The following is a 72,089-nucleotide window of genomic DNA, read 5'->3' on the forward strand; positions in this document are numbered from 1 at the left end:
ACTTAAAAAACACAAAATTAATAATCAAGTGTATAATGCATCATTAGCTCTGAATACTGTCATTAATATTGTTTCAAAGAAAATTGGTTTTGATATTAAACCTAAAATCACTGGAGGATAGTTAATATACAGAAATAATATTTTAGTAGGACAATAATGCTTCAGTAATAAAAATAATCTTTCAGATTTGAAAAGTTGAATTTGAAAAACTATATTATATTCGAAGTAAGCCATTTTTTTGATTTTCCTTAATATTTTGTTATTTTGCTGAAACTTCATTAGTTTTAAAAGAAGGCTTATGCTTACTACAGTAAGTCAGTTTTATTACAACCACCCCATCACTAAAACGATAAAATGTGTGGGATGAGTACAATGGGAGAATTATAAAATGTTTTATCACAATTTATGGGCTCTGCTCCTGTGAGGTTTTTTTTTTTATAGATCATTATAAACTTTGTGTTGAGAAGGAATAGTTGAAGCATTTCTACAGTAAATAACTGGACAAAATAGATCAATAAGAAATGTTAATGGTCTACAATGTTGTAAATTAAAATCTATTTTAATTATAATGCTTAAAGTTAGTAATTTAATGTATTGCACTCTCTCTGCAAAAAAAAAAGGCATCTTGCATGTTATTGAAAGTTTTCTTGATATGACATATATAATCAATTTGCGTATGTTATTCAGTTGGGACAAAAGAATATTAAACACTTAGATACAACTATATTCATTTAAATATTTTTCTTGAAATGCAAAACAATAACATATTCTATACTATGGAATATAAAATGTTGTTGGCATTAAGAATTACAAATATAATACATGCTCATTCTAAAAAAAATAATAATAAAAATGTNCAAAAAGTCTCTCACTTAGCTACCAAGTCCAGTTCCCAAAGGTTATCACAGTTGACAATTTGGAGTGTACCATTTNAATGTTAAAGTCTCTCACTTAGCTACCAAGTCCAGTTCCCAAAGGTTATCACAGTTGACAATTTGGAGTGTACCATTTTAGACCTTTCCCTTACACTTATAAAAATATATGGGCTCATAAATATACATTCATAAATGTATATATCTTTTCTGTAAAAAAATGATAACTAGATCTATTGTCTTTCAACTTGCTTTCTTCAGTAAATGATAAATTTTCAGATACAGTTTCTTACTTTTTAATGATTGTAAGTAATCCATTCTATTGATTTCACATAATTTATGTTACCAAAGATTGACATTGAGGTTTCTTGCAATATTTTACCATTACATACAATGTTGCAGAGGCCATTTGCACAGACACTGAAGCACCAGTTGACAGTCTTTGCAGAAGTAGAATTAATACGTAAATGGATTTGAGCATCTAAATTTTTGAGAAATACAGACAAATTGCTTTCTGAAATGGTTGGGCCAATTTACTGTCCTATCAATAGTGTATGACAGTGCTTGTCTTCCTTCTTCTCTCTGAAACACTAGATAATTTTCTTTATATTTTGTCAAACTTCTTGGTCCAAGTTTGCTGTATCATCATATTAGGACTTGTATTTATTTAATTGAGACCGGGATTGGTTTTGGGCCATTTGTATCTTTATATTAGGGAATTTCCTAATTATATTCTTTATTTATGTTTCTATAGCATCCTTTTGTTCTTTCCAAATTTTAGGAACTCCTTGTAAAGTGTGGCTTCTCTTTTGTATTTAATATAAGTTATAAGTAATTTTCCAAATTTGTCACTTGGCCCTGAAATTTGTTTATGGAACTTTGGTATCTGTAAAGTAATGACTCTTAACCATACTTCAATGCTAGTGTCATGTAACAGTATTTAAAATGCATTATGAGGAGCGCCTGGGTGGCTCAGTCTGTTAAGGGTCTGTCTGCCTTCAGCTCAGCTCATGATCCCAGGGTCCTGGTCTAATAGAGACCCTCATTGGGCTCCCTGCTTCTCCCTCTACCTGCTCCCCCTGCTTGTGCTCTGTCACATTCTCTCTTTCTTAAAGAAATAAAATCTTTAAAAAAAATAAAATGTATTATGATTCATTTATAGATATTGTTAGTAAGCATAAGATTTGTGACTATATTAGCTTTTATAAGATAAATAAAATCATTCATAGTTATTCATATAATATTACATTTTCTACTTGCTCCTATATGTTTTTCTAGATACAAGGGATAAAGCAATAAAGCAGACACACAGAAACATACTGCATTCACATCACTGGCCTCATAGAGGGGCAGCCTGATTGAGGAATCAAGAAAAATGACAGAAGGTAAGAGAATAAAGTTACTTAAAAACAACAACAAAAAACAAATAAAAACCTAAAAGAGATTATCTTCATTGTTGATTAATGGAGATTTAGTACACATGGACTTTGTTAGGTTATATGTTAGTAATTAGAAAAGACTATGAAAACTGATGAAATTTTCTTAGGAAGAAATCAATTGACATTTGTGCCAGAAGGAAGAAAATTAATGTTTGATTTGGTCTACCTATATTATAAAATGCATTTATCTAAACACATAGTTTATATAATTAAAATTACATTTTATAAGTTTTAAATTATTCTTCTCTACTAATTTTCTTTTTTTTTTTTGAAGGTTTTATTTATTTGAGAGAGATCAAAAGAGAGAGCATGAGCAGGGAGGAGGGGCAAAGGCAGAGGGAGAAGCAGAGGCTCCCGCCGAGGAGGGAGCTGATGAGGGACCCAGTCCCAGGACCCTGGGATCATGACCTGAACCGAAGGCAGACGCTTAACCAACTGAGTCACCCAGGCACTCTTGTCTACTAATTTTCTAATGCATTTACCAATGTAGTTAATTAATTTTTCTTTACCACTTATTCTTGAAATTAGTTCATGTAGGAATACTGTAAAAATTTAAAATGTGCCTTAAATAAATGTCACCTCTGACTCTTTGCAGGGCTAAATGTATCTTTTGTAATAAAAAGTGCTTAAGCTGTCAGATTATATATCTATAATATTTACACATTATTAAGTATGACTGATTGTTCAGTAATTACCACCCAATATCAAGTACCTTCACTCAACTAGTGATAGAAATCCAAGATAATGGAGCACAAATCCGTAGGCAGAATTGGGAAAGCCTATTAAACAATAAACTCAAATAATAATAAACATGATAGGTGGAAATATCAATAATACAAATGATAAGGAACATCAAAATTGTTGGGGAGAACTGATGGGATCTGTCATATAATTAAAGATAAAAAATTATAAGTGAAACATTCAAAATCGCTGTCTTGATTATTTTAGTTCTCTTTCTCCATGTGCACTGTGTAGCATTTTAATATAGTCAGATAAAGAAATACCCTATTTTAAATATTAGACCTGGAATGAATCTCTCTGCAAAATACCACAGAAAAATGGCTCCAAAATCCAACTGATTTATGAAAAATAATTTGTTTGACTAATAAAACAATGTGATGAGATTATTTCAATGGAAGAAAATGTTGCCAGTTTTATTTATCTAGGAAACATAGCTCTGTGTTTTTCTCTGTGTATGAACATGACAAAGTGTCCTAGTTGTGTGAGATGAGCCATACTGAATTATATGGTCCAGCAATATGAAATGTCAACAGTATATTAGGAATAGATGTGAGGGGAGGAAAGAATTACAATCCCTACATTGTTGATGATGATGGGTATGTATGAAATAAAAGATTCCCCATCTTCAAAAGATTTACCTTTACTAACTTATTGATAAAATATCTAGTAGTGCCATGGAGGAACCAGTTGAATATATACCTATATTAAAATATTATATCATTATTTTCTATTTGGAAATAAACCTAATTCTTATTTTAAAAGGTCTTGAATCTCAAACCAGATTTGTAGGATCGAAACTCTGTTACCATAGGACACCAGGTAAAAATTGAAAGGGAGGGGACACAGTGAAGGTAGTTATTTTCTATGAGGAAAGAATGAAGAGTAGTGTTTTGTCTTTTATTGGAGGTTATGTTCTGATATTCTTGGAAATCTCTCTATATTAAATACCACTATTTTTCATGAACTGGTACTTTTCCTCTGATGATTTTATGAATGGTGTGTTCTTAATCTGTAAAGAAAGCATGGTTATCTGGAGCTGTGCTTTTCAAAGTGTGGTACCCTGGACAGAAAGCATCATCATCACTGACCATATCCCAGACCTACTGAATGAAAATCACTTTTGTTGGAGCCCAGCAACCCATGAAAAGGGACTTGTCATACATGTAAAATGTGAGAACTATCAGCTGATCTCCCTGATATGGTAGCACTAGCCACATGGGCCATTCAGTTTTGTATTTGCATTAATTAAAATAATATAGAATAACTCAGTTCCTTGGTTACACTAATCATATTTCAAGTGCTTAATAACCACATTTGGCTAGTGACTACTGTACTGGAGAGTAAAGATACTGTTAAAAAGAAAACCACAGGCTCCGAATGGTGTCATTCAGGCCAAGTCAACCCACAGAGGCTGAATACCTAACCTAACTGCAGTTTCAAATTGTCCCAGAATAAGGCTTAATCTGCATTCGGGTTAATTTGTTAATCAACACCAAAAAGGTAATCTGTGTCAAGGAAGACTCTCTCCATCCCCCAAAGGAAGATGAGGTAATCTACCTCATAAGACTCTCTGCCTTTCCACCTGAGGAAAGGTGACCTTGCTTGGAATAATCTTTCTTTTCTTTTACTAATAACTTTCTTGCCCCACCCTCCTTCCTATAAAATATAAAAACCTTCCATTTTATACAACTATTTGGGGCTCCCCTCTACTTGCTAGATGAGATGCTGACTGATTCATGAATCACTTAATAAAGCTAATTAGATCTTCAAATTTACTCAGTTGAATTTCTGTACTTGAATAATGCAGAACATTTCCATGACCACAGAGATTTATTATTATTATTATTAACATACAATGTATTATTTGTTTCAGGGGTACAGGTCTGTGATTCATCAGTCTTACACCATAGGGATTTCTATTGGTTAACATTACCTAGGGCATGTCCATGATCCAAACCACTGCTGTGAATTCATCATGCTACCTTCAATTATTCCAAAACTTCTAAGACCCTCATTTTTTTTTTTTACTTTCTGCTCTTTATTTCATTTTTGTCATGATCAGATTTCTTTAGAAATCAGAGAATTGGGAGTTAAGGTGTCAAAAGAAAGCAGTTTGAAAAATCTCTCTCTTCCAAATTTGCAAAAAGCACAGAACCCATCAAAATAAATTGCCAAGATTCACCAGCAGCAAATAATCACCAATACCTAAAAGTGGCAGCCAAGGGCAGAAAGGAAAAATCTAGAACTGAGTACAGCACTGCTGAGAAAAGAAAGGGAGTTAGTTAAGTACTTTCAACTTTAATAATATTTTCCAGTTTGGAAAGAGAAGTATTAAGAATGCAAGTAGTTAAGCAGGAACAAATTAAAAAATGACAACAGTTCTTGGGATTGGAAAATTTTACATAGCAATATAGGACTTTGGCCAAGATATGAAAAGCCTAAAGGGATTGCTGTCTTGGGGGAGCAAGAGGGAATAAGAGTTGCCTACCTAACTAGGAGAGTTGACTCCAGTTCAAAACATTTAATATTATTTCAAAGAAGAGAACAGAGCTCTGTGCTTCAGCAAGAATTGGTCTCAGCTTCATCCAAGATCTTCCCACTCATTCCATGTCTTCATGACCCCAAATATAGAAAAATAGTTTAAATTCAACATCTACCATTCAAATTACAGTTTCAAGGGAAAAACAAAGGTACTGGATAAGATGATTAAAGTATGAAGAATTCATTCATATTATATCAAAGTAAATAGAAGGTATGGACAGAGCTGCCCAATTCAAAGATAAACAAGATTTTGACAATTGCATGATAGTTATGCAAACATATTTAAGCAGGGATGGGGTGTGTGTTGAGGGGAACAGAACAAACAAAAGACATAAAACAAAGAAACAGAGGCCGCTGCATAAGATAAATTCAATATGATAATAACAGCAGAATAAAAATGATCAAAACAAATTGTATATTAAAACATCTCCACTACAGAGCTAATAAATGAATGGAAGCCATGATAAATGAAGTGGGTCCTTGAATATTAAATTATTGGCACGGAGGGAAATAATCAGAGTACATGCAAAGGAAGAGACAGGGAAATCAAAATAACAGAAAATAATAGATATGGAAAGGGGACAAAGAAGGATGAACATAAAGATTATTGTTCTCGAAGTAGAAATCCAACAAATGGAATGGAAGATAGTACTGAGTAAAGTAATACAAGGAAAAATTTCCTGAAATGAGGGAGCATTGAATCTGCATACTAAAGAGGCACAAAAAACCAAAATATTAGGAAAATTGATCACTGAGCAACTAGTGTGTGTGTGTATATATATATATATATATATGCTGTATATATATATATTCTAGTAATTTTTTTATTGAACTTCAAAGATAAAGAAAACATTTTACTATTCTATAGGCAGGGGGAAAAAACATTTGCAAGGGAGAAAAAAATAGTCTGGTTCTAACCTTCTCCACTGAAATATTCTTTACTAAAAGACAATGTGAAACTACTTGCAAAATTCAAAATGGAAAGTATAATTCAATAATTCTGTTATTTCCAACTGGTTTGTCACTGGAGAAAAAGCAATAGGGAATATTCAAATTTTCTGTTCCCTTTCAGGGAATATTACACTTATGTTCTTGAAAGAAAATAAACTGCCCAATGGTGAAATTCAACAAAGCGATAAATTACACAAAATGGAGACACCATGGTAGAAGAACTAGTGGTAAGCTGTGAATCTATTTTTTTTAAGATTTTATTTATTTACTTGACAGAGAGACAGCCAGCGAGAGAGGGAACACAAGCAGGGGGAGTGGGAGAGGAAGAAGCAGGCTCATGGTGGAGGAGCCTGATGCGGGGCTCGATCCCACATCCCCGGGATCACGCCCCGAGCTGAAGGCAGACACCCAGCAACTGAGCCACCCAGGCGCCCCTGAATCTATTTAAATACAATACTTAGACAAAGTGGTAAGATAATTATAGACACAGAATGCTACATAAATGCTGAATAAAGCAACAAAATCAGGAGGAAACTTAAGAGAAAGAAATAGGAAGAGAAAAAGGGCTAAGCATCTTGTCTTTCACAGCAAAGAATCAACTGACACTATAAAAATGAAATAGGTAGTTTAATCACATTTTAATGATTTTCATATTTTAGAAAATTCCTGAGCAAGTTTTCCAGGGTTCTTATAATAAAAAGCATTTATGTAAAGTTCAGCAATTTTTCAAAAATTTGTCTTCCAATTATTTTACTTCCATTAAAATCAAGTCAAATTTATGTGATTTATTTTAAATTTAAGTTTCTAATTTGAAATTAAAACTATGCTCACGTAAAGCAATTGACCACTAGGTTAAGAAATACTAAGTTAAAACGGGGATGAAAAAATTATCTTAACATTTTTATGTTAACCAGAAGATATTTTCACTAATCACTGTTCACTAGTTATTTGATGTAGAATAAATGTTTCTTCTTTGAGTATATATCCACTAACTGAAGTTCAAAATTTTCCTTTCAAAATAATCATACCACATTGTAGAAACCATGTTTTCTACAATTTTCAATTTCATTTTTTAAAGAAGAGCAACACATTAACACTAAAAATGTTTGCAAAATAGTCTGAATGCAAAGCTTCCTAGACTTTTTCTTAAATCTCATCTGAATGGTTTATAGTTGCCTCTCCCACACTAATTCTACAAGAATTTCTGACAACTTAGTTGTAACACATCTTTCAAAAACATTCCATTTAATTTTCATAGATATAGCTCATATTTTCAACTTCATGTTTCATCAGCTTAATATAAATTTCATTAAAATAACAACTATAACCTGCATAAGAGGTTTGAGAATAAACTTATCTAACTCTTAATAGGCAGCTCAACTGGTAGGAATGTCAGTTCATGGTTGCACTAGAGAGGTACCTACCAACCATGAACATGTATTGCCCCATAGGCAGCCACTTAAATGGATGTCAGTGCAGACAGCCTCCACTGCACTTCTTAGAAAACACAGCATGTAAAGTATGACCTCATCCTTATAAATTACTTCGTTATTCTATATTTCATTATACATGTATCTATTTGGCCATTCTTCTACCTGCATATACATGGAAAGAAAGAGGCTGGATATTATATTTACCAAAAAATAGCACACGTGTTAACATATTCAGTAATATATTTCGTTAGGTTGTCTTTCTAGGATAAATTCCTATCATTTGATTACTATATTTTGTTGCCATATATTATATTTTACTATATATTTTTCTTCCTATCATTATATGTGTTACTACTCATTGACTATAAAATTAAAAATAAACTAAGTCACAAAACACAAACCAAAACTGCAATCAAGAGCAAAGCCTGGGGCACCTGGGTGGCTCAGTTGGTTAAGTTTCTGCCTTCGGCTCAAGTCACGCCAGGACTCTGGGATTGAACCCTGAATCAGGCTCCTTGCTCATTGGGGAACCTGCTTCTCCCTATCCCTCTGCCTGCCACTTCCCCTGTTTGTGCTCTCTCGCTCTCTCTGTCAAATAAATAAATAAAACCTAAAAAAAAAAAAAAAGAGCAAAGCCTGATTGAGTTTGGAACACTGAGCAATAAGCTATAGTGGATACTTTTGTTGTGTGACCCCTTCCTCCTTCCAGAAGAAATCTAAGATCTCTTCTCTATCGTGGAGCTCATGTATTTCACAGCAATTACACTCCCCTAACCACAGTGAGTATTAAATGTGGACATGTGATTTAGACAATCCAATCAGGTTAAGTAACAAAACTCTTCCTTATTTAGAATAGGAGACAGGAACACTTTTTTTCCCCCCTTCAGCCTTTAGATATATACAAGAAAACATTTAGTCCTAGTTGCTAATAGAAATCATCCTTCGTATTGCATGGTGCACTGGGTGTTCTATGCAACTAATGAATCGTCGAACTTTACATCAGAAACCAGGGATGTACTGTATGGTGACTAACATAATATAATAAAAAAACATTAAAATTAAAAAAAAAGAAATCATCCTTCAGCCATTACGAAAATCAATATAAGACAAAACTGGCACTATGGGGGAAATGTGGTCAATCTTCAATTGCATTGACTCAATGAAGCCATCAAGCCTGTAGCCCCTCATATCTCTAGATTCCTGTTAGGTGAATGAATAAGTCTTTTGTGTATGTGCAAAGAGATTGAGTGGGATAGCTATAACACCCTTACTGAGATAGTCACTCATTAGTCAAGAACATCAATCCTTCATACTACATAAAATACAATAATAAAATGTGTGCTTGAGTATAATTCCAAAATACTTGGGCCATGATTTTCCACTTTTGTGAATCGACAAAACTGAATACTAAATCTGTGAAATTCAGAGGTCTAATCAGAAATTTTCCTGACTTCAGATTAAGTCAGTCAAATTGGCTTTGAAGGTGGACCTAATCCTATGTAGACTAGTGTTTGTTAGGAAAAAGAACTAGAGCAAGTTCAAAGCTGATGATTCTACGGGACAAGAACAAATTGTGAAGCTCAAGGAGTGATTCCCAACTAGGAATTAATTGTGATTACCATCTAAATCAATCTCATTCTATGTGGGATTTTTAACAAAACAGTGAATAAGCCGTGAGGGACCAACTTATTCATAGTAGCCTAACTTGTTTTTTTAATAGTGTTCCTATGATAAATGATACCAGTGAATCCAAGTCTGCTGGCTTGACTTTCACAGTGGTTTATGATTAAACCGGAGAATGCTCCTCAGCCATTTTACTACTGCAAATTATTAGCATGAAGGTGAATGAACTAAACTCGATTTTCTGAATAGGAAAATTAGATACAAAAATAATTGAGGAAAACAACTATTTTTGAAGGTTGGTTTTCTTCTTTAATAGTGAAAGATTAAACATCTAAACAGGCTGTGCCTTAGGAAAAATGGGAAGTAGTCTTAGATATTTTTATTCACTGACCCTGACTCTTTTTTCTCTGTGTTTCTCATAGAACTTCATGGAATCGTCCTCCCCATTTCTTTACTGTCTACTTGCCCTCCCAACTTTTGTTTTTTAGACACAATATAGCTAGTATAATTTTGTTTATTCACAGGAAACTAAACAAAGGTTGGCATTCATTTATATCTCAGTGAATCGATTTTAATGTGTTGCTTCTTCCAGTGGTGTTTTTACATCTAAAGCCATAGCTCTAATAATAGAGGGAAAACCTCATTTTTCTTAACCGGATTCAAAATATAAGTGAGTAGGTGGGAGTAATTTTAAGAGGGTATGAAAACCCTTTCCCAAGGGACTATTAGTGGTACCATGAAGTTATAATCTAGTTCATCTTTTTGCCAAATAATAAGTAATTGGTAGATAAACTAGCTAATTAATATATGGCTGTAAAAATGCAGTTTCTTAAAAGTGGCTAGCATACCATAAATTATGGTATCCAAATGTGACATCAAAATTTGAACAAGTTTCCTTATCTTTCAAATTGAGTGTCAACTTTGTGAAACTGCTGTGAGCTCTAAATGTGTTAACACAAGTAAAACATTGGGCACAGTGTCTGACACACAGGAGGCACTCAAATTCCATTCTTACTCAAATTGAGTATGTATTGGGCCGCAAAATCTGGGTTATACTTACAAAGTGCGTGTTATAAAATACAATTGTCCAACTTATCTGGTTGGGTTGTCTATTGTATGCTAATGATCTCCTAAACAAATCCTTCCTTTTGCTGTCTGTCAATTTTCTAGTTGGGATAAATGCACATCTTACATGCTAGCTTAATAGCCTGTGTTTAACTCAGCCATCTATCACATGCCTGTCTACTCCATTAAGTTTTGAATCCCTTGAAGGCTGGGATCCAGTTACTAGAGATCAATAACCTTGAGATAGGATGAAAGAATAAACAAATTGAACCAATTTATTGCTAAATCCTAATTTAATTTGGTGTGAAGTAAACAAAGCTGCATTAATACACTGCTACTAAGAACCAAATATTTGCTAATATGTACAGTTAAGAGAAAAAACAAATATGAGGGTTTCTGGTTAGCTGCCATGTTTTTGTTTTTGTTTTTAAGATTTTATTTATTTATTTGAGAGAGATGGGGGAGAGAGAGAGAGAACTCGAGCAGGGGGAGGAGCAGTAGGAGAAGGAGAAAACCCTCCCTGCTGCTCCACCCCCCACCCATGCTGAGCAGGGAGCCCCACACAGGGCTCTATCCCAGGGCCCCAAGATCATGACCTGAGCCAAAGCAGACCCCTTAACCAACTGAGCCACCCAGGCACCCCTAGTTGCCATGGTTTTAAGCAAAACTCAGATGCCTGGATTTTATCCCTTGTCCTGAGAAAATAATCTGATGATGATAATCCCAGGTGTTAGGGGATTATTTGCTATCTGGCCTGCCTTTGATGTATCCCTATTGCCAGTTTCTCTTCAGTGTGCAGAGAGAACGTATAACTTTCATCAAATGCATAATGGAAGAGTTTTAGTTTTAGACATAATACTACCAATATAGGAAACAGTTTTCACTGTTTTGGAGGGGGGATGCTTTTAAAATATGGTTGAGCTACATAGGGTCTGAGCTGCTGACATATTGCATTCATCAGTAAACCCCTGCAGTTCAAAACCTCTAAAAAAATTCCCATCATTGCATCTGTAATACTGTGATATAATAAGAAATATATGTTTGGTCTTTGTCCCTATTCCTTTTTTTTTTTTTTAAAGATTTTATTTATTTATTCGACAGAGATAGAGACAGCCAGTGAGAGAGGGAACACAAGCAGGGGGAGTGGGAGAGGAAGAAGCAGGCTCATAGCAGAAGAGCCTGATGTGGGGCTCGATCCCAATAATGCCGGGATCACGCCCTGAGCCGAAGGCAGATGCTTAACCGCTGTGCCACCCAGGCGCCCCTTTGTCCCTATTCCTAACACAGAGTTCCTTATAATTTCCTGAGTAATAAGAGTGAAAGGGGCATCTTTTGTTATTCATAATGAGGCCCTCTCAGCCATACCTGAATTTATACTGAGGAAATGATTCTTGGTGGGCTCCTACGTAGTTCAGGATGGGGGCTGGATACCAGAGGAAACAACTGTGATTGAAGAGTTAGAACTTATAACCCCACCCCCAAATCTAGGTAGGGAAGAGAGGCTGGAGGTGAATTATCAATGGCCAGTGGCTTAACCAACAATGCCCATGTAATGAAACCTCCATCAAAACCCCAAACAAAGGAGTTTGGAGAGCTTCTTTGTTGGTGAACAGATCCACACACTGCAGGAGGGTGGTGTGCCCTGAATTCCTGCACATGGGAACTTTATAGACTTCATCCTATGTATGTCCTCATCAGACTGTCCATTTTTGTCCTTAAAATATCCTATATAATAAACCAATAATAATGAGTAAAGTCTTTCCCTGAGCCATTATAGCAAATAATCGAATCTCAGGAAGAGTCATGTAAACCTTGGGTTTGTAGTCAAGTTGGACAGAAGTGTGGGTAACTTGGGAACTCTGTACTTTCAGCTAGGAATCTGAAGTGGGAGACAGCACTGAGCTCTTTCCTCTGGGGCCTGGCTAACTCTGGATAGTTAGTGTTAGAATCACTCAAGTGAGGGAAAACCCACACACTTGATGTCAGAAGTACTGTGAGTGGAGAAATGGTTTTTCTTTTTAGCCTCTGATTTCACCTTAATTTAAGCCATACCTACATTCTTAAGGCCAGACTTATTTCCCCATTTTAACTTTCCACTCATTTCATCATGAGACCATAAGTAAGCCTACGGACAATCTTGTTGGCAATTCATACATCTCCAGGCTAAGCTTGACTGTAGTCTACCTTAATTCCTGCCCATGTTTCCACTTTTGCTCACTTACTGTCTAAATCATTTGCCCAGCAGGGCCTGGACATTCATCATATTGAGGAAGAGTCAAGGATGGGAGAAAACTGACTTTGGCTATAGAGAGTAGTTTCCAATGATATTAATCAAGGCAAATAATACTAACTTCTCTAAAAGTACATCCTGAAATCTCAGTGGTTAAAAACAATTCAATTTTCTCAGTCACACTGCAATTCAATGAGGGTTGGTGGGTGGTGGGTGTTATGTTCGATGGAACCCATTCAGAATCAGGTGCTTCCCCTCGGTCCTCGGAATCCTGAACCGTCAGCCAGATGACCGTAAAAAAGTGCTAGAGATGCTATTTGGGTCTTGCCTGAAAAAGGCACATATCACTTCCATTCATATTGCATTGACCAGAATTGCATAGGATGCTGGAAAATGCAGTCAAGCTTGTGTCCCGGAAGAGAAGAGGACACAGATATCAGTGAGCACTGACATAATCTGCCACAGGCAAGATCTCAGAAATTCAAGCAGATAATCGTCATGAGTATCAATCTCAGGGGTATGTAACTTTGTATGTAACTTTGTAAAAATGAACCTGCACAGGTTCATTTAACTGTGTATGTGTATCTTGGTTGTAATATCTCTAATTGAGAAAACCCAAAATTTAAATAATAAATTTATATTGTAAAAATACTATGTAAGGAAACTTTGTAAAATTAGTAAACTTCTTCCAAAACAGGTAGTTGCCCCATAATTTGCACATGCCTTTAAAACAAGTGTTATTACGTAGTTTGGTTTCTTAAAGAAGTAATGCATCTATTGTAATAATTCAAGGCTAATAGGAGTCTGCATCACTATTTGAAAAGTATAGAACATGAGCCAAAAGTATCAAAACTGAACCTAAAATCTTTGGTGGTTTACCTGTCAGAGGATTTTACTAATTCAACAACATTAAATAAAAAAAAATGACTTAAGCTATGCTATCAGATATAGATATTCCAAAATTAATCATTTTGCTATTTCATATCTCCTATACCTAAGAGTATCTTATTATTTGTTTAAATGTGTCAGTAGCCCCAGCTGTTGGAGATTAACAATAAACTGTTTACTTAGTATGGCCCCATGAAATGAACTACATAACAAATCTGAATGGGCCTGGTTGGCTCAGTTGTCCAGAACATGAAATTTATGAGGTCATTATCATGGCTGCAATGATGGTTCAAATTGGAAAACCCTGCTATGCAACTACGAGATTAGTTGTATTGCCCTGACAAAGGAATAGGCAAATATTTCTAGGGACCACAAGAGTACTCTTGGGGAAAGAATCTGAATACTTGGAACAAATTCCGTATAGTTCAATAAAAAATAATTCACTCAAATCACACAGTCTTATTGAAAAATTAGTAAATGTTGGTTTTAACATATGAAGAATGAAAGTATTGTGAATATTTTATTATTTAATACAGTCATAAATGGCCTGGTACAAAGAAATGTATTCTATAAACAGATTGTTCATTATTTCTGGCTGTGCATAACACATAATAAATCATTGTGAATCAGATGTGGACATGGCATAGCATCTGAATTCACAAACCATTTCACTCTGGAATAACTCATTCAGTCACTCATCCTTCAAGAATATATAGTGAATGCCTAATAACTGTTTTAGATGCTGTCTCACAAAGATAAAAGAAAAAACATCCTTACCATCAAGGACCCTTCTTTCTTGAGGAGAGTAATAAGTGGGAAACATAAGGAGATTATGAGATGCCTATTAAAACAGAAGTCTATATACAGCCCAGTGGAAGTGAAGAAGGAAGGTCACCTAAGCCGTTGTAAGGGAACCAGGGAAGGTCTTAGCTTACATGTGAAGACTGATTCATATTTGTTTCTGTCTACATAGTGAGACAGGGAGCCCATTAAGGGCAAACAGAATAGCAGAGGTTAAGGAATGAAGATATGGAAAAACAAAAGCTAGAGACAGTAAGATGAGTTAAGAAAATAAGTAAAGAATTTTAGATGTTATGCTTTAGGTAAAGAGGACCCAATGAAAAATTTTGAGACACAATGTGACATAATGAGGTTTGTTTATTTGGAAAATCGCTTGGATAGTTGTGCAGGAATGGGTTGCAGCAAGGGCAGTAATTTTCACATGCTATGTGCATAAAGAATCATGTGAGCCCCACTTTTAGAGATTCTTATTCAGTGTGCCTGAGGTGAGGCCCAAGAATTTGCATTTCTAATAAGCTCCCAAGTGATGTTCATGCTGCTGGTCTGTGAACCATACTTTGATTAGTACTGGATTAGAGGCAAGGAAAATGCCCCTGGAATAATGATTTTGATAACCTGAAATGAAGCAGTGCCGATAAGAATGAAAAGAAGCTGAAGACATTGTAACACATGGAATAACTAAGACCAATGCGCTTTAGGACAGATAAAAAGCTTTGAACACCTAGAAATAATTATTTTACGTCACTGTGATGTACAGATCTCTTAGCTTTCACCGTCCTTCCTTTTTACCCCCCGCCCCGTTCCCTCCTTTTTCCATTTTCCTTTTTACTTTGTTTCCTTAAATGATTAGTCATATCCACTCCTTTGCATATACTCTCACTGCCTTGCCCCCAACCCGGTATTTCACTGCACTTATTTTGATAAACATGACACCTGGTTAAAGCCAGACCCCTGATTACACCTTATCTGCATTTCACAGCTGAAGATAGATAACTCAATAAAACCACAAGACAGTGATGCCTGAGACAGTTTAATTTCCCAGTACAGACTTCCACTGGGCCCACAGTGCAGTCTGGCAATCTGGCATTTTATTCTAGTCCATTCTCTCCCTCAGTCTGTCACCATCTACTACGTCCTTAGAATCTCAGTACTAGCCTCATTCTCAATTTCGTATGCCATTGAGAACCTACAACCGCTTGGCAAAGAGCCTCTCCTGGCTCTCCCCACCACGTCCATCCTAAGTGCATCCATGCTCATACCCTCTGCTGGCTTTCCTGTTTCCATGGATTGCAGCAAAAAGATGGCCATCTATGACTGAGGACATGGGCCTTCGCCAGACATAGCATCTGTTGGTGCCTTGACCTTGGACTTACCAGTCTCCACAACTATGAGAAATAAATTTCCATTATTTATTAGCCACTCAGTCTATGGCATTTTGTTATAGGGGCCCACGGAGACTAAGACAAAGGACTAGCTTCACCTTTGAAAAACCCTGCTCTAGTTGAGCTCTGCTAGGTCTCTGCTTTATACCCTCCTCTTCTCACTTATCTATCCAGCTCTGCTGGGTCCTCAGGATTTGATCTTCAGCAAACCCCTTGCGACCAAGACTGTCAGGTTAAATCATCCCCTCACTGCTCCCTTGGAAGACTCAGGTCAGTCCTGTGGGCTCTCAAGCTGAGCCCGCCTGCTGAGGCAGTCAGGTGAGAGCTGAGGACAGCACTTTCTCTGAATCCCTTTGCTTTTTTGCTGCACCAAGAGTTTTAATAACTATATTTACATTGGCACAGAGCGTCAGCCTGGTTATGGAGAAAAGGGAATCTATAATGTGGTGTTTTAGCGCCGCATATAAATTTTACATCTCTGGTTGTATGTGTGTTATAAACTCTCCCCCCAACCCACTTCTTGTGTCTTCAATCTAAAGACTGGATCTGTGGGTTTTAACTTTTTCCTTAGGTATTTTCCTCATAAAAAATTATCTTTCCTATTTTTTTTCAAAAAAGATGATAAATCTGGATTCCCTCAATGGTCTAAGTAGTGGTTTTAAATACCATTTACTAAAATAGGTTGCATATTAGTCATACTTTGAAAAATTCTCATCTGATATTTGAACTTTACTAATAAAAGACTCAATTGTTTTTAAACTGAGAACTTTTAGGAGTCTCAGGAATATTCTATCTCCAGTTTACATATTGTTTAGAAAAATGTTACCTTACTACTAAAAAAATTAAGAAATAAATTATGTCCATTGCTTTTTTAATAGGAAATAAATAAATAAATAATAAATAGATAAATAGATAAATAAATTCCGTGTTTTCACTTGTCAGAATCAGGCACTGTTTTAATATGTTTAACACACAGGATTTACATTAATCTTCACAACTATCTGTTATTAACCAGATTTTACCAATTAAGAAAAAAAGCAGAGTGTGGTTATATGACCCCATGCAAATCCCATAATTAGTGAAGTTATGACTTGAGCCTAATTTTTCTATTCTTGATCCTGCATGCCCAACCATGTGGCTAGGTTGCACTGCATTTTCTAGAATTTTCTTTACTATATGTTTTCAGTTATAAAGGGCCTTAGAAAGTCTCATGGGAGATCTGGAGAGCAGGAGTGAGGGAGCACCTCACACACGTTGTCATTGACCTGCTATCCTCTCGTTGCTGTGAGACAACAGTTATACCTGCAACCATTTCCTGTCCCCTGAATCCTTCAGCTTTCCTGACTCCTGGACCAGGTGGGTGTTTAGGTTATCCTAAAGGTATCTGACCTCTGCAGGTATATACACATATAGATTTAAATGGGGAGTCTATATATAGAGAGATTCCATATACAGATTTCAAATACAGATTACACATATACAGATTACATATATAGAGATCTGTATATAAAGAGTCTATCTTTATATAATCCATTATATCATTGACATATAACATATACATGTTACACTAATATATATCCATACACACACACGCACACAGACGCAGAGACCCTCCTAGCGGTTCTGCTTCTCTGCTTGAACACTGAATGACCCAACATTGCATTATAAACCTGATTCTGCTGGAATAATAAATGTCATAAAGACCTTTATTCATTTATTTAAAGTTAAATTCTTCTTAAAGAGGCCTCTGTTTCTTTAGCCCTTTCTGTTACAGGAAAAATGAATGAATGAATGAATCTATGAAAATCTTTGACACTTGAAGCAAACCTGATGTGTTACTATATGAAATGCCACTACTTTGTTATTTTAATACATCATGGGAAAAAGAGGTCTTTCCATTTAGAAGAGTCATTTATATTACTGTCTCTCCATTCTCTACTTTCCTTATTGACACAACTCCAAGGAGAGATCAAGAGTCAAAGTAAATCTTGCACAGCCATTCTTTCATCTGCTCGACGTCTAACTTCACATGTTCCTGGACTCTTATCCTGCCATAAATACAGTTTTCTAAAGGGAACTATGAAATGAAACTCTGTTTCACATCTGCAATGGCAGAAATCTGTTGGCTTTCTCTTCCTTTATTGTGTAGGCACCTTTAAGACCCATAAGCTGCGAGAGTATTCTTCTTGGGCAATATTGTACTTTATCCCTTTAATTACATTTACCGCAGAATCAAAGACCACACACCAGCCTAACCTGAAACAGCCTTAACCTACACAATAATCTTAACCACCCTTCCCTAATTTGAAGGAAAAATCTTCCCCTAACACGCTTATAACTGTATTAACATGTACTCTCTACTCAAGACTCAAAGAACTTCCCTGATAATGTGAGACTATGGCTGTAATCTGTGAAGCCATCTGCAAAATCAGGTCTGTTTCCACGACTCGAAACAGTTAAATATAAGCTGAAGATAATGAAAATCTACACATATTAGACTACCTGGACATTTTTCATCATATAAAATTCAATCTTGGTCTTTGATTTAAATGAAAGAATCCATACTGAAATTTTGATAAAGAGGATATATAAAATGAGTTGAAAATGAAGACAGTATATTTTCCTCTTGCTTCGTTGCATAAGGAATCTTTGCATTTTCAATTCTTTATATTGGTCTGACCAACACTCAGATTTACCATCTCTTCCCTCAAAGCATAGGGGCAACCTGATTTGCTTCTTGCCATGTGCACTGTTGCCACACTGGTCCAAGCCACTCTCTTCACTGAACTAGTAGAGTAGTCTCCCTGTTTCTCCTTCAGTCTAAACTCCACGAAACAGCCAGGGAATGCTTATTAACACTGAGTCACATTGTGTCACTCTTCTGTTCCAAACACTTCATCAGTGACTGCTCATCTCACATGGAGTAAAGACCAAATGTTGGGCTGTGATTAACATGCTTGTCTTGTCTCCCTCACTAGCAAATAAGCTCTAGGAGGGCAGGGATCTTTATACACTCTGTTTGCTGCTATACCCATACACCCTAGACCAGTGTCTGGCACACTATAGGCTCGGTAAATATGCAACGAATACATGAATGAATTTTTAAGTTTAAGTGAAATGAGACTGACGTCAGGCATAACAAATTATGTATTTCTAAAGATGATAGCTCAACAAGCATCCAAATGTTCAATGAAGCACCCAGAAGAGTTTCTGGCTCTAGCTGTTTTCCTCATTGCAAATACAATTATGCCATATTATGCAACTATTACCTCTTTCCTTGCATGTAAGTCTCAGCTTCTGTATTTAGAGAAGAATATCACTTAAAGTAAGCCTTTCTTTGACATAAAACTTTCTCATGAATAAAAAAGAAATGGTTCTACTAACTGTTATAAGGGCATGCATTTTGAACTGCGTTTCGTTTGATGGAAGCTGAAATTTGTGTCCTTTCTTGTCAAGTTTATTCAGAAACTGGTAGCATGATTTCATATTGGCTGTTTAAAACTACAGTGCCCTTGTGACTGTGGTGAGATGTTTGCCTCCACATAAAGCAATCACACTGCCAGTGAACCTGAAATCTGGGTCTCAGTATTTCCAGGTGTTAAGTAACAGTTTCAGGTTAGCCATACTGTCCTCATGTGTAAATATATGCAAAGATAATCCATGGATTTTTGTTTAAAGAAATAGTGTGCTTAAGAATGTTTTTAAATGCTAAGGTTGTTATACTCAGAAATATATCTTGTGACATTTTAATTCTTTCTGTTATACAAATGTGTAACAGCATTGCTCGAAGGAACTTAACAAGACTCAAAGTAATTATTCTCATCCATCTCACTGAAGATATATAAATCTTACATTAAAGATTTTGCAAGTTATGAAAATATATTGTCCCTATAAAGTACATTTAGCATCAGAAGGATTCAGATGAGGCTTTGGAATATTAATGGAGAAAACCAAGTGATTTAAATTAGGGCTCAACAATAGTGCCCAGCAAATCATTTTGCTGGTCTTCAGCTCCACGTTTATGTCTCTGCCATAAGTAGATTATGCTAATAGGTGCCAAGAGATTCATATCTTCAGCAGGCTGAGAAAGCCTGTGGTTACTTTAAATTCTCTTTCTCTCAAAGGGCAGACATCATAACCTGAAGTATTTTCATTATAATTCACTTAACAAAGACGATGTGTGGCAGGTAGACTGCCTATCAATAATCTTTCGTGAGTATTCACTTTGGACAAGCTTTGTAATGTGGGTTTGGAGCAGAAAGGCAAATAAAAGAAGATGTGATCTTTCTTCTTAGATGCTTGAACTAAAAAATCACGTGTACATTCCCACTCTCCTTCCCCTAGCAACACACGAGGGATACAATAAATTCTCATGTGGTCAAATCCCACTCACTGTAACTGATTCTTGAAACACACACTAGGTCCTTACTCCCTACCTCCACGTTTTCTGAAGAAACTACATACGCAAAGCATACACACAAACCAATACGCAAACACAAAAATAAGCCAAAAAATCCACCTTGATAAAAGCATATTTAACCTTTCCCCAACATTATTTTCTCTGACCCCGTTTTTTTTTCATTGATAAAATTGGGGTAATAAGCGTACTCATATTCTACATATATGTAGGGATTAATGAGATAAAGGACAAAGATCATAGCATATAATTAGCACTCAATAAAAAATAGTTATCAGTAGGAATAGTATTCATTCAGCAGCAGCTCTACCAATGAACTCATGAACTAGAATTGAGAAGCTTTCATATGCCGGACACTGTATTAAGTGCTGGCAAAATGAAGATAAACCACACATTCTACACCCTTAATTATTTCTCAGGTTTTTGTGAAACATACTCATTCATACACACACACACACACACTCAAACACACACAAAAATATAAATCCAGTGTGACAAATGCTCTGATTACATTTTACAAGGTTTTGTAAAAGCACATAGAGAGTCACTGCTTGGCAGATATCACATATTTCACACTGCTTCGATACTGTCTGCTCAAATGTAAAAAAGTAAAAACAAAACAAAACAAAACAGAAAACCTTTAGTTAGAATGTTTTCTTGTCTGTTTTTGACAGGATACCCACCACTGCTACTCAGTGAACCTGTCTGAGCTTCACAGCCAGAAAAACACATTGGTCAGTTACCATGTACAGAATCTTTCTCAAACTCACCTACACTTCAACATATGTCCACTTGACAGAAGATTACAATTCATAGTGGTTATACAGATGACATGCCATTACAATGAATGTCCAGTGAGTGAATAGCATACAGTATTTTCTTAAAATGGGATTTCACTGGAGCAGAAACTGTATGGATATAACCCATCACCACTGTGCAGAGTGTTATTATGATTGCAACTGGTTTTTCATTTAAATGGTCTTAAGGCTAGATAATGAGATTCCACCTGTATAAGCTAAAAATGCAAAATCATATTTTAGTTTTCTCATGGTCCAGCTACTTGAAATTAATGCATGATAAAATTGTTTATATTTTCTTAAGTAAGTAAAATTAACAGCTATAAAAAATATAAGCTTCACAGAGAATATTCCAGTACCTTAGTTTTCCATCAGTTACACCAGAGATAACTCGTCATATCCCATCCAACAAAACTGTATATGAACAAAATACTTGCTACACATCAAAGACAGGATTACTAAATGTATAGTCCTCTATTATTTATTATAAAATGTCCTTTTAGAAATAGGCTTTTGTTAATGAGAACCATAGTAACACCATCTTTTTTTCACTTTCCTTCTTCTTTAGAGTGAAAGTTCATAGAACAATAAATGCCTTGCCTTTGGAAAGGCACTGAAATATCAGCTGGCAAGGAGATAGAGTTATACATCTTCAAATAGTAGTATGAGCAATTGATACATTCTTGCTGGGTATTCACCTGTATGATGAGTATTGCTTAGCATCAGACACCTGGTTAATTTTGTTTTTTTTCCTAATTAAAAATGAGGTATATGTGTTACACAAAAAAGATAACCACAATTTAAACTGATCTGTAGAGTGCTCATACACTGCTGGTCTTGAACTCAATAACAAAAAGATAAATAATCTGATTTAAAAATGGGCAAAGGATCTGAATGGACATTTCCTTAAAGAAGATATATGAATGGCCAATAAACACACAAAAAGTTATTTGATATCATTAGTAACTAGGGAAATTACTATCAAAACAAGGATAACATACCAGGCATACTGCTTAGAATTTTAATAGTAAAATAATAATAATAAAAATAAAAGATAGCATGTGTTGAAAAAGATGTGGAGAAAATGGAATCCTCCCACACATTATTGCTAGGAATATAAATAGTAGTCAGTTTGGAAAAACAGTTTGGCAGTTCCTCAAAGTTTTAAAAAATAGAGTTACTATAAGACCCAGCAATTCTGCTCCTGGGTATACACCCAGGAGAAATGAGACCTATATATATTCCAAATAAGCCATATACATAAATGTTCAATGCAGCATTATTCCTTATAGCCAAAAAGTGGAAACAATACAAAATACCTATCAATTGATACATGAGTAAACAAAATATTATATACAGTAACAATGGAATATTATGTGGCAATAAAAAGGAATGAGTATTGATATATGCTAATGGATGAACCTTGGAAACATCGTGTTAAGTGAAGGAAGCCAGACAGAAGAAGTCACACATTTGTATGAAATATCCAGAACAGGCAGATCCATAGAGGCAGAAAGTAGATTAGTGATTGTGAATCTACTAAAACCTATTGGATTGTATGTTTTATCTTATTTATTCTTCTTTTGTTAAAGATTTTTATTTTTAAGAGATCTCCACACCCAACGTGGGGCTCAAATTCACAACCCCAAGATCAAGAGTCGCACACTCTACCATCTGAGGCAGCCGGGCACCGGATTTTACACATTAAATGGGTGAATTACATGGAATGTGAATAATATCTCAATAAAATTTTTAAAAAATAACACTCTAACTAAAAAGCAAACAAAACACAAAAATGCTAGTCTGTAGAAGTCTTTGTGAGACTCTCTTTCCCCATCTGAACACCAGCTGCTTTACCTCTAGCATGCTTGAGAGGAAGAGCAGGGTGACCTAGCTCAGTGATCTACCAGCATTTTTAAAGGTACAAATTTATTTATTATTTATTTATTTATTTATTTATTTTTAAAGATTTTATTTATTTATTTGAGAGAGAGAGAGAGCACGTGCTCAGGGAGAGCAGACGGAGACGGAAAAGCAGGTTCCCTGCTGAGTAGGGAGCCAGACATGGGGCTGGATCCTAGGACCCTGGGATCATGACCTGAGCTGAAGACAGATGCTTAACCAACTGGGCCACCCAGGTGCCCCAAATATGCAAATTTTTAAAAATTGTTCCCTTTATGAAACTCAAATATATAAAACAGAGAAGCAACATTTTAAAACCATGAAGTCATCGCATAATGTCAGATTTATTACATTTACTTAAAAGCATTCAATTAAACAATGAGGTTATTACAATAACCTCAAAATTTAAAAAGTTGTAATTCACAACTATGCAAAATCGAAAGTTGTGAATCACAGTAAAAGTCATAACAGCATCATGAATTATTTTATTTCTATATTTTGCTTTGGTTGGACAAGTCTAAAAAATTCTGATTCATACAAATAAATAGTTGTAATATGATTTGTTATTAATACACCTTTTCGATTAAAGGATTCTAGAATTTGAGTTTTGTTGCTTGAAAATTCCAAAACAAATCACATTATTCATCATAAACACAAAGGCTGAGGGGGCGCCTGGGTGGCGTAGTCGTTAAGCGTCTGCCTTAGGCTCAGGGCGTGATCCCGGCATTATGGGATCAAGCCCCACATCAGGCTCCTCTGCTATGAGCCTGCTTCTTCCTCTCACTCCCCCTGCTTGTGTTCCCTCTCTCACTGGCTGTCTCTCTCTCTGTCAAATAAATAAATAAAATCTTAAAAAAAAAAAAAAACACAAAGGCTGAAACAGTGTATACCCAATAATAAACCTTAAAATTTTCTGGAATACAGTCTTAGTAAGACGATCAATTGTTTTGTATTTACGTGTTGTTGAACAATCTCTTAATTATAATTACAGCACATACCAAAAAGTTGTGTTCAACCTTTATCTAGAATTCAATTAAGTATGACACGTGCATGCTATACTAGGGCATTTGTCTTCATAAGTTTCTGAAGTACACATGTGGAGGTCTTGATTTGGAATAATACTGATACCGAGTTGCAATCTTTCTAAATAAACATGACAAACTGCACGTGCGCATCCACACAGATGCATAAGCAAGGGAAGCTTTATTTTGAAGACTTCATGCTCAGAAAACAAGAAAAGTCACACTAGAGCAGAAGTCATCATATCGATAGTGCCCAGTACTTCACTTGTAGTTGTACCCTTTTTAAATCATAATTTTAAATATAATGAGAAAGACAGATTTTTTGTTAGTGTTATTTTAAGTGAATGCTTCATGAGATTGCTACACTGAGCAGAAAAGTCCCATAGTGCAGACTTCGGAAACCGCTGGGCTATAGTTATATAGATGTTCCCTGTAGGTCTACAAATCTATCATTTTATTTTCTTAAGCAAGATTGAATTTTTTTAAGTTTGAGTAAATTGTTTAAGATTTTAATGTTTTTTATAAAAGACTGTTGGATTGCTGGGCCCCTGGGTATTCTCACCCAATAACCTACAGATACGTAGGACAAAACAGCAACAACAACAAACAAAAAACAAAAAACTCTGCCAGCTCTACCTTGCTTCACATACTGGTAGTTTGCTTTACCTGATGCCAAGGAATGACTCCTTCTATCCTCTAAGTCTCAGTTTGGATGGCAGACACCTCCTCAAAACCTATGCTTGACTGGAGAACCTAAGCACACCAGGCACGTCTTAGCTATTCATTGGGCAAGGTCTACGCACCTAGATAAATACCAGCAAAATCATCGTTCCTTAAGGACAGTGTGTATCTTGTGCATTTCCTATCACACTACCCATTTATCCACGTCGACCTCATGCACATGTCCATACACGCACAGAAGCCAAGAGCTCCTAGCACTGTGCTAATAACATAGTAGCCTTAGGCATATTTAGGGCCAGACCAGACTTTCCCATTTGGCACAGATATTTTAGAGATCAGAGTTTCATACACTAATTTTACAAGGTAGGACATTTAAGAACAGAGAAAATAGATAATTTCCTAAAGGACTGTTGTTCCAGCTGAGTTTAGAACTCAATTTTCAAATTTTGTGGCTATCACACTAGACTATCACACTATTTTTTAACATGCTTACATCTTACATGGAAACTACAGGAATGGTGTGCTTATGTGTACTTGCATGGGGATGTACTGCTGAATACGAAAGTTTATTCCGTGTGTGTGTTTCTTGTCAATGCATTTATATTATTTCTATATACATATGTGTGCTTATAAAATACTGTAATTTATATATATCCACTTATATTTATAAGCTGACCCATGGGAACTTTATCATATATAATGTATATTTATTATGTATTTACTTGGTTTTATAATCCTCCCAAAATATCTTCTATGAGATGTTAGCATGTTAGTTTTGTAACTCATATGTTCATATCTCCAATCATAGTAAACTACTTATATCAATTAATATTTAAGGAATATGGTTTTGATTTAATAATTATTGCTAAGCCAAACACGTATTTGATAAGATTGTATTACGTCCTATATTAATGTCATAGAAATATCAATTACTTACAAAAAGAATTAAGGCCTTACATGCCTATTTATATATCAGGGGAAAGAAAAGGTAGTATTGAAATTTATCAGGTATGCTTCCTATTCTCAACAGGCAAACAGAACAGAAGAAATGAGTATGTGAAAACTCTAATATGAGCCAAATGGGTTCAGAGCTCTAACAAATGTTAAAGCAAAGTAATATAATCCAAAATAGTGATATTATTACAGATTGGCATAAACAGGGAAGACTTGATAAAAGTAAAAGAAGGAGGTATTTGAGCTGGAATAGTATAAGAAAATAAATCTCTTATTTTGTTTATCTAAAAAAATACCTTTCCTCTCGTTATTAAAAGCCTTCATTTTCAGTCTAGCATTTAGATTTACTTCTAATAGCCTAGAGTAATTACTTATGGAAGCACCCTGGGAAATAAATGCAAAGTTGGTTGATTATGATCACTTTTTAAGCATATATAATTAAAAGTAAAAAAAAAATATGATGTATTTACCAAGCACAGAGGAAACTCAATAGAAATCTGCAGGGATCATCCTTTTATCCCTCGTTATCATGTTCATCTTCCTTATACAGGTTCCTGTACAGGAACCAGATACAATAAACATGACAACAGTATGAAGCGAATTATAAAAATGAATGCTAACTCAAATATGATTGAAGGTTTAGCTTACTTGAGCTAAACTTTGTAAAATATACGATCGCCCCTTCCTTTGAGTGTTTCGTACTAAATCTTACCTTGATTTATGATGTTGGAAACCTACGAAGGCATGCTTTCTAATACATATACTCAGTCACGGCTGAATACCTCACTAATGTACTATATTCCCTGATGAACCAACCAATTTAATAACTTTGCCAATGCCAGCTTTTGAACAAAGCAGCCCCTCATTGACATTCCAGTGCAATAGCTAATAACAATTAGATTTCATTATAGCATTGTATCTTGCTATTGTCATCCCAACAAGAGATGCTTTCCTTATAAGCCACAGAATTGACATAAATGTAAATGTTAGTCCAACCCACCAAATAAGTAGTCTATGGACCCTCATTACCAGATACGAGCTCACATCTGTCTCATTGTCATATATTGTTTTTCCATGTCATTTATTTTCCAGTATTTGAAAAGACTCCAACATTTTTCAGGTTTTAAAACCTTGTCACCAATTTGGCAAAATCATTCAGGCTCTAGAGAAATGTCTTTTTTCTGTTAATATTGTCCTTTTAGAACCTAAGTAACTAAACGGGGTGCTATCTACACATTGTATGGATAGAGAACTCAGAGATTTTCTTAGTGCAGATATTAGAATCTAAAAATTACTCAAAGCGCTATATTCAAAAAAATTCAAATCATTGCTCCTTTGCTCATGTACAACAGACATTTTGGCATTTTGACAATAATGACAAAATGCTTGTAAAGATGTTGAAAAAATATATAATTGAAATACATTTTTTGATGTAGACAAGATAGGGTTGAATTTATATTATTATAGCTATAGATAGCTAGGAAAGGCCACTTAAATTCAAGTGATTATCAAAGTAATGGAAAGGCATATGGATGTATGAACATGTCCTTCAACGGCTTTTTCAGGATTTCCTTTAAATTGCATATTTAAATTTCAAGTTTCTGAAAAGATGATGAACTCACACAGGTTGCTGAAATCTACTCTACAGGGAGATGACACAGAGAAACAAGGAATCTGATGGACTCACATTAAAACTGTGAAAAGTCCTTTGGAGAGATTAAAGATAATTGGGTATCTACATGGGAGAAACTATTCAGTGGTCCAGAGGTGAAGCTGGGGCAGAATTCTCATATTGTTTCCTCCTTCTCCCCAACCCCCACTTATCACTGCAATGGGTGAATCAGTGCCTCTTTCCTTAGCAATGAAAAAGAGAAAGCAAACAGAAACAAAAACATTAAGACTAGCCCAACTCAAACCAGAGAATTTGGGGGTAAGACCTTAGGATGCAAACTCATGGGCCCCAACCAGTAGGGCCTTGTGAACCAAAACCTCTGAGGGGGGCTAAATTATCTGTTTTAACAAGCTTGCCAGGAGCTTCTGATTAGCACTCAAGTTTAAAAAGCCCTAGAGCCTGACTGGGGTAGGAAGTGGTTAACAGACATGGCTATATGTCCAGCAAAAGTCTCTCCTTTCATGGAAAAACAACAATACTGGTAAGATAGTAAAATAAATAAATAAATAAATAAATAAATAAATAAATAAATAAATAAATAAATAAAAATTCCTGAGGGAAAAAGATGGTCAATGTTGGGTAAGGAGGGAAAAATGAAAGTGGTTTAGCTCATATTTTGATATTCTAGGCCCTGTGTTCTGAAGCATTTAACTTTCTTCCTAAATTTCCAGAAGCAGTATCAATATCCTTATAAAGTTGAGGAGTAATATTGGAAATATTAAGTAAAGACAATTTTAAAGAAAACTCAAAGATAAATGATGAGTATAAAAAATGAAGAAATTAATTTACTGATGGGTAACATGGCCAGATGAATTCAACTAAAGAACAAACTAGTAAGCTGAACCATTAAATTCAGGAGCTCTCCCAGAAGGCAAAAATAAAGAAATACAAATAATGAGAGAAAAGGTAAGGCAGGAGATACAAAGGATATAAGGAGAAATGCTAATATTCATTTAATAATAGTCCCAGGAGAGAAAAAATAATGAGAAATTTTGAGGAAATAATGACCAAGATTTTTCAGAACTAAGACCACAGATAAAAAGGGTTCATAATATACTATTAAAAACAAGATAGCAAGCCCCAAATGGAGTCACTTATGCTAAGCCTCATGTCACCAAACCAGGACTTAACTTTAATTATAGTTTTGGCTCTCACAGAAAAGGGACCTCAAATCAGTTGTCAGGAACCACCTGGTCAGCACCAATGAGGTAATGAGCCTGGTAGACCCCTGCCGTCCCTCAAAGGAAAGTGAACTTGCCAGAGTGAATCTACTCTTTGTTAGTATAACTTCCTTGTCCTGCTCCCTTTTGCCTATAAACATCTTTTACCTATAAACATCTTTTGCCTATAAATATCTTTGTACAGCTCCTCAGAGCTCCTTTCTGTCTTCTAGATGGGATGCTGCCTGATTCATGAATTGTTGAATAAAGCCAATAAGATCTTTAAAATTTGCTCAGTTAAATTTTGTTTTTTAATGAAATACCATAGAGATGCAGGTAAGTGGTGGAACACTTGGAAACATAATTAAATTAAATTTAATAACATCAAAAGCCAAAAAAAATTTTTAAAAACTTCCTGAGGGAAAATACTTACATCTACAAAGAAGTACCTGTCAGGGGGAAAAAAAAAAGAATGACTTTGAACCTAAAATGTATGTCTATCAGAATTGTCATTTTTGAAAAATAAAGAGGTTTTCTGTGTTACACAGGCTCAGAAACATTATCTTATTAAAATCCTCTTTGAAAGGATTTTCAAGAAATTACTGCAGCAAAAAGCAAAGAAAGATGGAGAATATGGAAAATAGCTAGCTTATGAATTTTAATGTCAACCAAAGCAATGACAAAAACCAGATATCCAACAAAACTTTCCTTGGGAAGGGGATGGCATCCAGAGGAAAGAACAAGTAGTGAAAAATGTTGAAGAACTTTCTTTTTTTGGAGAAAAAAAAAGATTATAATAGATAAATATGTAGTAGATATAGGTATGCAGATGTGTGTGTGTGTGTGTGTATAATTATATTATATTGTATGTTTATAAATTGATTAGGAAAAATAAACATGCAAGGGCCTGGAAAAGTTGAGAAATAAAGAAGGCTAAGAAAAACAGAATATGTAAATTGAAACTAACTGAAGAAAATTATTTTAATCAAGAAAATATAAAGAAGATAAAAATGAAAGAAAACCATAGCACAGAGGTACACTATTTGAAATAGGCTAACAATAACAACAACTATATAATTATAACGGAACTAAAATCTACCTCATGAATATAAAGATTGGCTCTCAGATAATTTTATAAAAGATACATTGAAATAATATCAAGAAGAGATTCATTAATTAGAAAGAGTGTGTATTAGGTCAATATTATGGAAGATAATGTAATCTTCTTATCAGGAAAAAACAGAAGTGAAACTTGGCAATATCACAGTGGATATTATATTCTGATAAACTGAGCTAATGAATAAAGAAATAACAATGAAAATATATACAGATCTCTCAGTAGCATCAAAAAATGTGAAGGAACAACTGATGAACTAAAAGACAAAGTTTCTTCTTAAATATCACTTGAATATTTTGATACTCTCAGTAAGTGATTAAGCGATTAGACGAAAATCATGCAATACATTTGAACATTTAGATGCAATGTTCATATTCTTTGAAAAACACCACTTCCCAAAGTGGGCACAAGAAATGGAACATCTGAATATTCCTGGATTTGTTTAAGAAATCTAATTTACATTTAGAAGTCTTCCCAGTAAGAAAACTACATACTTGTAAGTCTTCATTGGCAAATCCTTCTAAACATTTAAGGAAGAAAGAGTAGCAATTCTACATAACCCTCACAGCAAAGGAAAGGAGCAAACACTTGTCAGCACGTTGATGAGGCCAGGGAAAGTCTGACACCAATCCCTTATAAGACCCTTAAAAGACATGAGAAGACAATCCCCTATGTCTCACTGACATAGAGACAAACAAAACACGTAACCAAATATTAGCAAACAAAATCCATCAGCATACAAAAAAAGTGAATAGCACATGGATTTATTCTAGGAATTTAAGGTTAGTTTAACATTCAAACAACAAAACTGGAGGGGGAGGAAGGAGTTTTGAATTCACCTAAGTAAGCTAAGAAACTCTTGATTTAAGGGGCCCCTGGGTGGCTCAGTCCTTAAGTGTCTGCCTTCGGCTCAGGGCGTGATCCCGGCGTTCTGGGATCGAGCCCCTCATCAGGCTCCTCTGCTAGGAGCCTGCTTCTTCCTCTCCCACTCCTCCTGCTTGTGTTCCCTCTCTCACTGGCTGTCTCTCCCTGTCAAATAAATAAATAAAATCTTTAAAAAAAAAAAAAAACAACCACACAAAAACCCAAAAATACGAATCTAACAAAATATCCGGTAGTTATTAAACTTCCTTCAACCTGAACATCTATTGGGCAGTGTGAAGGTCTAGACTAGGCAGTATACATAAAGTGCCTAGTAAAAACTTGAGCGGCATACAGTGGTAGCCATTATTGCATTATAAATTTCCAGTGGAAAGAGGAGTACCTGTAAGGCCATGTGAAGGCTCCAGAAACTTGCAGGTCATGAGATAAATGATTCCTGGTACAAAGTATCATGCCCACTTATTTCCCATGGTTGAGTAACAAGAAATATAATTTACAAAACAGTAAGGAAAGGAATGCCTCAAGTGTAGGTCAAAAGATAAGGATGCAAACAATAATGGATTTAAAAAATGAGGTATAGATGTCTAACACACAATTTTATGAGGCAAATTGAGATATGAGACAAAGAGAAGTGTTAATGAAATGGAAGTACATTATGTTCCTGTCAAAGTAGACAAGTTTTCAAAGCCAGTAATAGTTAAAGTGGAATTGTAACTGTATACACTATTATATACACATCACTATACTGGTGTGATAATGAATCACGTTATTAATAGTAGAGCGTTGAGAAATGTGATTATAAATTGTATTACTAATAATACCAAGAAAATAATCTTTTCCCCAAATGTACATATCCAGGGGAAAGCAAATTGCCACTCCGTGTCCAAGAATATTTTTTAATGCACAAACACAAAATAGTTTTCTCATAGAAAACTATTCAACAGAAATTGAAATTAATACAAATTTTACAACCTAAAATGTTTACTACAGAACTACATCATGATAATAAAAAGATAAGTAAATAAATTATAGCATGCGAACACAACAAAATATTGTACACTCATAACACCTTATGTTGAATGCAAAATAATAAGATGGGGAAATATTTGTGCTATAAAGTTTTATTGTAACCAGAGTGAGGGAATTTTTCACATATTATAGTTTTAGCCATTTTTAAAAACAAAGGAAATATAGCAACACCTTAGTGATAATTTTCTCTGGAGTGATGACTGATTTTTAAAATCTTTTCCAGAACTTCTATATTTTCGAATCATATTCATGATTTAAGTTGTGTTCAGAAAAAACAGGTTTATTTTATTTTATTATTTTATTTTATTTATTTATTTATTTATTTTTAAAGATTTTATTTATTTATTCGACAGAGATAGAGACAGCCAGCGAGAGAGGGAACACAAGCAGGGGGAGTGGGAGAGGAAGAAGCAGGCTCATAGTGGAGGAGCCTGATGTGGGGCTCGATCCCACAACGCCGGGATCACGCCCTGGGCCGAAGGCAGACGCTTAACCGCTGTGCCACCCAGGTGCCCCAAAACAGGTTTATTTTAGAGTGGGAAAGAAAATAATTGCTTCAATTTAACTCAACTATCTTCCTAATTTTGAGGAAACAAAACTTACTATGATATCTCAAAATCTAAATGCCCACGAAAGACCTTGGTCTTTAACATACACAATTTATATTACACAGACAAGGAAAGAGTGTGTGTACATGTATTTATAGTGAAAGAGATGGACCAGAGTCATCGATGTGAAAGCTGCATGAGGAGTAAGTCAGTTAATTTAGAAATGTCTGGAAAATAATGCTGGGATTGGGGCATAAAAGAGGAGTCTGACCACAGCGGCAGGGCCTAAGTTAGCTGTAGAGGGGTATATTGACAATCAAAACAACAATTTGAAAAATAACCAATTGATTAATCAAAAGACAGATTTAGCTCATTTCTCCTGGTTTCAGTCCTCTACCCATCCTCCCCATGTGGAACTGACCAACTGAACTGGTCAAAACATTTAACAATGGTGTAGCAATATCATAATCTTTGATCTGACAAAATGTCTAGAACCAAGATCATCCGAGCTACATTTCTCTATGTGGGTTGCATGTTGTCTCCAAAGCCTTTCTGTAAAGGTATTTCTAGAATCCTCCCATTTCTCAACTCCGTCATAGAGGTCATCATGGGTGTGGCAGAATAAACACAAGCTTAGTAACTAATGCCAGGTGGGGAATGCGGCTTTTCGGCAGCTGGAGATGTGTTAGTCAACGCTGAGTCTATTACTTGGTATAGATGATAAACACATGGCAGCTCTTTATCATCTGTTAAGAACGGGTTTTCATGACCTCGAATGAACCTCAAGGACTTAGCATCTGGTACAATATAATACAGCAACACTTAGGACCACTGAACCATATCCTCCCTAGATTCAAAGATCAAGAATTATCTGGAGTATCATCAAAGGCTGTAGACATTTTAAATAATATTCTTATGCTTATGATTTGTGCATCCCCTATGCTGTAATACCTAGAAAATAATCGTTTCCCTAACTTGGCAATAATCAAGGAATAACTAATTTCCTGGGAACATGTGGTTCGTTTATGGAATGAACGGTGATTGCTCATGGAGAGGCCACAGCAGGAACTGTTTTGGTGTTTAGATTTTAGAAGTGAATGATATCTAATTGACACAAAAGAAAATAGGAACTCAGAAGCAGTAAAGAAAATCTGGACCTTTCAACAAATACCCTGGAGTGGGCAGTTGACAACACGATGGGGGCCACACCAGGTGGAACCCACAGAGATTGGAGTCATGTCCCCACATCCTTTGATCAGCGCACACCACAGGCATCATTAATGCTTTTCAGCAAAGCAGTTTTAAATTTGCTTAAGAAAAAGGAACACGGTTTTGGATTCCCATTTTAGCACCTTTACAGTTAAACCTTTCTCAAGTGGTCGATAAAAAAAGTTCCCAGAAAAAAAGTATTTAGTAATGTGATTTAGCAATGAGGGTGTGTGGCCTTGCCTGGGCATTACGGCTACATTGTTCAGCTGACAAAAGTCCCATTGTAATATACAAGCAATGGTCACATGAATACGGATGTAAGCGTCTAGAGAATGTAATTAGTGACTTAGGAGATATATTTAAGGAAAAATTATAGCTTTTAATCATTTTAAGAGTCCAGAGACTCGAAGGCACCCGCAGAATAAAATGTGTGTGGCACAGAAGTAAACACAAGTCATAGTAATGCACAATACTGTTAACGTAATGGCTTGGCTGTCTTGGCAGTTCAGTTTATCACTTAATGCTATGTTATCAAGCCCTGACATTTTAATTTCTTTTCTACCTAATTGATATTCCCTTAACACAAGGTAAAGACAAAATTTCATACCTTGATCTGGGGTTTGCTATACCGCTTATTGGCTGAACCAATGCAAACATGCAAGAATCTTATTAAAACATCCTTTTTCTGAGTGGTCTCGGGTGGAGATTCTGATATTTAGATGTAAACTGACTGTCACAACACTAAACTGCTCAAGCTCGCAAAAACGTTCATTTCAGGCCAGTCTGTTTTCAGAAGTCTATGGCTGTCAAATCTTGTATCTTTCTCTCTCTCTGATACCTAGAGCAGACGTACTCTGTTTGCTCTTATAATAAAACATGTGTCTGGCCTCTCGCTGATTACTGTATCAACGGGAACACAAGGAGACAGTCAGAGTATCCACTGGGCTGTGTGTCAAACAGCAGCTTAAGCTTCTTGGTGAAAGAGGGTAATTTCTGCAAGTTTCACACTGTAATAGTTACAGGCTTTATCCACAAAGGACAATATTAGATTGTGCATTAACCTTTTGATTATTCATGCTTCTAGAAGGAAGGCATTTCAAAAATAATTGTTTACACATGTTACGATTGTTTACCCAACTGCCAGGGATTAAAATCAGCTTAAATAAATTGCCAGAACACAGAGGCAAGGTGAGTAATTAAATGTCACAAGAGACCACTGATAAGTCTTTTACATGGGTGCCAATTAGAATATTTTGGATATCTATTCTGTGATCCACTGTAGACCCACATACCTCAATGTATGCGACAATGCATTCCAGAAAATTTTTCTATGAGTTACTTTTCACATATAAAGTAAAACACTGACTTCACTAAGAATGATCTGGTATTACGGCCTGAATGTTTGTGCCCAGCCCCAGTACTTGCATTCATATGTTGAAACCCTAACATTCAACATGGCTATGTTTAGAGATGGGACCTCTAAGGAAGTAATTAAAGTTAAATGATATCATAAGTTTGGGGTCCTGATGCTATAGGATTGATGTCCTTGAAAAAACAGACACCAGAGAGCTCCCTCCCTCTCTCCCCATGCACATTCATTGAGGAAAAGCCATGTGAAACACAGCAGGAGAGAAGGGGTCCTTCTGCAAGCCAGGAAGAGAGCTCTAGAAACCAACCATGCTGGTGTCCTGATCTTGCACTTCTGGCCTCCAGAACAGTGGGAAAATAAATTTCTGCTTTTCTAGTTGCCCAGTCTGTGTTTTGTTATGGCAAAATGGTGCTTTGTTACTAATAAATCTGGTGGAGACACAGATGTAGTTAAGGTATTTTGTAAAGTTGTCAGTCAACTCCAGAGCAGAGGGGGGGGGAAGGTAAATGAAATACAGAAATTATTCTAAGATAATTAAACATACATTCCAGGGTCTTTATATGAGTAAGACAAAGTGAAATACTTTTCTTCCAAATTAAAAGGGGAGTCTGAATTAGATTAAATACTGATGGATCTGAGTTGAAATTTATTATAGATTTTATCTATATTAGGTTCATCTTTCATTATCTTTATAAATAGCATCTTGGATGTAGTGCAAATTGTTCAAACGTATTATGAAAGAGAAATAAGGTAGGGTTTGCACCAAATGGTATCCACATGCATTATGGAGTTGAAATATTTTAAGCAGTGTGAAATGGGTGCTGGAATAGACTGACAGCAATTACACAATGTAGAAACTGTAGAAATAATTCAGTCTATGATGAAGGTAGTACACAAATTAGAATAAGTAAAACTCTTATTAAATTGGTACTGAGAGAATTGCATAATTATCTCCTAAAATGAACAAAAGGATGACTGGATCGTTTACTGCAATATATTCTAGAAGGATTAAAAGTACACACTACACATACCTCATTCCTTCTTATATATACACACGACATGCATGGAAATTTATACCCTGTATATGACGCTACAAGAGAATGAAAAAGTAAATGAATAGTTATCTGAACTTGGATTAGAAAAGATATGCATCATACCAAAATCAAGAGCCCCAAATGAAATGATTGATATAACTTTGACTAAATAAAGGGTTCATTTTTTTAATCATAAAAGATTTTTTTAAAAAGGCATAAGAAGGAAAAAGCATGATGAGAGAAAAAAGGTGATGATAAACTTACCCAAAATAAGGATCTCATACAAATTAATGAGTTAGAAAAATTACTCCCCCTTCCAAAAAAGGGGGGGGGTATGGTGCAAAGGCAGTTCTCAAAAGCAATAACTAGAGAAATACCGAGGGAAAAAATATTCAAAGTCACTGTTCTTAATCATGCAAATTGAACAACTAGGCACAAATTTTGCCTAAAAAATCAGCACTTAAATATGTTTATCAATAATCGTGTTAATGGATACAGGTAATTCTGTGCATTTTTGGTAAGCTGCCATCATTTTTCTGAAAAGAAATTCTGAATCGTATGATCACTTTTCAACTCAGGAAGCTACTTCTAGTTACTCGAAAAATAATCACGTTTTATTATGTGATAAAGAGGTCATGTTATACAGAAGAAGTAAGCTCTGTCATAAGACTGGAAGTGATCAGTACTGTGTACAAAACTCAATGTATAAAATATTTATGGTGTCATTACAAATAATGGGAAAACATATGGAAACAAGAGTTCTGCTAAGCAATTTCTTATAACCATTAATGGTGAGCATTCTTTATAATTATATTTTAGGAAAATATAATGATAAGTTAAATATATACATTATATTAATATCTATTATATGAAGAGAAAATATATATTAAAATAGTATGTAAATATAAAACTAATTTTGTTACCAGTAGAGCAAATAGAGCAGATATTTCTCTCTCTCTTCTATCTGTAAATTATGAGTGGAAACTGGCTAGGATGAGATAGACCACAGCATTGAATGTTGGCAGGATGTGTGGTTTTATATACTTTTCTATACTGCTTAGTATTTTACAATTTTTTTAAAATGGATATTTATTACTTATGTTTATAGAATTGACTTGGAATTAATATTCTTTTAATTTAAAGGCCCTCTCCACACATCCCCTGTGGAAGAAACATACATGACACAATTTTGTGCGAAATTCCCGTTTTTACTGACTGTCTGAAATTAGACTGTGCAGTAGTTCTCAACCCTGGCTGCCCATGAGGGACACTCAGGGAGCTTTTATAAGATACTGACGCCAGGGGCACTTCACTGCCAGAGATTCTGAGTTAATTATTCTGGGATATTGATGTTTTCTTATAAGCCCCTTAGATACTTTTAATATGCAGCCCTGAGTTTCCATTCACGGGAGGCCCTTGTTTAAATTTATAGATTCCCAGACCACACTATTTGGAAATCAGATAGCTGGCCTACAGTTGGGACTTACACACACACACACACACACACACACACACACACACACACTGAAACAACACAGGTGACTACCTCCGATCAGCAAAGTTTGTTTGGGAATGGCTAAATGTGTCTATTCTTTCAAGCCAGGCACCAGACTGCATTTATAGTGCCTATAAAGAATTATCAACTTTAAATGACATTACTGCGGAAAGACAATTCTATGAAGGGATAGCAAGTCTTATCTATAATTCTGATGAATTGAATTTGCAGGGTAAGGGTACCACTTACACATAACATGGCTCAATACAAATTCAATAATGCTTATATTTAAGTGTCTCATGGACACGTTAAGTGCTAAAGAAATTGAGAGAGAGTTTGTGTGCGGACTCTGGGCTGCAGTGAAGTAAGAGGTTTCAGTGAAATGGTGGTTGATATGGACCTTTACAGATGAATAAGGGTGAGTAAGTCTTAAAAGCAATGAGGGGATCTTTCTTTTCAACAGGAGGAAAGAATGAGCAAAGAGCAAGCAAAGTGGCATATTGATTAAGACAGTAGGGAGAGATAAAACAAGATTGTAACCAGAGTAGAGGGCCTACAATGAGAGGCAGAGGAATGGGGTGATGAGGGGATAAGTGACATGATTAGAAGATTGTAATTAAAAAAAAAAAATCATCCCTGTAATCTAAGTACCCGTGGCGGATTTACCTCACTCATTAGTGAATCTCCAAAATCTGTACTAGTAATTGGCACTCGTTAAAGGCTCAAAAAATATCTTCACGTGAATGAACATGATTATAATGATAATGTGATAATTTATCAGTTGTTTAGGACTAATGGAAAATACATTAAAATATTATTTTGTAAGAGTTTAGAGAAAAGATGCTTGCAATATGAAAATGACTGCCAGGCTACTATTCCCTATTCTAGCCCCACTATCTCACTAACCGTCCCCAGACCGCCCCCCACCCACTAGAGGGCGCTAGCGTCCGCTGCAGGAGGGCCCCCATGATGCTCTCTGCGTCATCCTCTGTAATTTGATCCAGCTTCAGCTTGTGGGGCCTGGAGAACAGGTTGCCCTTTGTAATGTCAACCTAACAAATACATTTTTTAAAATCAAGGTGCTTCTGTAAATGAATAAGAAAACAGTAGCTAAGCTATGTGTTTGTAGTGGACTCCAGGAAGACCCAGGACAGCATGAGAGATTTCACTGCCATGGTATCCTTTCTTATGTCTTGATGGTATAGTTTGGAAAAGTAATAGCAGCAGTAGGCAGAACTTCCCAGTTTCTTGTTTGAGAGTAAAAGCAGCTTGTTGAAAGTAGGAAGGAAGGGAGTGGAGTTCGATTGTACGTTTTCTTCTTCTAGTGCCGAGGTTCTCAAAGTTTGCCCAGGGACAAACAGGATTAGCCTGACCAGAGAATTCTTAAAAATGGAAAGTCTCAGCTCTCTGTCTGGATCTACTGAATGACACAGTCTGGGTCTATGACTCAGCAACCTGGATGAGCAGCCCTCCATGTAATTCTGATGCAGAATCAAGTTTGAAAACCCCTCTTCCAGGCATTTGATATTCTTCTGGCTACTTTCTATCTCGTAGTCTTCACCCTTTGGTACATTTGGTCATTGCTGTTAGTGTTTTTCTGGCTTCATACTTCTTTACCTTCCACTTTTGCAAACTTAGTCAATTCTTTAAAATATTTGGTCAGATCGTGTGCTTTATCGGCAGTGAATGTCAAGCCCTGTTAGATGTTCTTGTGTCTGTCTGATTATTCTGAACTCTGCATTTAGCTCCTAATGCAGTTTAGAATCTCAGCATTGGCTTGGTCAGTTGGACTCTGTCCCATCTATGGAGCTGCTGATGACTCATGGAGCTGCTGACGTGTTGCCAAGGGTGGGGAAGGATGGTCCAGAATGTGCCATACAAACTTCAGCTGGTGCCTGATTGCAAGAGAGGTACTAGGTCTTAAAGAAAATGAAGAGGGCAAATGGTAATAAAATAAAGGATATTTTCATCTTTTCATACTTGTGTGCCCTGCTCCTGAGCTCCCAGGGAAACTATACTTCAACATTTACCAAGGTCAATCAAAATGACTCAGTCTCTAGTTCCGCTCCGAGCACACATTGTACATCTACGTCATTAAAAATAAATAAATTAATTAATTAATTAATTACCAAAAAGGAACATTCCAAACATAAAGAGGAAGAGAAACCTCACTGGTTCCCATCAGATTAAATCACACAGCCTTCCACATGTGAAAAGCAGAAGATAAAGCCTGAAACTTTATGAAATGTCTTTGCCCTGGTTTGTAACTCTTTATATATAAAAACAACGAATGAACAAACAAACATATATAATCTGGCACCAAATATTCCTTCCCCAGAGCACTTCACTTTGTGAAGATTGTGTACCGAGGGCAGCTGAACTAACTTGGGCTCCAATAAAACTCTTTTCCTTTTTCTTAAAAAAAAAAGTCTTGTTTATTTTACATCAACAGTAGCCAAAATGCCATTGCATCAATCATAATATTAACTGAATAATATTGTAATATCTTTTCTTTTTCTGAATAGAATATATGCTCCATAAGAGCAAGACCATTCTATCTTATCCCACCTACATTCCTAACAAGGTGCCTGGTTCATAACAGGTGATCAGTGAATGTGTGCTGGATAAATGACTATGACAAGGAATAAAGGCGAATATGTCTATTACACAGAACTCCAAGGCGCAGGTATTGATGTCATTAGGGTTCATAAATATTCTGTTCTATCTCTCCCTCTGGGAAGGATGCGCTTCTCTGCCCACTTGAAAGTGGGTGTGGCCATGTGACGGGCTGGGTCAAGTCAGGTGAGTTGCAGTTTTAAAAACCTATACTATGAGTGAGACATGAATTTTTGTTGTCTTAGCCACCAATATTTGTTATGTTAACTATATTTCCTTTCGCTCTTTGAGGTAAAACATACATAAAGTACAATCACCTTAAGCGTACATGTCTCTATACATATCTTTAAATTTATACGTATGAATATACCTCTCTAACCATGATGAGATCAAGAAAGAGAATTTCCAGCACCTTGGAACGTCCTTTATGTTCCTTCCCCATCAATACAACCACCACCCACACCTCACAAACCACCATTTTGGTTTCTACCACCATAGATCAGATTTGCCTGACTTAGGGACATTATATAAATAAAACTGTATAAAACATTCTCATTTCTATCTTTTCTTTTTTCACTAAAAATGTCTGTGAGATGCGTCCAGATTGTTTAACATGTAAGCAATTTATTCTTTTTATTACCGTGTAGTGATCTATGGTATAAAATACTACACTTTATCCATTTTCCTATTGATGGGTATTTGAGTTGTTTCGGCTTTGAGCTATTATATATAAAGCAACTATGAAAATTCTATACATGTATTTTAGTGGAAAATGCATTCATTTTTCTTCGTATAAACTTAGTAATAGAACTGCTTTGTTGGGTGGTTACTGTTTGTTTTTTTTTTCTTTCTTAAACTTAGTAATGGAATTTTTAAAAAATATTTTATTTATTTATGAGAGAGAGAGATTACAAGCAGGGGGAGTGGGTAGAGGGAGAAGGAGATTCCCCACTGAGCAAGAAGTCTGATGCAGGACTGGATCCTGGGACCCTGGGGTCATGACCTGAGCCAAAGGCAGATGCTTAACTGACTGAGCCACCCAGGCGCCCGGTAATGGAATTGTTGAGCCACAGGACAGGCATAGCCTTAGCCTTGGGATATTCTGAAAATGTGTGCAGTGGTTCTCAAATTTTAATCAGTATCACCTGAAGGGCTTGTTGAAACACAAATTGTGGGGCCCCATCCCCAGAGTGTCTGATTTAGTAGGTCTGGCGGGCAAGGTTTGGCATTTCTAAAGTTTCTAGGTCAGGTTGGAGCTGCCAGTCCAGGGAGCACTTTTAGAGAAACACAAATGAGGCTTTAGTGAAGTTTGCCATTGAGATTTTAGAGTTAACTATATTGTAGCTTAAACTAGACTATCCTGACTGATTCTAAGTTTGGCAGATTTAACAAATAAAAATAGAGGGTGATCAGTTAAATTTAAATTTCAGACAGACAACGCACAGATTTTATGTCCCCGTGCAATATTTCGGATATGCTTATGCTAAAAAATTCTTTGTTGCTTATCTGAAATTCAGATTTAATTGGGATTTCAGTATTTTACATACGAAAAACCAATACAATGTTACTTCTTTTTTTCAGAGGACCCTGCCATGCAGCTTGGTTGAGTTATTATTCAAGGACATGCAGTTAATAAAAGGCAGCAGCAGATTTCTACCCTCAGCCTCCTCCAGCCATGTTGCCTTTCCTGCTACCCAATTGCCCGTTCCCAAGTGAGAGACAAGCTCCGTTTCCAGGGCTGCTAATCCCATCAGTTGGATTCATGCATTCACACTTTAGCCTGGGATGCTATGGAGAAATTAATCTTCTTCAGAATGAGGAAGAAAATAATTTCATGTCTTGGTGTCACTTTAAACTCCCACTGATCTTTGAATCTACACTCCGCTGCCTTTCAGACCTGACCTTAGTGATCAAGGGCTCACCTGTCTCCTCCGGAGGCATCATTATACATTAAGTCACCTGCCAGGTTGTCCAGGTGGGAGAGACATGGTTTATCTTTCTCTCCCAGAGGAGGAAAGTACCTGCTACTTCTACAAATGGCTCTTCTGTAGTTAGACAGGGGAACTCGTAGTTAGCATTTCCCTGATGCTTGTCCCCAGTCCCTAAATTCAAGGCCTGGCCAGGTAAATGAGCTCAGTCCTGGGAGAGACCTCTTGCTCCAGGGAAGGGCTTTCATGGTCTGCTCAGGCTTAAATGGCCCCAGTCATCCAACCATGTGGTTTTAAGGATTCTAAGATAGATGCCTTGTCCTCCAAATATTCTCCCTAACAGGTGAAACTCTAATATTAGCAATGCATTCTTTGATTTTAAGAATGGTTTTCAGTGGTGAAAAGGACAAAGTATTGGAGGATATGTCACCATCAATAATACCAGATAAAAGTTTCCTGACTCCCTCTTCTTAACAGGAGGGTTCTTGGGCTGCAAAAGGGCACTGGGGAGGAGGTGGGGAGGAGAGATAGGAAGGGACAAGTGCAAGCCTCATAACTTCTGAGAAATTATTCCTGAGCTCTCTGTCTCCAGAGGCTGAATTGCACATTTCTCCAACCTGTGCTTAACTCTATTGTACCACCTTAATTACTATGATGTGATTGTCTATTTAATTGGGAGTCTCCTCATCAAGCCTTGCGCTTTTGCGAGTTGAAACTTGTTAAACTCTGTCCCTCAGGACATCAACAGTATGCTTAGAATATGCTAGACATTTGGAATAGTTTGTCAGACTGTTTGTCTGCCTGAGTAGTTACCAAGGACAGACTTCTTTGATTTTACAGTCAGGCCTTAGAGTGGATGGATGCTTTCATGGCACATTTGAGGACAGCCTTCTCTCTTGAGGGAACTCCTGTGGCAGGGTCTAAAATCTAAATCCACTCCCCCCCACACACACACAGACATGCACATGCACATGTGACCACAGGGCTCTGGGGGGAAATAGTGTGTGGGCTCTCATTTTTCAAGTGGACCAGAGATATGATCTGAAGTTGCCTTTTCAAGCTTGCCTGTTAAATGTGAACCCTTGAATGCTGGATGCTATTAGAAGGATTGTGCTCCAAGCTATCTTACAGCTTTTTGATCCACTTAGGTAATCAAACCCCATACAGGAAGTGCAAGATGAGCAATTCCCAAGCAGCTGTTGAAAAGAAAACAGATCTGACCTTTAAATCTGAACACATGCAAAAAAGATCATCTCGATAAACAGAGCCTGACGGAAAAGAGTTTCTTTCCTTCTGAAGGAGTGAATGCCATTGTTCTCTCCTGCCCTTTGTAGCTCTGAGAGTCAAAGTGCTGTCCCAGAACAGCCTCAGCATCACGTGTAGCTTGTTAAAAATGAAGAATTTCCAGCCCCCACCCCATACCTGCTGAACCAGAACCTGCATTTTTTTTTAAAGATTTTATTTATTTTTTGAGAGAGAGAACACGAGAGAGAGCAGACAGCACAAGTAGGCAGAGTGGCAGGCAGAGGGAGAAGAAGCAGACTCCCCATTTCGCAGGGAGCCTGATGTGGGGCTCGATCCCAGAACTCCAGGATCATGACCTGCGCCAAGGCAGACACTTAACCAATTGAGCCACGCAGGTATTCTGAACCTGCATTTTTAATAGGTGATGTATATACATTAAAGTGTGAGAAGGAGAGCTCTTCAGAGTCAAATGATTGCAATTAATTTCACTCCTGTTGCTTTGTTTTTTGTTGTGTTTTGTCTGGTTTCCCTAAGGGATTGGAATGCATTTGGTCAATTGAGAACCCCATCCCAAGGGTAATAAGGGAGAACCCCCATCCTCCACGACTGGTGTGTCCTACACCAGACCAGCCTTATTTCCTTTTGCCAAATATACTATGCTCTCTCATGTCACTGGGTTTTATCTTAAAATAGGTAGTTTTTGTTTGATGAGACTCCCACCTTTTATCTTCTACATTTTTTTCTCTTCTCTTGTCTGCATTTGCTTCTTTTCTTTTGTTCTTTCCTTCTTTTTTTTAAAGCAAAGATCNTTTTTATTTATTTATTTATTTTTTTTAAAGATTTTTTATTTTATTTATAAGACAGAGATAGAGACAGCCAGCGAGAGAGGGAACACAAGCAGGGGGAGTGGGAGAGGAAGAAGCAGGCTCATAGCAGAGGAGCCTGACGTGGGGCNGGTAGTTTTTGTTTGATGAGACTCCCACCTTTTATCTTCTACATTTTTTTCTCTTCTCTTGTCTGCATTTGCTTCTTTTCTTTTGTTCTTTCCTTCTTTTTTTTAAAGCAAAGATCTTTATTGCAAAGTGACTGTACATCTTAACTGAACAGTGGAAAAGGGATTTCTGTAAGTCCAGCCTTTTAAGGACTTGGGGCTTGTTTTCATGCGAACGGTCTGAGGAAGTCTGTAGGATTTGCACTGTAAGTGAGGGGGGGGGCATGCAAAGCAAGTGAATTAGGAGGCATTGGTTGATATTGATTTCCAACAAGGCTAATTAAAAACGAAGTAGTGTCCTTAGATATAACGCTAAAAGCTCAGTGATAATAACAAAATAGATCATTTGGACTGGATCCAAATTTTTAAAAAATTGTGCTACAAACTAAACCACCAAGAAAATAAAGAAAACTCAAAGAATGGGAGAATGTGTTTGCAGATCATAGATACGATGAGTCATTTGTATCTAGAATATACAAAGAGCTCTAACAACTTTAAAAAAATAACTTAATTTTAAAAATGAGTTAAGGATTTGACTAGACATTTATATCTCCAAAGAAGGTGGACAATAAAGCCACTGAGTCTAGGAAAAGATACCGAGTATCACTAGTTATTGGAGAAATGCAAATCAACACAAAACTCACTAGGATGTGCTAATCAAGAAGGCAGATAATTAAAGTATTGGCGAGGGCATGGAGAAAACAGAACCCTCATCCATTGCTGGTGGGATTGCAGAATGATGCAGCCACTTTGGAAAACACATGGCAGTCTCTCAGTGTAAACAAAGTTACCATAGGGCCCAAAAATTCTGCTCCTAAGTATATACCTAAGAGAAATGAAAACACATGTCTATATAAAACTTGTATAATAAATGCTTGGAGCAACTTATCCGTAACAGCCAAAAAAATGGAAACACCCCAAATGCCCATCAACTGATGGATGGATGAACAAAATGTGGTATAGCCATACCATGGGATGCTGTTCAGCAATTTTAAAAAATTGAAGTCCTGATACAGGGTATGACATGTGTAAACCTTAAAGTGAGAGAAGCCAATCACACACACACACACACACACACACACACACACACACACTACATACTGCATGATTTATACAAAATGTCCATTTATACAAAGTGTCCAGAAGAAGCAACTGGATAGAAACAAAGAGATTAGTGGTTACCCAGGGGGAGAGGAAAAATGATTGTACTGGCTATACGGTTTCTTTTAGGGTGCTGAAATCTAGAAAATTAGTTGTAATAATCACACAATTCTGCTAATACACTAAAAAACACTAAATCTTACACTGGAACTTATAAGGGTTAACTTTATGCTATGTGAATTATACCTCAATAAAGCTGTTATTTAAAAATCAAAGAGTAAATTAAATAACATGTAATGTATATGCTGTTCAGTTCTTGTTTCTTGTACTTCTGAAAATGGATAAAAACATCATGATAAAGGAATGAGACCTCAAAAAAGGACTGAAGTATGTGGCCTAGATGATAACCAATACAAATTTAAATAGGAAAAGATCACCATATATATAGATATAGATATTGATATTGATATTGATATTGATATATATCTTTCCCTTGGCTCATTTATCCATTCATTCATATGTGCATTCAATGCATTCATTAAATGTGTACGGCACGTGAGGGGTTGTGGTAGGCATCTGGGATACAGCTGTGATAGATATACATTATCCCTGCAGTAATGTGACCTCCAGTCCAGAGGTAAAGTCAAACTAAAAGCAAATATTCAACAAAGCCTGACAAATAAAATAGATAATAGAGCAAAGATAGTCCATTCATTTTGCTCATATAATGCCTAAAATAATTTTGATAAGCTATGCCTTCCTTACACATTTTTAAGTTGATATTTAAATATTTTCTTATGAGGGGTGCCTGAGTGGCTCAGTTGGTTAAATGTCCAAATCTTGATTTTAGCTCACGTCATGATCTCAGGGTCATGAAATCAAGCCCCCACATGAGGCTCCACGCTGGGCAGGAGCATGCTTAAGATTCTCTGTCTCTTCCTCTGCCCCACCCCCCTGACCACTCACACATGTGCTCTTTCTCTCTTAATTAATTATTGAATAAATAAAAAAATATTTTCATTATGAGTTTAAGTTAATATATCTTATTTAAAGTAGCTAGAAACTATTATAAGATAAAATAAGAATGACTATTGGATACATTTCATTGTAAGATTTGATAAAATTGATTTTAACTATGTATTAAACAGAAAATATCTGAAAGACATTATGTAAAAGTTTTACCCAGGTGTTTTATGCAATGTACTTTGAAAAATGTGGCATTTCCTCAATGAATTCCAACTATATTTCAAAGAATCAGTTTCACTAACTTATAGCTTCAGCTCTATGAATTACATGGATTCCCAAATGGGACAAAATAGTATTCTAATAGCAAGCTCATCCTTTCCTCATGGAAATATATAACAAGCAGGAAAAGACAAGAAGTCTTATGAATTCATGTTTTCTAAATTAAATATTAAAATATATTTTCCTTAAGCCAATATTTCAATTTCTCCTTTGTTTGATGCCCTGATGGATTTTACAACCCTGGGATGATTTTATAATAGCACAGTAAGATTTAGTATGGTTGAAGAGTTTTATTTGTTTATTTTGGTAAATTGAGAGAAAGAATATTGTGAGTACTGCTTCATTCTCAAGTTGATCAATTCTAGCAAAGATCTGAAGCTTGGGAATATAGAAATGAGTTCCTTTAAAACTCTTGATGCAGACACACCAATGAAAAGTCTTTCTGTGTCAACATGGGTTCGTGTATAACCACAGTGTGAAGATCACTGTTCTAGAGTAGACTTGGAGAGCTTCTAAGCTCTATAGAATTACCAAAATTAAAGTAGAAATGAGAGAAAACAAGCAAGAATAAGGAAAGGGGCGCCTGAGTGGCACAGCGGTTAAGCGTCTGCCTTCGGCTCAGGGCGTGATCCCGGCGTTATGGGATCAAGCCCCACATCAGGCTCCTCTGCTGTGAGCCTGCTTCTTCGTCTCCCACTCCCCCTGCTTGTGTTCCCTCTCTCGCTGGCTGTCTCTCTGTCAAATAAATAAATAAAATCTTTAAAAAAAAAAGAATAAGGAAAAAATTATAAGATTGGTAGAGTTTGTATTTCTTATAACCATAGGTGATAGCATACATAAAGATGGGAAAAGGCATGGCCAAAGTAGGATGCCATCAGATATGCCAGCTTCTTAGTATTTTTAAAGACTATATGTTACAGGTGAGTGAGAGCATAAGCCTTACAAATTGTTATTTTAGAACCTCTGCTCTGATTATCAGCCCCGTATTTATTGCATCTGGTCAGCATCTCTAACTGGGAGCTGATGTATGGAAAACAACAACATTCTTTTTCATTCAAACCAGGCTGTGCTCAAAAAGATGTGATAGATTGTTTCCGAGATAGACACTTTTGGCCTTTTCCACCCTTTTACAAGCAAGAATTTCTGCCATGAAGAGATGAAGTCTATTCCTCCAAACCCTTGAAACTGGGCTGCTCTAAGATTGCTCTGGCCAATTAAATATTGTAAAACTAATACTGTGTGACTTCCGTGATTAGATCAGAAGAAACAGTGCAGTTTCTTCTTAGGTGTTGTGGACCATGTGATCTGAGAAAAACTAGCTGCCATGAACAATGTATATTCCCACAGATCTCCATGCTGTTGGGAAGACCAGGCTAGGTCTATGAAAAGGCCAGGAGAGGCCAGGAGAGATGCCCAGCTAGCAACCATCTGCCCATCTAAGATTCTGATCACCAATTCCATTTCATGGGGGTTTTCCCCACCACACATCTGAACAATCCTCTGACAACAGTTGGAAGCCCTACAATTCAACTAAATTTTGAATTCTCTACCTGGAGATAGCATCAGATCCCATAGGTTAAGGGCTCAGTCTTGCAAGACTGCCCTCCTCCCAACTTCAGAAGCCAATTGCAAGCTCAGGTTGTCAGTGGTGCTTCTGACTCACGAGCTACAAAGCAGAGGTTCTAGGGATGTCCTCCTGGGTTTGATTAATTTTCTGGAGTGGTTCATTGAACTCAGAGAAACATTTACCTGCTAGATAACTGGTTTATTATAAAAACATATAACTCAGGAACAGCTAGATGGAAGAGATGCATTGGGCACAGGATGGGGGAAGGATAGGGAGCTTCTGCGCTCTTTGAGACTTCCACTCGCCCCATATCTCAATGTGTTCACCAGCCCAGGAGCTCCCCAAACCAATTTCTTTTGGGTTTTTATGGAGGCTGCATTATGTAGGTTTGATTGATTAAATCAATGGCGATTGATGACTGAGTCAGCCTTCAGCCCCTCTTCCCTTCCAGGGAGGTCAAAGGGTGAGGCTGGAAGTTCTTTTTTTTTTTAATAATATTTATTTTGTTATATTAGTCACCACACCCTGATGCAATGTTCCATGATTCATTACTCGCATATAATGCCCAGTGCACCATGCAATATGTGCCCTCCTTAATACCTATCACCGGCCCATCCCAATCCCCCCTCCCCGAAGCCCTCAGTTTCCCAGAGTCCACAGTCTCCCATGGTTGGAATTTCTAAACCTCTAGTCACACAGTTGGTTCTCCAGGCAACCAGCCCTTATTCTTAGGTATTTTCCAAAAGTCAAATCCTTAACGTAACAAACGACACCTTGATTGCTCTCCTCACTTAGGTAATGTCAGGGTTTTAGGAACTCTGCGAGAAACAGCAACAAAGATCAAAATATACTGCTTGCTACATATCACAGTATCACACCATCTCAGCCTAGGCACTGAAATTGTGATTGAAGATGTCTTCAGATAACTCAAGCCTAAACGTGATTTGACTGCAAGTACATAAGAAATCAAGTAAGAACTATCAAGGTATGCCAGTCAACCAGCAGAATTATAATAGATTACAATAATTATTTAAAACCAGTGAGTTTGGGGGTTTGTTTTAAAGAAATAGCTAAGCAGAACTGGTGATTTTTGCAAGATTTGGCTATATTACCTCTTTTTAAGAAGAAAGTCAATGGGTTGGGTTTAACTTTCATGAAGATTATTATGGATAAAGTTGCAACTGGAGTTAAAAACATGGATTCAGTAATGAGAAATTCATGAAATTAATTAGCAACATGGAATTAAAGAATTGTAGACTGGATCATGATGCTATTTGACAATCTACCATCTTCAAAGTCAAAAGACTAGTTTGTAGGCCAGTTCTGTGGAATTCTCTTCATTCTTTCACATCTCTCTGGTCCCATTATTCTAGTTGGAGTTGTCACTACATTGTGTGTCTTTAGGAAGTACACCTTGCTCATGAATAACTGAAGTCTTTGTGAGATAAAAAAGTAACTGTGATCTCAAATTCTCTTAAAACTACACATTTTGTGTTTTTTCTTAGCCATAACTATGCATGTCCAAGTACGTAATTTGACAACTTATTTTTAAGTCTCATAGGTATCTCACACTTAAGTTGGACAAAACAGAATTTTTTGTTTCACCCACAACCTGGTCATACTTAGTCTTTCCTCATCTCAATAAATAATGCCACTCTTCATTCAGGTACTTAAATAAAGTTGGAGTCATCCTTGACTCCTCCCTTTTCTTCCTCAACCTTCATTTAACTCATTAGAGAGTCTTCTATTCACTTCAAAAATATATTTAAAGTCCATTTATTTTTTATCTTCACTAACTAGTATTAAATTTTTGAATATCTATATGAATTAATATTATCCTGCATGCAAACATGAGGTTTCCTGCAATATAGGCAGATTAGTTATTACTTATTCTTATAACTTATAACTACATTGTATACCCTTTGCTCCTGTTCTTGTAGAGCTGGGTGTCATCTTATACTATAGGCTCTCTATGGGAAATAAGGAATCCTGGATGTACAATGCTGGATAGTTACGTAAGAGAAGAAAGCTGTCTTAATTCCTTCTCTGGGAGATGGAGAGAAATCTTTTGCTCCCTAGAATAAACAAATTCAACATCGGAAGGCTCCTTGGTTCCTAAGTCCTTGCCTCCTTGCACACTGCCTCCTCCCAAACATTCTCTACAGAGCAGCAAGATTGATTTATAAAAACATTAATCTCATTGTCACTCACCTGCTTAAAGACTTCAGAGTTTTCCCACTGCAGTAGAATAAGTCCAACTTACTTATCATGGCCCACAAAGGCCAGAATGACCTAGCCCATCCTCAGATCCTTGACCACAAAGCTTACTCCTCACACAGGGCCTTTGGCATTGCCAATGCCTCTGCTGAGATGGCTCTTGGAGACGCTGGCATGGCTGGCTTCTTCCCTTCATCCCTCAGGTTAACGGCACTGTTCTAAAGAGGCCGTTCCGGAACATCCTAATGTAGCTGCTCACTGCTCTCCTGTTCTCTATCACAATACCGTCTATAACCTGCATAATGATGGTTCAGTTGTTTTATGAATGCCTTGCGTATTGTTTATTTTCCCCACTATGATCCAGAAGGGCAGAGAACTCCNCGGCACTGTTCTAAAGAGGCCGTTCCGGAACATCCTAATGTAGCTGCTCACCGCTCTCCTGTTCTCTATCACAATACCCAGTCTATAACCTGCATAATGATCGTTCAGTTGTTTTATGAATGCCTTGCGTATTGTTTATTTTCCCCACTATGATCCAGAAGGGCAGAGAACTCCATTGTCTTTTCTTATGTTTTATCTTTAGTGCCAAGCACCATGCCTGGCAGAGACTGGGTGTTCCACAAATTTCTACTGAAGAATAGAATGTATGAGTCAATAGATTAACTGGGACTACATACAGAAAATCATTCATAAACAGATTGCATGCCCTCTTGGAAGTTATTACTTGTCTCCTTGACACTAAGAGGGTATCCAAGACAATATTTAAAAATATAAATTCAAGTCAAATAGAGAACATAAACATATCAGAAAATTTTAATTCAAAAATGAGGTTTTCCCATAAATGGGGGATAAAGGGAAGTCTATTGATTTCAAACTTTTGACATATTTGTGCTTAAACTCATGCTAAATAATCTGAGTAAAGAGAACATATTAGGTAACTTATTTATTTTATATCAGCCTAATATTNGATATCTGAGTAAAGAGAACATATTAGGTAACTTATTTATTTTATATCAGCCTAATATTTACTGAATGAAACATGCACACAGAAATGCGCATGTCTTATCTATAGTTTGTATAGTAGCCACTTTTGAATGTTNAATAATCTGAGTAAAGAGAACATATTAGGTAACTTATTTATTTTATATCAGCCTAATATTTAACTGAATGAAACATGCACACAGAAATGCGCATGTCTTATCTATAGTTTGTATAGTAGCCACTTTTGAATGTTAAAACCCAAGAAAAAGCCATAAACTTCTTCAAAGTTCAACTTCCCTTCATGGAGGGAAGGATGAAATCAAAGGAAATGATGCCATAGATTACATTAGAACAAAAAACTCAACACAAAGTTAAATAAACGTATTAAATTTTATGTCCTATATTCCAAATAGTATTAGATTTTTTTGAGCATGAACTATTAAAGGACAGGCTTTTAGAGTTTATTTTTAGAAATTTCCTAGAACAAAGATTTTTGGAATTTCCAAATCAAAGGTTATCTCTATTTATACCTACCTTTTCTTTTGTAACCTATCATGCCACACAGCACAGTTCTGGGCACAAAACAAGTGACTAATGCCTACAATACCCAGTTAAAAAAATCTAGAATGCAGTAAAAACATTAGGTTGGAAATAAGAAAATGTGTTTTAAGTTTGGATATGCCCCTGAAATACGTACCTTGAACAAATGGCGTTANTAGGGTACCTTGAACAAATGGCGTTATAATTCAGATATACCAGATGTAAAATGAGAAGGCTAAACCAAAAATAGTTGACGCTGTTCCATATTTAAAATTCTATGAATAGGTCACAACATGCTAAAAAACGGAGATTCTATGAACACCTTCAAATTTTAAAGAAATTATCAATTTTCAAGGCAAGAAAATATGCGTCTTTGGAGCCTTGTAAATGACAAAAGGATAAAGAATGTGGAGATGCAAAGCAGATGTTCTCTGCTAAGAATAACAACAAAATATTAATTCCAAAATAAAGGGCAGACAGTTTATTCAGAGGCTTTTGGTAAATCTGAAGAGATAACCATAAGCAAAATAGAGCTTTGCACCGTCCAATAGGCAACAAACGAAAATATATCGAAAGTACCTTTGCCAAGAGAAATAACATGACTCAGGCCTACACCAAAGAAATTGGCAAAATAAATCATCTCAGTTTTCATACAAACTGTAGTTAATATGTCTTTTTTTAAATAATATTTATTTTGTTATATTAGTCACCATACAGTACATCCCCAGTTCTTGATGCAATGTTCCATGATTCATTACTTGCATATAACACCCAGTGCTCCATGCAATACGTGCCCTCCTTAATACCCATCACCAGCCTATCCCAATCCCCCACCCCCCTCTTCTCTGAAGCCCTCAGTTTGTAGTTAATATGTCTTGCTCTCTCTAAAGTAAGTCATCAATACTTTCTTAGATTATGTCAAGCCCCTGGTTATTATCTATAAATAATTATGCAACAAATTGTGCTATACTGAATCTTTAATTCTAATATCATGAATTATTCATATATCTGACCAATAGTTAGATTATCAAATTGTACTTACTAGTTCTGGCCATTTATGTTTCAATTTAGGGTCCCTGAGAATGCTGAGAAGGACCTTTGCTTTCAGTTTTTAACTAATTACTTTTTTTACTTGAAGAAATTCAGCTTGCCATTTGTTTTGAAAGGACCAACTCTATCTTAACTGTGGTCTATTAGTACATCCTAGGAATTAATTAATATTGCTCCACACGGAGTTTATTTCTTTAATTCATTCTGGAATATGGCCATCGTATAGCCCTATTCTCTCTGGTCTATCCTTTTGGAATTTTATTTAAATGTACATTAGATATTCCTACTCTTTCCTCTGTGTTCTCTGTTCAAATTTCCTTGTTTTGTTTTTTTCTTTCTCTGCTAAATTTTAGATATTTCAAAAATCTATCCCTCAGTTTACCATAGTAATTATTTCTTCATTTGTGTCTGGTCTGCTATGAGGCTATTTATTCAGATTCTAACTTTCATAACTGAATGTTTTAAAATCCAGAAGTTCTATTTAGTTCTTTTCCAAATCTGGCTGTTGATAGATTCTTCAGAGCCAGATTACCCATTAGACACAGTAGACACAATGCTTAGGGGTCATGCCACTTTTTAGACCTACAAAAACACTTTATTTTAAAATCAGAAGGGGGAACAAAGGACATTTAGGCTTAAGAAAACGTTTTGATATAAAATATTAATATATTTGTCTTTATATCAGCATAGTCATAATACACACACACACACACACGCATGTGTGTCTGTTTATATATGTACACATGCACACACATACATGGAGGAAGGTGCTACAAAGCAAAAGTAAGTGCATATGGCCAACCAAAATTATAATGTCATTCTGGCTACCTCATATAGTGTTTTAATTCTTTAAGTGTATATTTATATTCAGTACTGTTTGATTCTTCTATGTTCTAGTAGATGCAGTTTGTGCAGTCTGTGGTTCTGTTTCTGTAGTTTGTTGCATCTGCTGACTCTTGCTAATGGTGGCTTTTTTCCTTAGCTGTTTCCTAATATGTGTGTGTGGATGTGTAAATCTATATGTCCTTTAGAACTTTCTCTGTACAAATTCATTTAAACCTGACTTGAAAGTCTTTCTCTACAAAAATGATTTGTGTTTGCTCCTGCCAGATACCTGAGACACTGACAATTTAAAACAACATTAAACACAAATTATGACCTGAAAGGTTTTCTTTCCCACGACACACAGAGAAAGGATTACATCTCCAATCTAATGACTGCTGAATTATCATTAAGCCCTCTTAGAAAAAAAAAAANAGAATTTTCTCTGTACAAATTCATTTAAACCTGACTTGAAAGTCTTTCTCTACAAAAATGATTCGTGTTTGCTCCTGCCAGATACCTGAGACACTGACAATTTAAAACAACATTAAACACAAATTATGACCTGAAAGGTTTTCTTTCCCACGACGCACAGAGAAAGGATTACATCTCCAATCTAATGACTGCTGAATTATCATTAAGCCCTCTTAGAAAAAAAAAAACAACTTCTTTTTCCTGCCTTTTTTAGGATATAGACTGAGAAAGAGATGTATCTCCACACACTTTCTCCAAATGGCATGAGTCTTCCTAGGATTCTATGAATAGTACTGCTTTTTGGGGAATCTGGATTTTTGTGGGGTCTGAGCTAAGTTTTTGTCCTACTTGGTCTCGGGCTTTGTATGCCCAATTTCCAAGCCATTAGTCATTCAAAAATGCCTTTAGGTCAAATCTAGCTCTGTATTCCTGATGTTTGAGAATATTTGAGGATTTTTCTTACTTACTTTCCAGCTCAATAATTATTTATATGTCTTATCTAGAGTTTTAGATGATCTATAACATCAGGGGTCTTTCAGATAGACAATCTTCTATCAGAAATGCAATAGGTACTATTAATTATCCACATATTAGTAATTAAGAAACTGAAGCCCAGAGTGATCAACCAAATTATCCAAGATCTCAAAGGTGGTAGGTGAATGAACCCAGATTCATACCTAGTCTACCCGACCACAATTTTATTAAGAAAAAAAAAAAAGCTTTATAAGAAATTTGAAAATTTTGAAATGTAAATTTGAAAATTTAGGTGAGATGGACTCATTCTCAGAAAACTATAACTCAATGAAATGGACACAAGGAGTAGGAAATTATTAATGACCATTAAATACACCATTTAAAAATAGTCTTTCAAAGAGAACTTCAGTCCAAGATAGCAGCACTAGAGAATCCTTTCCAAGATTTAAGGAAGAAATAATACTGTTTTTACAAATTCTTCAAGAAACTGTAAATAATAATAATAATAATAATAATAAACCCGTTTCATGTTAGCATAAATTCAATGCTAAACTATGACAAGAATCATTCAACCAAACTCACTTACAAATACGGATATAAAACTTTGAGCAAAATATTACTTGACTAATTCCAACAATGTGTAAAAAGAATTATATATCATGATCAATAGAGATTTATTCTAGAAATTCAAGTTTGATTTAGTGAAGAAATATTAAGCAAGATAATTCATATTAATTGAATAAATGATAACATTATATGATAGTTTCAATAGATGTAGAAGGATTTCATAATATTCATTATCCATTCCTGATTTAAAAAAGAAAGAAATGCACTGATATATTTATCTACCAAAGGAAGAAATGTAATAGAAAAATCATAGATGATAATAAGTTGAATAGCAGCATTAAAAAAGAGAGGTGGGAACAGAACTTTATAAGATTAAAATTAATTTATCTCACTGGAATTAAGATTATATAAATGTGAAGTAGATTTAAGTTAAGATGTTTAATGAAAGCCCTAGAGCAACTAATAGGAAAATAACTGAAAAATATAAAGTCATTAAAAGAATTAAAATGATACACTAGAAAATATTTACTGAATGTAAAAGAAAATGGTAAAGAAGGAACAGTAGAACAAGAAAAAGACAGACATACAGAAAAGAAAAGAAATATAGTAAACATGAATTCAATAATATCAATAATAACAGTGTGAACAGATGAAATAATGCAATCAAAGTGACAGATTGTTAGACTGAATTAAAAATATCAAAATGCAATCATATGGCCTGTATAGGATATACACTTTCAATTTCAAAGATCTAATTAGATTGAGTAGAAACATTGAAAAAGTATGCCATGCAAACAGCAGCCGTAAGAAAGCTGGAGTGTCTATACTGATTTCAGACAAAACTAACTTAAAAAATATTACGAGGGGTTAAGAGGAATATTGTATAGTGACAAAGGGTCAATCCATCAGGAAGATATAGCAATTACAAATATATAAGCATCTAACAAGAGAACCCAAAAATACATGTAGGAAAAACTGACAAAATATGAGGGAAAAATGGAAAATTCAACAGTAGCAATTGGAGATTTTAATAGTCCATTTCTGGTAATGGATAGAACAACTAAACAGAAAATCAGGAAGGAAACAGAAGACTTAAACCACACTATAAACCAACTGGATCTAACAAATATGTTTAGAACACTCTACCCAACAAACTGAAATGTACATTCTTCTCAAGCACACATACACCATTCTTCAGAATAAACTATATGCTGGCCCATATATCAAGCTTCAAAAAAGCTAAAATAGGGGCGCCTGGGTGGCACAGTGGTTAAGCGTCTGCCTTCAGCTCAGGGCGTGATCCCAGCGTTATGGGATCGAGCCCCACATCAGGCTCCTCCGCTATGAGCCTGCTTCTTCCTCTCCCACTCCCCCTGCTTGTGTTCCCTCTCTCGCTGGCTGTCTCTATCTCTGTCGNCTGGCTGTCTCTATCTCTGTCAGATAAATAAATAAAATCTTTAAAAAAAAAGCTAAAATAATTGAAATCATACATGTTTACAAAGCACAATGGAACTAAATATGAAATCAATAAGAAGGAAATTTGAGACATTCAGAAATAGGTGGAAATTAAAAAGCACACTCCTATAGAACCAATGGGTCAAAGAAGAGAAAAGAGAAAATATTTTCAGGTGAATGAAAATGAAGGCATAACACACCAAAACTTAAGGAATGCAAATAAAGCAGTGCTTAGAAAGAAATTTATAGCTGTAAATGCTGCATTAAAAAAGAAGAAAAGTCCCAAATATGCTAATTTTCCAAGCTAACATACTGAAAAAAAAAAAGAGAGAGAGAGAGAAATAAACAGCCCAAAGCATGCATAAGGAAGGAAATAATGAAAATTAGAGCAGAAATTAATGAAACAGAATAGGAAAAACAATAGAGAATGCCAAGAAAACCAAAAATTGGTTCTTTGAAAAGATCAACAAAATTGACAAATATTATCTAGAATGACCAAGAAAAATAATTGAATTAATACAAATTACTAAAATCACTATGGACCTGTAGAAATTTTAAAAAGACAGTTACAATGGAATTCCATGAATAACTATATCAATGAGATAACTTAGACTAAATGGGAAAACTGATAGAAAACAAACTACCAGGACTAACTTACGAAGAAATAAAATATCCGACAAGACTGAAAATGAGGGAATGAGTTAGAGATCTTAAAACTTCGCACAAATAAAAGTCCAGGCTCAAATGGCTTTATTAGTGAATTTTACCATAAATTTGAAGATTTAATACCAATTTCTCACAAATTGTCCTAAAACATAGGAAAGGAGGAAATGCTTCCAAACTCCTATGAGTCCCTGATATCAAATGAGACAAACACCACAAGAAAATTGTGGACAAATATCTCTTATGAGTATAGACAGAAAAACCTAACAAAAAATCCAGCTTCTGGATTTTGTGTTCTAGTATTTTGTTAGGTTTTTCTGTCTATACTCATAAGAGATATTTGTGTGTGTATATATACACACGCACATTATGTATATATACATAGATGTGTGTGTGTGCATGTGTGTATGTAATTGTACATCATGAACAAATGAATGATGAGATTTATCTCGGGATGCACCAAAAATTCAATTAATATAATGAAATATAATGCACTATATTAACAAATTAAAGAACAAAAAACGTACAATTATCTCAACAGACAGAAAAGAGTTTGACAAAATTTGACACCTTTTCATGGCAAATACACTCATGAAATAGGAATGGAAGAAAATTTTGTCAGCTTAAGAAGAGACATCTATGAAAAAACAAGCTAAGATACTTTAAATGGTGAAGGATTGAATGATATTCAAATAATATCAGGAACAAGACGAGGGTATCCAAGTTTACTACTTCTATCAGCACTGTATTAGAGAATTGAACTAGAATAATATGACAAGAAAACAAAATAAACTCTCCATTGCAGATAACAAAATCATATAAATAGAAAATCCTACTTAAATCCACTAAAAACTATTAGAATTAATAAACAATTTGACAGGGTTGCAGGATACAAGATAAATATATAAAATTAATCATATAAAATTAATCATTCTATACACTAAAATATACAATCCAAAATGAAAAAGATCTACTTAAGCTGGCATTGAAAGAATAAAACACTCAGGAATAAATTTAAGCAAAGAAGTGAAGATATGATATTACAAATTATCTGCCTAGACATTTCTCAAAAAAACATACACAATGACCAATAAATACATGAAAAGATGCTGAGCATCATTAGTCATTAAGCAAAAACTTATGAAAACCATGATGACATACCATATTACAATCTCTAGGATGTTTATACTAAAGACAGAGAATATCAAGTGTTGGTGAGGATATGAGAAATTTGAACACACAGAATACTGGTGAGAATGCAAACTGGTAAAACCACTTTAGAAAACAGTTTGGTAGGGTTTTCAAAATATATACCTATTATATGACACAAAAATTCTGCTCCTTTGTTATACAACAAGATAAATGAAAACATATTAACTTCACAAATAACCTGTACACAAATATACATAGCAGTATAACTCAAAATAGCCTGTAGAATCAACCCAATGTCCATCATTGGACATCATTGAATAAATAAAGGTGGCCTATTTATAAAATAGACTATTATTTAGAAGTATACAAGAAATGAAGTAGAGATATTTGCTACAAAATTGGTGAAAACTGAAAATATTATACTAGGTGAAAGAAGCTGATCACACACACACACAAAATAAGATTATTGTATAGTTCCATTTATAAGGAATGTCCAGAATAAGCAAATCTATAGAGACAGAAAGTAGATCCGTGGTTTCCTAGGGTAGAAAGGGAAGTCACTGCTAATGGGTATGGAGTTTCTTTGGGGGACACTGAAAATGTCCTAAAATTAGATTATTTTGATGGTTTCTCACCTCTTTTTTTTATATACTATAAAACACCAAATTTTATATTTTAAATGTGTGAATTATACAGTAGATTAATTATATCTCAATAAAACTGTTTAAACATAGAAAGGGATTTCATATATGTTTTTGTAAAACAAAACAAAACTTAAAGCAAACATAGTACTTGATGAGATGCTAAAGGCTTATATTTTTCAAAAAATTTAAAAACACAAGGGCATCCTCTATCACCACTTTTTTCCCCAAAAAATTTTACGGGAGGCTTTTGTCAGAACAGTAAAGATATAAAAAGAACTGAAAGCAAAATGAGCCATTTCCTATTATAGGATGATAAATCAATTTGGGTATAAAATATGAGAGAACCTCAGATAAATTTTTATAATTAATAAGAGATTTTGGCATCCTTGCTGGATCCAGCAATGAACAGAAAATAAGGTTTCACCACATACATAATATAAAATAAGATAAAGATACCAAATAATCTAGCAATAGAAACCCCCGGTTTTCATGGGTGATCCTACCCCTGAGACTCCAGGACCCAGCCATCGGGCCTGTTGAAACTGCAGTAGTGGCCCTGGTGATATCAGAGTTACCTTTTGGGTCATCTTTCCCTCTTCTTGAAGATTAGCATATTTCTGTTAATCAGTCTTGTCAGATCTAAGGAGTTTGACAGACTTTCTTCATTTCCTCCCATCCCCATTCCCTTCAAGTCATACTGCAGCATTTCTGCTCATATAACCCCATAAACTCTTTATTGAAATATTGAATTATTGTCCAGTCATACCAGAGCTCTCTCCAGAATGTGACTCTCACTTTTTGAAATATGGACAGGCTAACTTTCCAAATCTTCAAGTTTTATTTCTTTCTGCTTAATTATTTCTTCTTCATTTCAGCTCTTTCTTCTCACATTCCACTATAAGCAGTCAGAAGAATCCATGCTGCTCCTTCACCACTTTGCATAGAAATTTTCTCAGCTAAATATCCAATTCCATCGGTTATAAGTTCTACCTTCCACAAAACACTAGAACCCAAATAATTTGTCCAAATTCTTTGCTACTTTATAACAAAGATCACTTTTCCTCCAATTTCCAATACATGTCCCTCATTTCCATTTCAGACCTCATCAGAATGGCTTATAATATTCATATTTCTACATTCTGTTTGTGATTATTTATGTATTATTTAAGAAGATAGAAGCTCTCTCCAGGTTTTTTCTTTTTTTTCTGAGTTCTCACCAGAATTATCCTTAATATTCATATTTCTAGTGTGTACCTCAAAATTCTTCCAGCCTCTACACCCAAATCCAAAGCCTCTGTCACATTTTTAGGTATTTATTATAACAGCATCCCACTTCTGGTATCAAAATCTGTATTAGTTCAGGCTGCCATAACAGAAAACAACAGCAACAACAACAAAACAAACAAACAAACAAAAACCCAAAACATAGGTCGCATGGCTTGAAAGACAGAAATTTACTACTCATAGTACTGGAAGCTGGGAAGTCCAAGATCAAAGTGCCAACAACATAGATTTCATTCTAAAGCCTCTTTTTTTTGGCCTGCGGATAGCCGTCTTACACTGTGTCCTCATAGAGCCTTTCCTCAGTGCATGCATGTGGAGGCAGAGATCTCTCTTCTTCTTCTTCTAAGGTCACAATCCTTTTGGATTAGGTCCCCACTCTTATAACCTCACCTAACCTTGATTACATTCCAAAGTCTCTCTCTCTAAATATGGTCACTTTAGATGTCAGAACTTCAGATAGGGATTTTGAGGTGACACATTTCAGTCTATAACATATGTTCATTGATTAAATGGTTTAATATTATAAAGATCACAATTCTCCACAAATTCCTACTGAGATTCAATTCAGTCCAATTTAAAACACAACCATGTTTTTGTTTTGTTTTGTTTTTTGTCTTGTTTTGTTTTTTTGTGGGGGAGGGTATTGAGGAGATCTTAACATTCTAAAAGTACCTTAAAATAACACGCCAATAATAGCCAAGCCTCTTTTAAAGAGAAGAACATGGAGTTTCTCAACTTGATTTCAAGACTTACTTTAAAGCAATAACAATTAAGAAAATGTGGTATTGGTACAAGAATTGAAAAGAGACAACTGAACAATTAGAATCGAGAAGTTCATCATTTCATAGGCAGTTGATTTTCGACAAAGGTGGCATTGTGGAGCAGAGGTAATAGGACAGTTGTTTTCTTTCTTTTATTTTTTTGAATTTATTTATTTATTTATTTTTGAGAGAGAGAGAGAGAGCATGAGCAGGAGGGGAGAGGCAGAGGGAGAAACAGACTCCCCGCTGAGCAGGGAGCCCAATGTGGGACTTGATCCCAGGACCCTGGGATTATAACCTGAGCTGAAGGCAGACACTTAACTGACAGAGCCACCCAGGTGCTCCAGGACAGTTTTTTCAATAAATGGTTTGAGAACATTGGGATATTCATTTGCAAAAATGAAATTTGACACCGATATCACATCATGTAAATAAATTGAGTGTATTATACACCTAAGTTTGAAAGACATTTTGTTGCTAAGCCTCCGGAAGGTCATATAAGAGAGTACCTTTTACCTTTAAGTTTGAAAAGGATGTCTTAAATAAACCTCAAAAAACAATAGCCATAAAAGACAAGGTTAATAAATCTTACGTTAAAAATAGGGACTTCTGTTAATCTAATGAAACATGAGGAAAATGAAAAGATGAGATACAGAATGAGAAAAATTATTTTTGATATATAAATGAATGAAATACTGTATTCAGAATAGACAGCACTCATACAAATGTACAAGAGAAAGATAAACTACCCACTTGAAAATAAGCAGAAATTTGAATAGGTACTTCACAGATGAGAAACTCCGTTAACAAATACGTGAAAATGTGATCAATTTCATTAGTAATGAGGTAAGTGAAAATTTAAACCACAGTAAGATAACACAATGCAGTCACCAGACTGCCAAATTAAAAAGATTGATAATAGCACATGTTGGCAAGGAAAGGGAGCCATTGGAGCCCTCATAATCTGTTGGTGGGCGTGTAAATTATAAACTTTTGAGCCAACAATTCTATTTCTAGGTATTTATATAATAGAAGGTGTACACAGGGCCACTGGGGGCCATATAGAAAATATTAATGGCAATACAATTGTAATAGCCCCCAAATGAAACAATTCAGATGTTCACCAACAGTAAAACAGACATAAATCTTGGGACATCATCAGCAATGAAAATGCATGAACTACAGCTCCCTGAATTGTCATGTGTGCATCTAACAAATGTATCGAAGAAGCAGGCTCATAGCGGAGGAGCCTGAGGTGGGGCTCGATCCCAGAACGCTGGGATCACGCCCTGAGTGGAAGGCAGACGCTTAATGACTGCGCCACCCAGGTGCCCCCAGACTGGTGTTTTTTGAAAAATAATTCTACGATTGTTTACATTTGGGAAATTGTCATTTCTCCCTTGTATTTATTTCTTGGAGCTCTAAAATAGTCAAGGAGGTATTTAGAATATAAAGTGTTTGAAAACTTGTTTAACTATGAAATTTATATATGTATATGTGCATATATATGTATATATATGTATATATGTATTATATGTATGTGTGTGTGTGTATATATATATATATATATATATAAAATAAGGACCTTTGATCCTATAGTATATTGATATTCCATGGAATACACTTAGGAAAACCCTCATGACTAATGAACATTAGTTTTACCACTGCCTCAGATCAGTGGAAGATCTTGAGTTAGTTCTGCTAAATCTCACCCTCCTTAGTCATGGGGATTTTTTTCTTTCTTGTCAGTGCCATTTTTCTTGGAGTCTAGGACTCCATCATCTGCCCTGGGTTTTGGAAAGAAAGTTTGTCTACACAGGAAGGCTATGATGGTGAGGGAGAGGGTTTGAGCAATATGAGTGATTAAAAAGCTACATGCTCTAGTACATTGGCTGTCTTCATCAAATGACAAGGAAAAGAACAACTAAACTGACTCTTTGTCACAGACATCATACAGGTTTATCTGCAGCTGTTTATCTAAACAGCTTTGCTCGCTTTCTGGAGCTACTTACTGTGTTCCTGGAGCAGAGCTAAGAGGGCTGTCCTTGTTGAATCCATCCTAGTTTGTATGGTCCTTGGCCTCATTTTCTCACTCAGCCTGTGGATCCTGTGGGTAGTTTTGGTTGGGAGATTACAGACTGGATCATAGATTTTTCTCCCTTTTCTTTTTAATTTGTGTGTATGTGTGTGCTAATAACTCAGTGGATCATATCGTTCGAACATGAGTCAAGAGTTTCGCTTTGTCTTTCCTTTGTTCTCCTGTGAAAATTTTCATCCAAGTTAATTGGTGTATTAAATCTATTTGGCTGCTTTTGAGGTGGAGGGTCAGGACGGAACTTCAGGGTTCAAGGAAGATTGGAAAGGGAAGCAAGAAAAGACGCTCAATACAAACTATTATCTTAACACACTAATATATATGAATTACCTCCCTTACCAGTCGATAAACTCCTTGAGGTTTATCCTTGTGTGTTGTGTGCTCTATAGTGTTTAGCAAAAAGAGTTAGTATCTAATGGATGTGTGTTAAATGAGTATAAAGTTTTAAGCCATTAGTTGTGGGGAGCATCTTCTAAACATCTCCAACCATTTTCGTGAGGTTATCAGTTGCCATGTGAGAGAGAGAGTAGAGGGGCTCTCATTCTAAAAGAAATTAAGGATTCTGCCTCATAGAGAGCTGATACTGGCTCCAGGAAAGAAAAGGCGTATGTTATTTCTACAGACAGACATCTTCAGGAAGAGTACATCCTGCCAAGAAGGACTGGGGTGTAAATCATCATTTAACATATCATATGATATTGAAAGATAAATGCAGATTTCCTCTTCTTGTCTAAATTGTAATTTTGACTCGGTGTCCTTCAATCACTCATAGCAAAAGGAGATTAACAGGCTATTTAATCATCCACCAGGAAAAAATACATTTAAAGATGCTGCAAAATGACTCTTCAGCAAGGTCACATGATTTTCTTGCAGTGATTTGAAATTGTTTGCTAATGACTGATTATGCTCCTTTTTGATAAAAGCACTGCTGGTGGCAATGGCTTTATGTGTGGGCACAATTAAGGCTGATATTTCATCCTTGGTTCATTCCCCATAGCCTCATACTTGAAGACAACCCCTCTGCACGTGTATCTACTTGTGGTATTTCCTCATGCAGTTAAGCTTAATTTTTAATAATAAACCTTTCCATTTATCTGGTGCTTAACATTTTTAGGGTACTTTAACACCTGTGTGCCACATCAAACTCATAATAGTCCTGAGTGGTAAAGAGAGCCAAAATTAGGTTTCTAATTGCACATTAAGTATATGTGGCAAATAGCATTTGTCACATAATTTGTGTCAAGGCTTAGTCTGTGACCCTATCTTGCCTCTTTTTTTTTTTTTAACTTCTACTGTAACATGTCCTTGGAATATGTCCTTTTTGTGACACTTGGCTGCCAACCACTTCCAACAGATATTCTTTCCATGGAATTGGCTGGGATGAGCATTCCTTTATGCCTTGGAATTTCTCTAAGCCTTATTTTTCCCTCTGTGTTCTTTTTTAAGAAAGCTAGTTTTGCTTTTACACAACAGCATCTTTCATCAGGATGTGATATTCCAGAACTACTGGCAACTGAAAACAAGTACCAGATATAACTTGCTGTGTTTTTTTTTTTTTTAAGCAGGGTGACAGCATTGGTCCATATTGTACCACGCTACAGTGCCGTACACATGGAATATATTCCATAAATAGGAAAAAATAAGATACTGTTATTTCTAAGTTGATATGCATTGTCAATGCCTCACTTGGCTTCAAACTTTGTCATTGAATTATTGGAACCTAGTAACATAGTAGGCATTCAATAAATGCTTCAAGAATGAATGATATTAATAAGTATCTGAATGTTGGCTACAACAACAAATGGGTGATAATTTAAGTTGCTCTAATTGTGGTTTATTTTTACACAATTTTGAGAAGTTGGCTTGGGGCTATTGAGGACTGTTCTGCATTTGTGGACCAAATTCAAATGTTTCCTCCTTTGTGTATGTTCTATTTCAAGCTCTCATCTCTCCAAGGCTCCTGCTCTCTACTTTCATTGGGTAGGGGGAGGATTTTATGCTTGTTTCCCAACCGCGTTTTCTCCTCAGTATTGTTTCTTGTACCTTTCATGTTCAAACTGCCTTTTCCCAACTATCTCCTATTTTATGGGCAACATGTTTTCTCTTTGCCCTGTAGCACACAAAATCATTTAGAAAATGTGATCCTGCATCACATCTATTTAACCATCTGCTAACACATCAATCAATCTGAGATCACTTCTTTAGCTTTTGATCAGCATTGGAATATACAGGTACCCTTCTTAGCATATATTGCATTAAATGACATTAAACCGTGTTTGTTTCTCCATCAGACTGTGAAATCCTTGAGGGAGGAAGACATGGTATATCCGTGTGTATATCCTTACCCAATGGCTGCAATGTCAGCCCAGTAAGCCCTGGTGGAATCATATCCACAGTCTCCCAGGATGGGCATGAGAAACTTGAATTTTGCAAACGAATGCTGACTTTAATAACATCTGAACAGACAATAAAGATGTATACGGTGTGAATTTCTCTTTTTGCCAAATGTTTTCAATTAAAATATTAATCATTCTAGGGGCGCCTGGGTGGCACAGCGGTTAAGCGTCTGCCTTCGGCTCAGGGCGTGATCCCGGCGTTACGGGATCGAGCCCCACATCAGGCTCCTCTGCTATGAGCCTGCTTCTTCCTCTCCCACTCCCCCTGCTTGTGTTCCCTCTCTTGCTGGCTGTCTCTATCTCTGTCAAAATACATAAATAAAATCTTTAAAAAAATAAAAAAAATAAAAAAANTCAATTAAAATATTAATCATTCTTACTTTAGACTGCAAAACATGAATAAAAAGAGTGGAACAATTGTGACAACCATCTGTCAAATTTCCTGATGTTTGAAAGCAACATTACAATGACTTCATCAGTTTTAATATGGACATTTTGGAGTTAGGTAGAGACAAGCTGAAAGAACCATTCTTTCTAAGACAATGATTTTCTTTGGGCTTCCTTCTTTTCAAAAAGCTATGCAGAAAGACAAAAAGAATTGCCCTATAAAAATGCCCTACAAAATTAATTTCTTATAATGTTATACAGAAATGTTTTAAAAACTGTACATTCAAGCCCAAAGGTTATATTATCATGAGTAAATGTGATAATGATGTGGTCCTTGGTTCATGTTATAATTTTATTACTAGAAATATATGCAAAAATGCGTGTAAAATTTTTAAAGTTTATCTAGAGTTACATAAATCCAGACCTGAAGATCATATTTCAGGTTGAGCAGTTAAAGGGATAATATGAGAGATTCTTCTAAATCAAATACTAGAGACAACATGAACTAGGATGTGTTGCTTATTAGCTCATAACCAACACCATAGCCCTTATGGGGGCTCATAACCAACACCATAGCCCTTAACAAAGTATATGAGATATCTTCAAAAGCAGATATTCCAAAGATAGGGCTGATTGTACAGTCTGTGGGTAAATGAAGGGATTCTGGATAAAGTTATGTCTCTGGTAGTCAATCTCATTATGACACCCCCATGATAAGAAGGAATTGGGAAGAGAAACATGGGAATCCTGTGCAAGTTTCAACCCAAAGAAGAATATTCTTTTCAGTACTTTTTACAAAATGAAATGCTTTTATATATATAAAAAAATTTAAGCAGGGAAATTGTTCTTTGAGTTCCATCTTAAGGACCTTAATGTAATCTTAAATCACTCTCAAAATAAGTTTCAAGTTCTATCTACAAATTTTAAGTTTAAATCCTTTGAGTTAACTAGAATTTCTTTGATCTTTTATTTTCTGTTAAATATAGTTACCAAACTAAGTTTTCAAAGTAAAACTTTCTTTAATCATAATTATTATACAGATACATGAACATTTTTGAAAAGTTGCTTTGTGTCAACATCTCTATTAAATGTATCTCTTTTTTCTTTTATCTACTACAGTCTAATGACCTAGTTAGTGTTTTTTAATGATGTATTCAAAGATACAGGGATTAATCAATCAACGTATTTAGTGGGTTCTACTCTCTGCAGCAAAACTATGCTCAAAAGGAGAATCAGAGGATAAGACTCTGTTCTGAGCACTGATATTGATGTCTTATAATACAGAGATAAATACTATGACACTCATTTTCTAGAGAGGCCTTGTCATGTGGTAGAAGTAACACACATAAGATCAGACCACGAGTATGTTCCATGAGCTAATACTCAAACCGAAGCGTTCACTGACATCAACACCTATGCTTTTAATATGCCATATGATATTTTTTCTCCAAATAGGAAAACAGTGGAAACAGTAACATTTATGGTAGTATTCTGATCTTGACACTGTAATTCCCAGAAGATTCTCTGAAGTATATATAATTATCACCATTTTACAGAGGATAGATTTCCACTTTAAAGGAGGTGAGCGACCTGCTACCCAGGATGGAACAAACTCAAGACTTTTGGGGGTCTTCTCAATATAAAACATTAACCTTGTGTTTAAGGAGTTATATATTAATTGGATAGTTGCAAAACTAAAAAAAATAGAAAGTAAATCCAGATTTACTTTGGAATGGTGTCCTAGGGAAAGTGAACCTGTTCTAAGAGGACATAATCTCAAAGTAAAATTCTTATGGTTAGGTTTGTATTGCTTCCCCTTGAGCCTATCTTGAGTAAACTAAATTTCAGTCTTCACTGAGTCACTCACCCAATCACTTTGAACTAATTGATTTACTTTTGATTACATAATAAGTCCCTTTTAACATGAAATCCCAATACCCACAGTGTTCACAGGAACCAGTCATTACTGAGAAGACCTAAAGTTCAAAGAGAACATACTTGAGTGCTCTACCAAAGCTTAAGGGAAATCCTGGGGGCCTGTGCATGGGGAGAGATTTGAGAAATGAATAGAAACAATAAAGAGAGAAAGGAATAAGGAAAAGAGCGAGGCTACAGACTACTATGGATTAACAACTACTATGGCAAATAAAGCTGAATAAGATAACTCACACTAATGGAGAGAGCATGAGAGAAAATGAGTCAAATCTGGGAATGCCAGTCTGGAGGAAATGGTAAATGTCATGAGGGGAGGAGGGAAATTAATGAGAAAGCATTCATTAACACAGTTCAGTACTATGTGCAACTGAATAATTTTTTTTTCTATATTGCTTGTCAGTACATCCAGGGTAAGGCATCTGGGTGCATGACTGTTGAATATGCATCGCACAACAAAAAGGAGGAAAATAGTCACAAGGATTCTTAGGGAAGAAAGTTTATACATGCATATAAACTATATGCTTACAGACTTTTTGATAATTTGTGTAAGTTAAATAATACTTGAAAATTTAAGGAATCAGCAGATGTTAAAAGATGTAATAGGTATATCTAAGTCTATATCTTCAATAGATAAATACTTTTAAAATCACTGCCAAAGTTATTTCAACCTGTAGATCATATTTTTCAGCACATAAACTGCTCTACAGATTCCATGAAAAAGTTAATGTTTTGTAGGCAATATATGGAGTTTTCTATATCATTATATTAATAAAAGTGTGACGTTCAATGGCAACCTGAAATTCAAATTTTTTATATAATAAAGTATCAAATAGGGCTTAGAAAATGTTTTGCTGCTTGTGTTATGTTGGAAAAAAGTACACCTAAGATGAATTGTTTTTTACTTATGAGATGTGAGATTGAGTTAAAATTTTAGGTAGATTGAAGGGGAAGAACAGATTTGAGGACTGATGCTATCTGACTTCAAGTCTTACAATACAACAGTAGTCAAGACAGTGTGGTATTGGTAAAAGAGTAGACAAATAGCCCCATGGAAGAGAAGAGAGAGCTCAGAAATGACCCACATAAATACAGTCAACTGATCTTTGACAAAGGAGCAAAGGCAACACAATGAAGCAAGGACAGTTTCCTCAATAAATGGTGCTGGAACAACTGGACTTCCCCATGCAAAAATATAAATCTAGACATAGACCTTATGCCCTCCACAAAAATTAACCCAAAATGGATCAGAGACCTAAATATAAAACACAAAACTATAAAACCTTCTAGATGATTGCATAAAAAAAAAAAAAACCTAGATGGCCTTGGGTATGGGGATGCCTTTTAAGATGTGACACAAAAGACATGATCCATGAAAGAAATAACTGATAAGCTGAACTTAAAAATTTCTCCTCTGTGAAAGACAAATGCCAAAAGAATGAGAAGGGGCGCCTGGGTGGTTCAGTCGTTAAGCGCCTGCCTTCGGCTCAGGACATAATCCCATGGTCCTGGGATCAAGCCCCGCATCGGGCTCCCTGACTTGCTGGGAGCCTGCTTCTTCCTCTCCCACTCCCCCTGCCTGTGTTCCCTCTCTTGCTGTCTCTCTCTCTGTCAAATAAATAAATAAAATCTTAAAAAAAAAAAAAGAATGAGAAGACAAGCCATAGACTGGGAGACAATACTTTGCAAAAGACACATCTGATAAAGGGCTGTAATCAAAGTATACAAAGAACTCCTGGGGCGTCTGCGTGGCTCAGTCGGTGAAGCATCTGCCTTCAGCTCAGGTCATGATCTCAGGGTCCTAGAATTGAACCCCACGTTGGGCTCCCTGCTCAGCAGGGATTCTGCTTCTCCCTCTCACTCTCCCTCTGTACTCTCCTCCCCTCTCTCTTTCAAATAAATAAGTAAAAACTTAAATATATATATAAAACTTAAATATATATATAGATATATATGTATATATATGTATATATGTGTGTGTATATATATATACACAAAAAATATACAGACAAAATATATACACACAATATATACACAAAATATATATACACAAAAAATATACATATATATATATATATACACACAAAAAACTCTTAAAATTCCACAGTAACTAACAACCTGATTTAAAAAATGGGCCAAAGAACTTAAGAGATGCCTCACCAAAGAAGATATACAGATGCTAAATAAGCATATGAAAAGGTGCTTCACACCATATGTCATCACTGGAAATGCACATCAAAACAACAATGAAACACGCCACTACACACATACCCCAATGGCCCAAATCCAGAACATGGATGACACCAAATGCTGGTGAGGATGTGGAACCAGAGAAGCTCTCGTGCACTGTTTGTGAGACTGTAAAACAGAACAATCACTTTGGAAGACAGCTGGCATTTTCTTATCCAGCTAAACATAATTACTATATAACTCAGCAATCATGCTCCTTGATATATACCCAAAGGAGTTGAAAACTTAAGTCCACATAAAAATCTGCACAGCAGCTTTATTCATAATTGCTAAAACTTAGAAGAAACCATGCCCCTCAGTAGGTGAGTGGATATATAAACTGTGGTACATACAAACAATGGAGTATTACTCAGTTCTGAAAAGAAATGATCAAGCCATGAACAACCATGGAGGAAACTTAAATGCATATCACTAAATGAAAAAAAAAAACTTATCCAACAAGGTGAAACTATAATATTATAATGATGAATATGCCATTATACATTTGTCCAAACCCTTTGAATATAGAACACCAACAGTGAACCCTAAGGTAAACTATGGGACTTTGGACGATTATAATGTGTCAATGTAGGTCCATCCTTGGTAAAAAGGGTACTATTTTTTTTTAGCATTTATGTATGTATGTATGTATGTATGTATTTATCATAGAGAGACAGAGGGAGAGAGAGCACGAATAGGGGAAGCAGCAGGCAGAAGGAGAGGGAGAAACAAGCTCCCCACTCAGCAAGGAGCCCTACATGTGACTTGATCCCAGGACCCTGGGATCATGATCTGAGCCGAAGACAGGTTCTTAACTGAGTCACCCAGGCATCCCAAAAGTGTACTATTCTTTGAGGGGTGTTGATAATGGGGGACACTCTACATGTATGGGGGGCAAGAGATATATAGAAAGTCACTATACCTCCCTCTCAATTTTGTTGTAAGCCTAAAACTTCTCTAAAAAGATGAAGTCTTAAAAAAGTTGTAGGTAGGAGTCCACACTCCAGAGTAGCCTCTAGAACATATTTATTCAGATGTTAAAAATAATTTTTCCTGCAGATTTTCATATAAAATGTGGATTTAAAAAGAGTGTACATTCTATGAGAAATATAATTTTATTTCTCTCAGTATTGTTTTGTTTTGTCCACTAGCAAAAATCATTCCATTAAATTCATAGACTTAAAGAAATGTAAGTTTATAGTGCCCAGAACATTGTCATGAATAAAACTAAAGACAACAGCTCTAATTTATTGAGTGCTGAGTGTATGTTAAGAACTCTTCATACATTATTGGGTGCCTGGGCACCTCAGTCATTAAGCGTCTGCCTTCAGCTTGGGTCATGATCCCGAGGTCCTAAGATGGAGCCCCTCATCAGGCTCCCTTCTCAGCGGGAAGCCTGCTTCTCCCTCTCCCATTCCCCATGCTTGTGTTGCCTCTCTTGCTGTCTCTCTCTGTGAAATAAATAAATAAAATCTTTAAAAAAAAAAAGAACTCTTCATACATTATGTCCTTTAATACTTGCCTCAATGCTTTCAGATTGAAACCATCAACCTTATTTTTCAGAGGAGGAATCTGATACTCAAAAAAGTTTGCACAAAGGGCAAGTGGAAGAACTTGGAGGGCACCTAGAGAATCGATTCTATATTCAACGTGCTAAACCACAAGACTCTGTAGACCTCGTCTATAACATACTTTCGAATGTAGTTTTATATCTCCCCTGTATGTAGGTATCTAGAGATCACCCAATGAGATGCAGGGATGAATACTATCAAATGGGAAAAGAGTACAACGAAGGCAAACTCAAATAAGATCAAAGGTCTATGACACGCTGTGTGTGCATAACAAATCCCTCAGATTTTGATAAAGACTTCTAATAGAAAATCATTTTCTTCTCATGCCCCCTGAATTTTAAACAAACAGTTGAAAATTGTGAGTGAAGGGGAGGCCACAGGTAAGGAATATTTGTTTTTGTTTGTTTGTTTTTATCTCAGCCTTAACCCCACTTGAGCAGGAGCTCTG

Source organism: Ailuropoda melanoleuca, chromosome 2, assembly GCF_002007445.2.
Source record: "Ailuropoda melanoleuca isolate Jingjing chromosome 2, ASM200744v2, whole genome shotgun sequence".
Lineage (NCBI taxonomy): Eukaryota > Metazoa > Chordata > Mammalia > Carnivora > Ursidae > Ailuropoda > Ailuropoda melanoleuca.